Source organism: Caretta caretta, chromosome 3, assembly GCF_965140235.1.
Source record: "Caretta caretta isolate rCarCar2 chromosome 3, rCarCar1.hap1, whole genome shotgun sequence".
NCBI lineage: Eukaryota > Metazoa > Chordata > Testudines > Cheloniidae > Caretta > Caretta caretta.
The window spans coordinates 6,521,426-6,592,736 of record NC_134208.1 but is presented as its reverse complement, the minus strand read 5'-3'; the positions used below and the strand labels follow the sequence as shown (position 1 = coordinate 6,592,736).

At 49.9% G+C, this 71,311-nt stretch overlaps 1 protein-coding gene and 1 pseudogene across 1 annotated transcript; both read left to right on the top strand.

Annotated features, from left to right (window-relative positions):
* The first annotated feature begins 33,565 nt into the window (after positions 1-33,565).
* LOC142071371 (uncharacterized) lies at positions 33,566-55,365 on the top strand. Its single transcript, XM_075126174.1, has 2 exons — positions 33,566-34,000; positions 55,081-55,365. Exons 1-2 carry the CDS (start codon positions 33,566-33,568, stop codon positions 55,363-55,365), a joined length of 720 nt encoding a protein of 239 aa, XP_074982275.1.
* Positions 55,366-64,362: 8,997 nt separating this feature from the next.
* Positions 64,363-68,163, top strand: LOC142071370 (fibrinogen-like protein 1 pseudogene; annotated as a pseudogene).
* The last annotated feature ends 3,148 nt before the right edge of the window (positions 68,164-71,311 follow it).

Below are 71,311 nucleotides of genomic sequence, written 5' to 3'. Positions count from 1 at the left end.
TATCCCATGTCAGGGCAGGGAGATGGGCAGTGAAGGGAGAAGGCTCAAGACGTACAGTGGCTGCTTCTCTTGATATAATGCAGAGTCTCTTCCCCATGGGGGTGTGGTGTGGAGGCTGAGTGTCTTGGGGCAGTGTGATTCAGCAGCTGGGATGGAGGGACGTGGTGCAGCGTGGAGAGGATGAGGATGGTCCTGGGTGGCTTCGCTTCACTCTCCACGTCAGCCTGGCGATCAGAGGCTGCAGGTCAGGATTTAGGACCACGATCAGAGCTATGTGAGAGCCTGGGATCGGAGTCGCAGGGAGGGCTGAAAATCAGACCCCAAAGGCTTTTGCAGAACTGTGGGGGAACCAGGAGTGGCCCAGCCGTGCGTACTGCAGATCAGGGTGGGCAATGCGTTGCCCAGGACTGAGCTGTGTGGCAGATGAGAACTGTGGTGCGTTGGCGAGCTCAGGGCTGAAATAGCAGAGAGGGCTGCCGATCGGGATGGCGGGGCAGCGCTGTGTGGGAATAGCACCCGAGTAGCAGGGTGTGCTGCAGATCAAGAGTGAAACACACCCGTGCAGCCACGCCCTCGCTACACCTCATTCCAGCCACGACCATAGTCACTCACTTTCTCAAGCACTAAATCCACTCAGCACATTACTTCTCCCAAGTAAGGGAATGAAATCCTCCCCCACTGGTGTATATTACGCCCTGGGTCTCTTTTAAGGTTACGGTTTATGACAAAAGAATCGAAAGGGCTTGCGAAAAGCCTTGATTTCTCGCCTCTTTTACAATGGGGCCAGGGCTCGCTTCATTCCGATGCCCTTACCCATCAATCATAGTGCAGCCAATTCCAGCGGTTGAGGCTTTACTCTTTTATTATGTGCGTTAGTCTTTCCCCCATGATCCATCCCAAGGAAATAGGCAGCAGGCTTCCTCCAGGTGCTAGTCAAATCGGTTTAGGTTAGGCCCTGAGCTCTTAGCCTCAGAAATAATTGCTGATGATACCCGCCATGGTTGTTTGTTTGCGCTTTGCGCCTGATTGTGCTGGTTGCCTGCAAAGCCAGTTTGTTAGGACTCCAGAGGCAAGCAACTTCTGCTGAATTGGAATTAATTTGCAAACTGGATACAATTAATTTAGGCTTGAATAAATGTAAGGGGACTATTGTCCCTTTACTAACCTTCAGCGGGGGTGTTCTAGTTACTAGCTCCCAGTACTAAAAGGGGAAGGGTCGATGGGAAATCAGGAACCTGAGATTGACAGCCCCCAGAAACAGTGGGGAGAGGCCAATGCTCCAGGTCAGCCTGAATGACAGGGCAGGCAGGCTAATCAGGGAGCCAGGAGGCCAGGGAGGTCCCGTCCTCCGGGTGAGCTGGACTTGCCTGGGTCAGACAGAGTGGGGCTGAGCTAAGGAGAAAGCAGGGCCCCAAGCTGAGCTGGGGAGGAGAGCTGGGCCAGATCCAGAGGGACCAGAAAAGCAGCCACGAGAGAGCAGACCTGTCCTGGGAGCAGAGCTGCAGCAACCAGAGCCAGAGGGGCCAAAGAAGCAGCCCAGGGAGCGGGAGGCAGAGCAGCAGAGACCGAGTGGTGGAGCTGGGGCTGGAGCAGTCCGGAGCTGGGTGCGGTGAGCAGCTGGGGAGAGCGAGGGGGACCCTGGGCAGCGGGGCCAGCACAGGGAGACGCCTCAGCCAAGGGGCTCTGCAGGCCAGGCTTGGATCGTAACCCCGACAGGGCAGGGGTGACACTGGGAAGAAGGGTCCTGCCACTTAGAGCCTGCGAGCGTGTGGCCACCACCCACAGCATCCCTGCAGCACAGCCAGGGCTGGAGCAGGAGGCCTGGGACTTACAAGGAGCAGACTGTGAACTGCCCTGACGTTCCAGAGACACTGTTTGTGATGTTCCCTGCTGCAGAGTGGGGTGATGTGTTTCCTTTAACCTTTCCCATTATTCCTTATTCGTTTTAAAATTAATTGTTGATTAAATAACTTGCATTTGCTTTAACTTGTATGTAATGGTCAGTGGGTCAGAGAAGTGCCCAGTGCAGAGAGAGTACCCCGGAGTGGGGACACCCTATCCCCTGTCCTAGGTGACCACAGCAGGGTTGGGGGTCGAGCCCCCCAGGAATCCTGGGCCCAGCCTTGTTGGGGTTACGAGGACTCTGCCAGACAGGAGAGTGGAAGGGGAGTCCTCAAGGGCAGGGAGGCCACTGGGTAAAGGAAGTAGGAGTGAGGACTCAGATCCTTTCGCTGGCCCACTTCACCGGAGTAGTGCAGAAGCAAGGGAAGTTCCCCACAAGAGCGGGACTGTTCCCCCGCTTACATAAAGACTGGGAGTGGATGTGTCATTACACAAAGTAAAACTATTTCCCCATGTTTATTTCCCCTCCTACTGTTCTTGTAAAGTGCTGGAAATGGCCCACCTTGATTATCACTACAAAAGTCCCCGTCCCCCCCCCCGCCTCTGGTCTCCTGCTGGTAATAGCTGGTTTCAGAGTAGCAGCCGTGTTAGTCTGTGTTCGCAAAAAGAAAAGGAGGACTTGTGGCACCTCCTGCTGGTAGGGGGGAAAAAACCCTTTTGTAGCGTGTATGGTAACACCCAGTTTTTCATGTTCTCTGTGTATATAAAATCTCCCCACTGTATTTTCCACTGCATGCATCCGATGAAGTGAGCTGTAGCTCACGAAAGCTTATGCTCAAATAAATGGGTTAGTCTCTAAGGTGCCACAAGGACTCCTTTTCTTTTTACTGATACGGACTAACACGGCTGCTGCTCTGAAACCAATTACTGCTGTGACCTTTCTTAATTGCACCAGGGTTTCTCAGAGTTTCAGCTCTCTCTTCCAGGAAGCTACAATCCAAGCTCGTCGCTATCACTGGTAGCAGCCATTTGTAGCCTGGGTCAATGTATCTGACCGCGAAGGTAGGCCACGGCGCTGAGCGGAGGACTAATTGGAGCTGGGCAAGGAATGGATTTTTTTCCTATGCGCCGAGTGAGCCAGCGAAAGCACCGTGAATTAGAGAAATGCTTTAGTGTCATGAAGCAGTGGTTTTTGGCCAAAAAAAGTTGTGTGAAAACCGTTGCCCAAAACTAGGAATAACGGCCCTTTTGACCCTTTATTATTGATGCCCCTAGCGGATGCTTCTTCGCATGCATCCTGTCGTTCACAAATTGTCATTGTGTGGACACTTGCTTGTGAGACGAAGGCTCTGGCTACCCTACTGCCTCGAGCTTCTCCCACCAACACAACTTATGCCGCTCGCGGGGGTGGGTTTTTAACGCGGATGGGAGCACTCTCGCCTGTCGGCCTAGAGCATCTTTACCAGACGCCCTGCAGTGGTGCAGCTGTATCGGTCCAGCTGCAGCACGGTATGTGCAGACATGGACTTATCCTGGAAATATAGTGCTGGTTTCTCTTCTGAAAGAGGTGATAATTGTACGCAATCAAGGGGGAAATATAATGCAAACTTAAGAGCAGAGGGTTAAGAGCATGATCAGTATAGCTGTGTGGCCTTGGGTGAGTCACTTTCCCCTCTCCCTGCCTCAGTGTCCCCATCTCTAATAATAGCATATAATATTTACCCAGCGAGGCTTAATTAATGTCTGTAACAGCACTTAGCACATATATTATCCAAGTGCTTTATTATTTCTGTCCATGTAAAATTCACATGTGCGTAATCTAATTCCTTTCTTCTCAAAAGAGCCCAAAGTGCTGTTTAGACTGTACGCAGATATGAGTCTGAGGCCTGGTCCACACTTAAAAATTAGATTATTGTAGCGATGTTGCCCTTACTGTCATAGTTCAGCCAACCTAATCCCCAGGGTAGACGTGGTTAGGCTGATGGGGAACCTCCTTCCATCGCTGTGGGAAGACGCTCAGCCGCAGCGCAGTGACTGTGGTGTAGACATAGCCGCAGAGTGGCAGCTCCCTCCGGCAGGTGGAAAGCTGCCTGCAGTGGCTCGAGAGCATGAGTGCCAGCCGCAGGGCAGACGATTAGGAAGCAGGACACAAACCCCAAATTGGCTGTGAGTTCTAGATTTAGATTTCACCAACCAAGTATCCAGCGTACATGCCTCTGGCACTGTAATAGCTTTGACATGGAGTCACAGAGAGTCTCTTCGGGCACTTTGATCTATCTCACTGCCCCGGTGAGCGTATCTGGGCGGTAGACGGGTCACAGAAATAGGTTACTCCCAGTCCCAAAGGATCAGTCACTCACCGCAGGTCAATTGCGCCTTAGATCTCACGCCAAAGACAACGCTTGTAGCCAATCCTACAAAAAACTATATAAAGACACATACGATCAGAAAAGGACATGAGAGTTGTTTACAGAAGTTTAAAGCAGGTAACATATATACATAAATGAGTTACAATCTTAAGTTTCAAAATAAGCAAGCTCTATATGGGGTAAGCACTGGGGATCTCTTGCTTTTGCCTACTAAACCTGGCCTCCCGGAGTCCAAGCAGCTCAGAGATGTTCAGTTCCCAGTTCCTTCTGGCTGGGGTTTTGACCAACCCCCCCCCCCCCTTGCCATGTGCTCTGAGCTGCAAAACTCAGCTGATGGGAGGAATCCACTTGCATGACTTATATTCCTGTGCGGGGCAGGGGGAGAGGACGGGGAAGAGCAGAGCAAAGTTTTTTGTCCCCTGTAGTGGCCCATAATAGTCGGTGTGGTGTCAATGGCCCTTTCCTTTGGGGCAGGACGGCACTTCACACTAGTTAGCGTCTCTCTCCTGTCTGGTGATTTCCAGTCACAGAGGCTCACAATACAACCGCTCAAATATTACCTGACAATATTGGGTAGAGATGCTGTAAGTGAGATTAAAGCTGGCAGCCACTGACATGCATTCAATAAAGTCTAAGCACATTCCTACAATCCTCATACCTACTGTAACAATCCTAGCACATAGGTGAGCCCGACGGATTCCAGCGATTGCCACTGAGAGAGGGAGACCTTGGCATGAGCTGGCACCTGGTGCCAGGATCACAGCGGCGACTAGATCCTCTGATCTGTTTGAATGGCACATTACAGAAAAAAGAGCCCGTGATGAGGTTTTCAGACCCCCTGCTAAGGCTGAGAGAAGGAAGGGCTGGAGCAGCACTGGGCCTGGAAGGCCCCACTCTCAGCAGAGCAATGCTCTTGATGCGGGGGAAAGGGGTGCGGGGGGAAAGGCCAATATAAAGGAAGCTCCAGCAGCCCCAGGGAGGGAGTGGGGGGAGAGAGAAGCTGTTTTCTGGAGGAGTAGCAGAAGAAGCAACTGCTACCAAGGGGGTCTGGGGATTCTCGCCCCCCACACTCTTGTCTCTACCCAAGAGGGAGGTAGAACCAGGGGCAAAGCCACCAGAAGGTTGTAGGCACCCCTACACCACCCTAGAGCCCCAGCTTTGGGCCTCAAGAAGGGCAGGGTGAGGGGTTACTGGCAAAGACTCCGGTCCAGCAGGGATCTCATCCAGAGAGCCTGGGACATATTGAACTGAAAGCCAGACTGAGGTGGGAGGGCCAGACCGCTAGGCCTGCTGGCCAACCAAACCACCCTGGCACAGAGCCTGGCAGGTGTTTTTGGGTGCTACCTTACTACACAGAAGAATAAATCACTTCTCACCACTAAACTGCAGCCACCCCTGAGGTGGAACATGGCAGCTGTTTCTAGGCAGCTGGTTAGGACAGGAAGAGAAGAGGAGCCTCTCTAAATGGGAATGCAAGGGTCAATAACTCCCGAAGCAGAATGTAACAAGGAAATATCTTATAGCTTCTAAGTCCAGCTAGGACTCTGAACCTCTAGCCTGATCTCCTGCATAACATGGGCCACTGGCCTTCCCTGAATGAATTCCTGTTTGAATTAGAGAAGATCTTTTAGAGAAAGTTTTCCTGTGATGGCGAATCCTTGGTAAACTGCTGCAAGGGTTAATTACCCTCACTAGTTACAATTTGGACCTTATTTCTCATGTGAACGTCTCTAGTTTCAGCGTGCAGCCTTTGTATCTTATTATACCTGTCTCTGCTAGAGTGAAGCACCCTCTGTTATTCAATTTCTTTTCTTCATGTTGGTATTTATAGACTGGGATCAAGTCACCCTGTGACGGGGCGGATCGGCCCCGCATTGGTATGGCGGGGGTTAAACCTTCCCTCCTAGCAGAAGAAGTCCCACCCCTGAGGTCTGCTGGGCATGCTCCACCTGGAAGTCGGGTATAAAAGCCTGCAGAGCTGCTCAGTCAGGGCTGACTGCTGGGGAAGAAGGATGCTTGGCAGAGGCTCCAGCCCCTGACTGCAGAAACCAGAGCGTCTGAGGCCCAGACCAGAGACCGGTTACCACAGTGAGTCTACAGGAGTCGGAGTCCTAGCAAGTTACCTGCGCCAAGGAGCTTGGAGACCCTGACAGCAAACAGACTCTGGCTTCTGGACCCATGGTAGGAAGTGGCCGGGGGGGTGGAGCGAGTGGTACCTTGCACCTGAAGAAGGTCAGCGTGTTGCAGAAGGATCCCTGCTGACTGGGTGATGACCAAGCTCACTGATGACAGAGCCCTGGGCCAGGACCTGGTGGAGAGGGAGGTGCTGGGTCCCCCTACCACCTCTCTGGCCACCTACCCCTAGGTAATGGCCTACTTCTTTGACTTAGGCCACATTGCCCTGACCCCTAGGGCAATTGTATTGACTCTGGCTGCTAGGCCACATTGCCCCACCAGAGGAGGGGAATTGGATGGACTCTGGCCATTGGGCCGTGCTGCCCTAGGGGTGCATTGTATGGACTCTGGCCACTAGACTGCTTTGCCCCACCAGAGGAGAGGAATTAGATGGACTCTGACCCTTGGGCCACACTCTAACTACAGAGGGGTTTAGATCACAAACTTGGGTGTAGAGAGGCTGGGTTACCTCCCGTCCCCTTGACTTATGGGGCCGTCAAGGTTCTAGGCCCACCACACACCCCGTAACCTTCTCTTTGATAAGCTCAATAGATAGAGCTCTTTGAAACCTTCACTGTGGGTATGTCTGCACCACGGCTGGCTAGCTCCAATGGAGCGAGTGTGCTAAAGCTGGATGTGTAAGCCATGGCCGTGTGACTAGCAGGAGACGCTAACAGTCCACACACGATCCACCTGAAACCTAGCCACGTATTCCAGGTAGCGCCCCCATTCCACCTCTGCAGCTGAGCTACCTGTCTCCTTTTAGTGCACTGACCCTCACTCGCGTTGGTCGAGTATGTCTCCCCGAGCTGGACGTTCTGCCTCCTGCTCCAGTGCAGATGCACCCAATCTAATCGTTTCTAATCCTTTAATCGTGGTTGTGACTCTTCTCTGACCCCTCTCCAATGGTTCAATATCCTTTTTGAACTGTGGACCCCAGAGCTGGACACAGGATTCCAGCAGCGACTGCATCAGTGCCAAATACAGAGGTCAAATAACCTCTCTCTGCTCCTCCGTGAGATTGCCCTGTTTATACATCCCAGGATCGCATGAGCCCTTTTGGCCACAGCATGGCACTGGGGGCTCCTGTTCAGCTGATTAGCCACCCCCCCCACCCCCAGCTTTTTCCAGAGTCAGTGCTTCGCAGGAGATAGCCCCCCACCCTGTAAGCCCGCCCTCCGTCCTTTGTCCCGGGATGTGCATGTCGGTTACATTTGATCGGATCACAGGGCATGTTCGCAGCAGTAGTTAGAGAAATCTTCTTTTGGGCCCTGGTCCTACACAGCGGCCGCAGAAGCTTCCTAACGGTGGGGGGCCACTGGCGCCCGAACTGTGGCCCCAACCCCTGCATTGCCCCCACCAAGCCCCAGCCCTCACGCCGCCTTTTTCCCTCCGAACGCCTACCCTTCTGCTGACCTGTCCCCCTGGGGGCCCACCCCACTTTTTCCCCCCAAGGCCCTGCCTCCTCACCTCTCCTTCTCCCCAAGCCCCTGCCCTCGTGCCACCCCTTCCCCAGGAGACCCCGTTCCCCCTCAGCCTCTTCCCCTCTCCCCCCTCCCTGTCAGTCGTCCTTAGGGCCCATACAAAGTGTAGGGGTGCCATGGCCCCCTGCCCCCCGTTCCGGCACCCCTGGTCCCACAGCTGGAGCCGCATTGCCACAAGAGGTGGAGATAGCATTCCCATTTGCAGCACTGGGGCCTTGCTTTGCAGACTGACCCCATCTGATCGAGGAGCCCTGAGAGCATCTAAATGGGAAGCTGCCTGGTTCTATTTTTTACAGTCACTTTTTCTGAGGCCTTGTCTGCAGTAAACAGCTTGGTTGACCCACCTCTGTCACGCTGGGGTGTGAAAAATCTCCACCCCCGAGTGATGTAGTTCAGGTGACCTAGCCCCTGGGGTAGACAGCACTAGCTAGAGTGAAGAACTCTTTGGTCCAGCTGGCTGCCCCCTCTCGGAGGTGGCTGACCCACCCCAGTGGGAGAACCCCTTCTGTCAGTGTAAGGAGGGTCTACACTGAAGCACTGCGGCATCCCGGCTGTGGCCCTGTAGCGTTTCAAGCATAGCCAAGCTGTGTATGTGTCTGCTTGTTGCTCTTGCTCTCTCAAGCACACACGCTGCACCAAATCCCCAATTACTGTGCCGTCATTATCTTCCTGCCTGTAGCACATGCCCCTAAGAGGGCTTAGTGTGGCTTAGATGGGGAGGAAGCCATGTGGAGATCAGGAGCCTAGCAAGCATTGCTTTGCTGCCAGCGGGAATTAGTTTTAGTTTTAAGTTGAGAGAACACATGTGAAATGAAGAAAAGAGGCAACCCCAGACACCCCACTGGCTACCCAGAAGTCATACAAGCAAAACAGATCGGCGGGCAAAACCGAAGTCCTCTCTGCCTGGTTTGGGTTGCCTTAATAGTAAAGGAACTCCAGCTTTGGGCTATAACTGCCCTGCTCTAAGCAATTTGTCCTGAATTGATACTCTCAGCAGTGTCCCACCAAAGGCAGCTTCGTTACATTAGTTTGTAGAGGTCGGGTGTGTCACAGGGCAGGGCAATTGCACCTGGATTCCTCCTCTGTGGTCCAGCGAGGGCACCCACTCTCAAGCTTCTGGCCTCCAAGCTGTCGCTTCTCTTGGGCGGAGACCCGCGTCTCACTCCCTCCTGACTGGCTGCACAGTTCCCTGCCCGAACAGCTGAACATGAGCTCCCAGTGAGATGCTGTGGCCAAAAGAGCTAATGCGGTCCTCGGGTGCATAAACAGGGGACTCTTGCATGGGTGTAGAGAGGTTACTTTACCTCTGTATTTGACACTGGTGTGACCACTGCTGAAATCCTGTGTCCAGTTCTGGTGCCCACCATTCAAGAAGGATGCTGATAAATTGGAGAGGGATCAGAGAAGAGCCATGCGAATGATTAAAGGATTAGAAAATATGCTTTCTTTTGAGAGAAGCAGGGAGCTCAATCTTCTTAGTTTAACAAAGAGAAGGTTAAAGGGAGACTTGATTATAGTATATAGCAGTGGTTCTCAACCAGGGGTACGTGTACCTCTAGGGGTACATAGAGGTCTTCCAGGGGGTATATCAACTCATCTAGATATTTGCCTAGTGTTACAACAGGCTACACAAAAAGCACTAGAAAAAAAAAGCACAAAAAGACTGTACAAACTAAAATTCCATACAGACAATGACTTGTTTATACTGCTCTATATGCCATACACTGCATGTAAGTACAATATTTATATTCCAGTTGATTTATTTTATAATTGTATGGTAAAAATTAGAAAGCCAGCAATTTTGCCATCATAGTGTGCTGTGACACTTCTGTGTTTGTCTGATTTTGTAAGCAAGTCATTTTTAAGTGAGGTGAAACTCAGGGTACGCAAGACCAATCAGACCCTTGAAAGGGGGTACAGTAGTCTGGAAAGGTTGAGAGCTACTGGTCTATAAGTATCTACCTTGGGAACAAATCTCTAATAACAGGCTCTTGAGTCTAGCAGAGGAAGATCTAACAGGGTCCAATGGGTGGAAGTTAAAACTAGAAAATTCAGACTAGAAATAAGGCACAACATTTTAACAGTGAGAGTCATTCACCAGTGGAACAATTTACGAAGGGCCTTGGGTTCTCCATCGCTGGCGTGTGTTTTTTGTTTTTTGTTTTTAAATCAAGACTGGATGGTTTCCGAAAATATCTGTTCTCGGAATGATTTTGTGGAGATTCTCTGGCCTGTGTTATACAGGGAGTGGGACTAGATGATCACAATGGTCCCTTCTGGCCTTGGAATCTATGATCCACCCGAGCTTTAGAGCGGTTTAAGTGCATCTACACTCGGGTTAGCACCCGATTAACTAGACCTATTGTAAATTGATGGGGAAATTTGTGCTGGTATAAGGTGTAGGGTTGGCTGCATTATAGTGGCACAGCGATCATTTTTCCATTCCGATGGTTTTTCCGTTGCTATGGGTAATCCACCTCCCCGAGCAGCTAGGTAGCTGCTTGGTCGGATGGAAGCCATCTTCAGGTGACCCACCTGCATCTATACCTGGGGTTAGGCCGGCATAGTTATGGCGCTCAGCGGTGTGAAATTTTCATTCCCCTGAGCAATGTAGCTATGTCAATCTAAATGTAAAGAAAAGGAGGACTTGTGGCACCTTAGAGACTAACACATTTATTTGAGCATAAGCTTTCGTGAGCTACAGCTCATGTCATCGGATGCATTCAGTGGAAAATACAGTGGGGAGATTTATATACACAAAACATGAAACAATGGGTGTTACCATACACACTGTAATGAGAGTGATCAGGTAAGGTGAGCTATTACCAGCAGGAGAGCTGGGGGGGACAGGACGTTTTGTAGTGATAATCAAGGTGGGCCATTTCCAGCAGTTGACAAGAATGTCTGAGGAACACTGAGGGGGAATAAACATGGGGAAATAGTTTTACTTTGTGTAATGACCCATCCACTCCCAGTCTCTATTCAAGCCTAAGTTAATTGTATCCAGTTTGCAAATTAATTCCAATTCAGCAGTCTCTTGTTGGAGTTTGTTTTTGAAGTATTTTTGTTGAAATATTGCAACTTTTAGGTCTCTAATCGAGTGACCAGAGAGATTGAAGTGTTCTCCAACTGGTTTTTGAATGTTATAATTCTTGACATCTGATTTGTGTCCATTTATTCTTTTGTGTAGAGACTGTCCAGTTTGGCCAATGTACATGGCAGAGGGGCATTGCTGGCACGTGATGGCATATATCACATTGGTAGATGTGCAGGTGAACGAGCCTCTGATAGTGTAGACCAGACCTATGGTGTGAATTATACCAGTATAAACCCCCCACCACCACCACCATGTGGGCACTCTTCTTCCAGTAGAAGAGTGGCTCTTTTCAGTGTAGCTTATGTTGCCTGGGAAGAGATTTAAGCGAAACTGAAAAAAGCTACTCTTGAGTGTCCACTTAGTTGTTATACCTGTGTATCTAAAGTGGTGTAGCTGGTAAAGCTTTCTCATGTAGACAAGGCCATACTTACACCCATGAAACTCTTATAATGTAGACCAGCCCTTAGATTTAAAAATGTTGTTAAAGCTAATGTAAAAAAATTGTATAGTACACAGGTTAAGAAAAGTCTCTACATCTGGGTGAAGTGCTTAGATTATACACAAATACAAAGTTTGTTTTAAGTCATAAGATCCATGTAGTGCATAATCAGCAATAACCCAAATGTAGGTGAATAAATTTAACAATACAGTTGAGTTATGTACGTGAATACTTGGATGCTAATATCTAGTGAAAAGTGGTATGGAGTTGGTTGTTGAAAGCAAAATATATCGCTGAGTGAAGATTGTCCTTTGGTAGTTGAGAGTTTAGGGCAGGTTGCCCATTAGAAAGTACAATCCATCAGGGAAGTATTTAAGTTACTTTCTGATTTTTGCTTCTCCTCAGCACTCCAGCTGATCTCTCCTGGTATTGCCGATGTCCGGTGATTGTGTTCTAGATAGATGTCCCTCGACCACCTGATGGTGTCCGACGCAGGGCTGGTGCAAGGAGGTTTCACGCCCTAGGCAAAACTTCCACCTTCTGCCACCTCCCCTCCACTCAGTGCCCCCCCATGGCAGCTCCCCGCCCCAGCTCACCTCTGCTCCGCCTCCTTCCCGAGCATGCCCGCCGCTATCACCTGTTTGGCGCGCAAGCCTGGGAGGGAGAGAAGCAGAGTGGGGCGGTGCTCAGGGGAGGAGGCAGAGCAGAGGTGAGCTGGGGCGGGGAGCAGTTCCCCTGTGCGCCCCCCCACTCCCCCCTCCCGTCACTTGCTGCAGGTGGCCTTCCCCATGCCCCCCTGCCCCAGCTTACCTCCGCTCCACCCCGCCCCCAACCACTTGGTGCCCTAGGTGACCGCCTAGTTCGCCTAGCGGTTGCACAGGCCCTGGTCCGACGCCATGAGTTGCCGCATCAGCTGAGGTAGCTTTGACCGATTCCGTGTTCCTGCAACATTCGCTCCTTCTACAGCGATCAAAGTCCATGACCTAGATAAGATCAGGACTCGGCAACAGCCAGTGGGGCTCCTCTCTGAAGCCACTGTCTTGTTCTCCAGAATTGCAGCTCTCATTAAAATAAGTCTTTAGCTGTTGTGATCGAGAATAAAACCTTGAAGATGTGAACTGAGTGTAACCAATACTGGGACAGGTTTCAGAGTAGCAGCCGTGTTAGTCTGTATTCGCAAAAAGAAAAGGAGGACTTGTGGCACCTTAGACTAACAGATTTATTTGAGCATGAGCTTTCGTGAGCTATAGCTCACTTCATTGGATGCATTCAGTGGAAAATACAGTGCAGAGATTTATATACATACAGAACAGGAAAAAATGGGTGTTATAATACACACTTAAGATGAGCTATTACCAGCAGGAGAGCTGGGGGTGGGGGGGAGAAAACCTTTTGTAGTGATAATCAAGGTGGGCCATTTCCAGCAGTTAACAGGAATGTCCGAGGAGCGGTGGGGGAAATAAACATGGGGAAATAGTTTTACTCTGTGTAATGACCCATCCACTCCCAGTCTCTATTCAAGCCTAAGTTAATTGTATCCAGTTTGCAAATTAATTCCAATTCAGCAGTCTCTCGTTGGAGTCTGTTTTTGAAGTTGTTTTGTTATAATATAGTGACCTTTAGGTCTGAAATCGAGTGACCAGAGAGATCGAAGTGTTCTCCGACTGGTTTATGAATGTTCTAATTCTTGACATCTGATTTGTGTCCATTTATTCTTTTACGTAGAGACTGTCCAGTTTGACCAATGTACATGGCAGAGGGGCATTGCTGGCACATGATGGCATATATCAGAATGGTAGATGTGCAGGTGAACGAGCCTCTGATAGTGTGGCTGATGTGATGAGGCCCTGTGATGTCCCCTGAATAAATATGTGGACACAGTTGGCAACGGGCTTTGTTGCAAGGATAGGTTCCTGGGTCAGTGGTTCTGTTGTGTGGTGTGTGGTTGCTGGTGAGTATTTGCTTCAGGTTGGGGGGCTGTCTGCAGGCAAGGACTGGCCTATCTCCCAAGATTTGTGAAAGTGATGGGTCCTCCTTCAGGATAGGTTGTAGATCCTTGATGCGTTGGAAAGGTTTTAGTTGGGGGCTGAAGGTGATGGCTAGTGGCATTCTGTTACCTTTGTTGGGCCTGTCCTGTAGTAGGTAACTTCTGGGTACGCTTCTGGCTCTGTCAATCTGTTTCTTCACTTCAGCAGGTGGGTACTGTAGTTGTAAGAACGCTTGATAGAGATCTTGTAGGTGTTTGTCTCTGTCTGAGGGGTTGGAGCAAATGCGGTTGTATCGCAGAGCTTGGCTGTAGACAATGGATCGTGTGGTGTGGTCTGGGTGAAAGCTGGAGGCATGTAGGTAGGAATAGCAGTCAGTAGGTTTCCGGTATAGGGTGGTGTTTATGTGACCATTGTTTATTAGCACCATAGTGTCAAGGAAGTGGATCTCTTGGGTGGACTGGTCCAGGCTGAGGTTGATGGTGGGATGGAAATTGTTGAAATCATGGTGGAATTTCTCAAGGGCTGCTTTTCCATGGGTCCAGATGATGAAGATGTCATCAATGTAGCACAAGTAGAGTAGGGGCATTAGGGGATGAGAGCTGAGGAAGTGTTGTTCTAAGTCAGCCATAAAAATGTTGGCATACTGTGGGGCCATGCAGGTACCCATAGCAATGCCGCTGATTTGAAGGTATACATTGTCCCCAAATGTGAAATAGTTATGGGTGAGGACAAAGTTCAGCCACCAGGTTTGCCGTGACATTATCTTACACAGAGAGCCTGGAACAGCAGCTCTGACAGGTGTGAACTGCCCCCTTCCTCTCAGTGAAATGTTAACACAGGTCCCCAGTCTCATTCTGGTGCCATTTTAGCTGTCTCTCCTTGGAATCCAGCTGGAACAGGTGCAGAGAAGGGCTGCTAGGATGACCAGGGGACTGGAGAACCTATCTTACACACGGTAGGACTACATTTGAGATGGGAGGTGTGAGTCTCTATGTGTATAGACATACCCATGCTAGCTTTGCCTGAGCTCCTGCCTAAGAAATAGCAGTATGTTCACAGTGGGGTGGGGTGTACGTAGCCAGAGGGTCAGGTGGGATTGTACTTGGGGTGGCTGGCCGGGGTGGCTAGCCCATGCTGCCATGGACAATGATGTTCGTTTTTTAGGCTGAAGCCTGAGTGGAGCTAATATGAATGCATCTACACCCGTTGAGACTCATGCCTCCCAGCTCAAATGCAGACATCCCCTCAAATAGCTTGGCTTGGTTAGCCTAGAAAAGTGAAGGCTGAGGAGGGATCTGATGCCCCTCTCTCAATATGTTAGAGGGGTAAATACCAGGGAGGGTGAAGGGCAAGTAAAGCGAAAGGACAGTGCTGTCACAGGAACGAATGGGGATCAATTGGCTATGAACAAAGGCTTCTGGAAAAGCCTCCCAATAGCGGTAGCAGGGGCAAACAACCTAACTGGCTTTAAGATGGAGCTTCATGAGGGGCTGTATCGGCAGAGTGGCCTGGAGAGTAGGGGACTGGACTCACTGACCCAGGAGGTCCCTTCCAGTCTTACGTTCCTCTTTTTTCTGCCCCACACAAGAAGGCTTGAAGGCCAAGGAGCCCAGCAGAGCCCATGGGCATAGTCAGACCCCACTTGAGGAGCTGCCCGTGGGCCCCAGAGAGCTGCCCGATTCCATTTGGCATCTCATGTTGGCAGCTCACATGGGTGGAGTTTATTTTGTGGATGGATTTTATCCAAACTCCTTCCTTGCATTTCCCTTCTCTGTTTAATCTCTGTCCCTATTGTTAGCCAATACAGATAAGTTAGGAATAGTATTAATACAAGTGTCGGGAAGTTATGTTAGCCAAATGTCTTATACTCGCCCCACAATTCTATCCACCCATGTCGAGTATCCCATAACTTGCACTAGCTGAAGTAAGCTTTGGCTCCAGTAGATAGGAAGACTCCTGGGATCAGGACATCTGAGTGCTTTACCATAGCAACCAGTAGGGAGTTACACTCTCAAGCTAACAGTGGAATGTCCCAAAGGAAAAGGCCAAGAGCTATGTATTTTCTACCCTAGTACAATCCTAGGAGGTGCCTTCATGCCCTTTGTTACCTGGAATGCAGGTGTTCAGAACAAGGAAAAAAGGATACACCATGGCACCAGAAAAACAAGGTAGCAAACTGATTGGTTGAATCAAGTTTGAACTGATGTACACAGGACCTTTTACTTGTAAACAGGTAAGGTATAAAAAGATGGCATTAGGGGTGTCATTTTGGGAGGGGACCTTCTGCGTAAGGTGAATGTAACAATGCTACACAAGACTGCTTCCTAGATTCCTATATTATTACTGGATTATAGCAATAACCTGGATCTAATGCATTCAAGGGTGCTGAGAGAGTTGGCTGATGTAATTGCAGAGTCATTGGCAGTTATCTCTGAAAACTTGTGGCGATTGGGGAAGGTCCTGGATGACTAGAAAAAGGCTAAGGTAGTGCCCATCTTTAAATAAGGGAAGAAGGAGAATCCGGGGAACTACAGACTGGTCAGCCTCACCTCTGTCGCTGGAAAAATCCTGGAGCAGGTCCTCAAGGAATCCATTTTGAAGCACTTGGAGGAAAGGAAAGTGATCAGGAACAGTCAACATGGATTCAACAAGGGCAGATTATGCCTGACCAACCTGATTGCCATCTAGGATGAGATCACTGCTTTCCCCATATCCACAGAACCAGTTGACATGATATATCTTGACTTTAGCAAAGCTTTTAATACAGTCTTCCACAGTATTCTGCCAGCAAGTTAAAGAAGTATGGATTGGATGAATGGACAATAAGATGGATAGATCGTCGGGATTAATAGGTAGTGATCAATGACTCCATGTCTAGCTGGCAGCCAGTATCAAGCAGAGTGCCCCAGGGGTTGGTCCTGGGACTGGTTTTCTTCAACATCTTCATTAATGATCTGGATGATGGGATGGATTGCACCCTCAGCAAGTTCGCGGATGACACTAAGCCAGGGGAGAGGTAGATACACTGGAGGATAGGGATAGGGTCCAGAGCGACCTAGAGAAATTGAAGGATTGAGCCAAAAGAAATCTGAGGTTCAACAAGGACAAGTGTATAGTCCTGCACTTAGGATGGAGGAATCCCATGCACTACTAGAGGCTGAGGAATGACTGGCTAAGCGGCAGTTCTGCAGAAAAGGACCTGGGGATTACAGTGGACAAGAAGCTGGATATGAGTCAACAGTGTGTCGCCAAGAAAGCTAACGGCATTTTGGGCTGCATTTGTAGGAGCATTGCCAGCAGATCGAGGGAAGTGATTATTCCCCTCTGTTTGGCACTGGTGAGGCCACATCTGGAGTATTGTGTCCAGTTTTGGGGCCCCCCCACTACAGAAAGGATGTGGACAAATTGGAGAGAGTCCAGTGGAGGGCAACAAAAAATGATTAAGTCATGGGCCCCAGCCGCCTATGAGGAGAGGCTGAGGGAACTGGGCTTATTTAGTCTGCAGAATAGATAAGTGAGGGGGGATTTGATAGCAGCCTTCAACTGGAAGGGGGGGTTCCAAAGAGGGTGGAGTTCAGCTGTTCTCAGTGGTGGAAGATGACAGAACAAGGAGCAATGGTCTCAAGTTGCAGTGGGGGAGGTTTAGGATGACTATTAGGAAACACTATTTCACTAGGAGGGTGGTGAAGCACTGGAATGGGTTACCTAGAGAGGTGGTGGAATCTCCTTCCTTAGGGGTTTTTAAGGCCCGGCTTGATAAAGCCCTGGCTGGGATGATTTATTTGGTTTTGGTCCTGCTTTGAGCAGGGGGTGGACTAGATGACCTCCTGAGGTCTCTTCCAACCCTAATCTTCTATGATTTTAGTAAACCTGACTGATAATACTGGTTATTTGGTCTCTTGAATAGATTTTGTAATGAACCAAAGTGTGGACCAGCAATTGAGTATCCAGTTTATGAACCTTTTATAAGGTAGATGGATGAGTGACAGCTGCAAGTCAGGGGAGTATATAGACAGCACAGCCCCACCCTTCATCGCTGTGAATGACCCAGGACTCCTGGGAGACAATTGGGGCCTAGTAACTGATGGAGATAAACTCCCAGTCCTGAGACACCCACCAATGCCATGAGTGTCCAGCCAAAACTGTATCTGCCTGCAACACCCTTATCATGAGGGTATTGACTTTTTTCCTAATATTTGTAAAGTGTTGCCATCAGCAGGTCTACCCAGGAATCCCAGAATAGTTCCAGCAGATGACCGCTAACATTTGCTCAGTTAAGGATTTGCCATTGGCCTTTGAAAGCCTCAGACTTCCTCTTGGTGTTCATTTCTTCACCGCGAATGATTTAGGTCTAACATTAGCGAATGGAAGGAGCTATTCAGGGTACATAGAAGTCCTAGAACGACAGAAGTGAGAGCTCTTAAGTCATCTTGTCCATTTTGCCACAGGGCAACCGCAGGATCATCCCCTACAGGAGATATTCCAGTGCTTTGCTCCGCCTATTTGAGAAGTCCCACGTGATGGAGTTGCAGAGAAATGGTGCTATTGAAAAATAGGAAGCATTTCCGTCCATTCTGCGTTCTCAGAAATGAAATAAATACTCTCCTGTGTCTTACTGAAATGCTGACAACATGCTTGGGGTGGGACAAGATGGAAATAAAGACAGCCCTTCTCCAAGGAGCTGAGCGTGTAGAAGGCAGACTTGGAGAAGACTGTCAGAATGCGCTAGAGATCTGGATCCAAATCCAAACTTCACCAAGTCCAATTACCTCTACTCCAGACTTTGGGAAAGTTCAGAGTTGGACCTGAATTCTGATCCAAATTTCATTGTGTATCTAAGCTATTTATGTGACTCCCATTTGCATATTTTAGCCGTGAGAAGTGATTCTTCACTTTGCACTGAAAGTGCAGAGGAAATTTTAGCTCAAGTTGGGCCGAGACACTAGGGATAATGCCTGTACTCCTATGAAAAGTACCGTGGGATCTTTAGCTATCATCCATGGATACAACTTCAGTTTTGTAAATCCTCTAGATGGCACCTGTCAGCACAGGGCACCACTCACCACATTCCAGCACTGAGTTCCTTTCTAGCCTGCTGGGTCACTTGCTCATCCCTGTCTCAGAGCACTTCTTACTGACATGCTAACAGTGGTTCCTGAAGCATGGTGCTTCCTTAGAGGTCCCTTATTTAAGTACTGAACACGTCCAACCCTGTTTAGCTTAGAGTTAGAGGGATCCCAGCCCAAGGCTAGCGGAGGCTTTTGTTTTGTAATTTTCCTTCCTCCTTTCCCCTCCTCTTGTGTGTGTCTCTTTCTCTGGGGATGTTAGTGACAAAGATTGTCAGGGGGTGGATGTGAACTGTAGGTGTTCCTGCTCAAAAGAGCAGCGATGACAGGGCAAGTGAAGGGAACCTGTGCAAACCAGAGGAAATTAATATGGGGAAATCAAAAATGAAAAGGTCGCCAGCTGATGAGCTTTTTGGTTATTACCCCAGCAAGAACTGGATGCAACGGAGCACAAAACAAACATGAATGAGGTCAGCACCAGGAGCCACATGGGGCCCTGTTTTCTCTAGAAGCATGTGGACAGAGGAAAGCATAGAAGCAGAGCTTGCATTTGGTATGTGAAAAGGATACTGTGCCACTAACACCTGGACAGTCCTGAGAGTGATAGCATGTGATGGGTGGACACCAGCATCTCCAGATGTGGTGGATGTGCCATCACTTAAGTTATTTAGAAGCAGAGCAATCAGAGAGTTCTTCTTTTCTTTCTGTGAATATAATTGACATTGGTAATGCCTGCAGGCTATTTACCATGGTAGAAGTGCGTATAGAAGAGGGATTTGAAGGAGGACAAGGTGCTGGCTTTATGGTCTAATTTTGAGGGAGAGGGTTCCATGCATGAGACATATGGAAAAAAGCGCAGACACCGGGGGGAGATGGGATGGCATCACTGGCAGAGCAGGGGATATCGGCAGAGTGACAGCCTATCTCCACTTACCTACTATCCTAAGTTGTGAAGGGTGTCAGAGAGTGCAACAAAGCTGGATTTTGATGCAGTGGAAACAGGATAATGAGAGCTGAGCTGTGTGTACAGCGTTGTTATGGGGATGCACATTCTGGTTTGGTATCGCAGGTTGACCTGTGCACACTGATTTATTCTTGTAGGGTTGCCCTGCACATGCTGGCCAGTTATCTTCAAAGGGTTGGTCCTGTGTGCTGGTCTGGTGGCATGATTCATTTGGGCAACCTCCTCCTATTGCCTCCACCCAGAGGAAAATAATGTAAAAACAATATGAACATTGCAAACACAAGACCTTTTTGACCAGGGAAGCTAGGCAAATGTTAGTTTCACCCTGACCATGACCCTTTTACAGAAGCATTTTCTAACTCTTCTCTGGAAACTATTCCTGCGGCAATCTGCTGCTCATTCTCTCTCATTATTCTGATTCCTCCCCCTACACCGACCCCTTCTCTGCTAAATGCTCCCAAAACAACTTAGGGAGTAATTGATGGAAGAAGAAATATTAGTTTTGTTTCACTCAAGAGGCTTTGACTCAAGTAGGCAGTCGCCCATGAAGGAACCCGCTGAGCGGGGGCCATATTCATTTAGCTTTCACAAAGAGCAACCTTGAGTGAAACGCCACTTCGTGTGCATTGAATGCAGTGGCCGGGGCTGGGAGCATGGTTTTTCCATGTAGCACTCGCTCCCATTCATGCAGGGCACACTAATGATAGCGGCGAGCTTTCGGGAGCATAATGGGGAGAGAAATGAAAGAAAAAGGAGTAGGAGGGAGGAGAGGCCAAATCCATTTAGGAGCCGATCTATAAATATATTGGCAGAATGTCTCCTAAATGGTTTCATGAAGACTTTGCTGCATAGGACCACAATGCCCTGAAAAGGTGAACTCAGTGTCTAGGGTTTGAGTGAAAGGTGATGAGAATGGATTTCATTAGAGCAAACAGATGTATCCAGTCATACACCATATAGGGGCTGGTCTTCAACCATGCCAGAGGAATTGGGCAGCTATTAGCATCACTTAGCCAGGAGTTGTTGGAAAGATGAGCTGTGTTCCAATGAAAGCCCCGTAACTTCAGGTCCCAAGGAGATGGGGAAAATGAGTCCCCCCTCTATTAATCTAGCCCGTTCTCTTGAGTGTTCTGCTACCACTGTTGTAACCCACCGATTTATGGGTTTGCTGCTGGGTTTGGGCTTACGGAGCTGGATCTGTTAGCTTGGGTAATAGAGTGCAAGCTCTTAGAACCAGTGACCAAGGATCTGATCCCTGCAGATAATGACTTACCCAGGGACATGGTGTTATACCATGACATGGGAGGTACTGTCACACGAAGCTCCTGATCGTGTTTCACAAAGTGTGCCCATTGGATTGAAGTTTCTTGTGCTGCTCCTCAGATTTGAGGTCTAAATTTCTTTGGGGGGAAAGTCTGGTCAATCCCATTTGATCATTTCTGAGCACTGTGGCCATGGGGCAAGAAACTGTGTGAAGGCAGATTTTCAGCTTAGTCTATTTTTTGCTCTCAGGTGACTGAGAATTGGCTCTATCCACTAATGCGGAGTCTAGCAGTGAGACAAATTCATAGATTCTAAGGCCAGAAGGGACCATTGTGATCATCTAGTCTGACTTCCAGTACGACACAGGCCACAGGACTTTCCTGACTTAATTCTGGTTAAAATAGAACAGAACTTTTAGGAAAAACATCCAGTCTTGATTTAGAAATTCACTTTGGTGAAGAATCCACAACAACCCATGGTCAGTGGCTCCAATGGTTGATTACCATTGTTAAAAATATGCCATGTATTTCCAGTCTCAGTTGGCCTGGCTTCAACTTCCTGCCATTGGATCATGTTCTACATTTCTCTGCTAGACTGGTGGGGTCCATTATCTGGAGATTTTAGGAGACTTGCTGTTAATCCTCCCAGCTCTGCTGTCAGTTTGGCCTAAGGGAATTGCCCATAGTCACACAGCAAAGGTTTCAGACATGGATGCCTAAAGTTGGGCACCTAGTGAGAAGTAGCCTTATTTTCAGAGGTGCTGAGCCCCCATGTCACCCAGTGAGCTGTCATTCAGGTCCTTGGATGAAAGGCACTGTGTAGACACACACTTGTATCATTATTGAAGCAAGCCATGGGCTCGGTCCTCAGCTGTGATGAGCGTGCTGGACTTGGAAATCCATTCTGCACTGCCGCATACCTGCTTGCTGTTGCAAACCGTGCTCTAGCTGTCCAGCACGACTGGGATGTCTTGCGTGATACCACAAGATCATTAATGAGCTGTGCTGGATTTATTTGCAGCCGGATTCTGCCACCCTTACTCCACTTTAGTATCTTACTCCACACTAGAGCAGGCTGAATTTTCCAATGGAACTTCTTTGCCGTTGGAAAATGCAGATTCTACAAAATTGAAGAACATGAAGTGATAAAGTCAAGATGAAGGCTTTTCACTTTATAGAAATGATGCACTTCAACCTTGTAGAAACAAAGTGCTTTAAGGTCATTTGAACATGAGCTCCCAGGGTGACACTGTGGCCAAAAGAGCTAATGTGATTCTGGGCTTGTAAACAGGGGAATATTGGATATTAGGAAAAACTTTTTCACTATGAGGGTGGTGAAGCACTGGAATGGGTTACCTAGGGAGGTGGTGGAATCTCCTTCCTTAGAGGTTTTTTAGCCCGGCTTGACAAAGCCCTGGCTGGGATGATTTAGTTGGGGTTGGCCCTGCTTTGAGCAGGGGGTTGGACTAAATGACCTCCTGAGGTCCCTTCCATTCCATATTCTGTGAATCTCAAATAGGAGGAGAGAGGTCATATTATCTCTGTAGGAATACTGTGTCCAGTTCTGATGCCCACAGATCAGGAAGGATGTTGATAAATTGTAGAGCATTCAGAGAAGAGCCATGAGAATGATTAAAGGATTAGAGAAAATGCCTTAAAGAAGTAGACTCAAAGAGCTTAATCTACGGAGCTTGATAAAGGGAAGATTAAAGGGGTGACTTGATCCCAGTCTATAAGTACCTAAATGGGGAACAAATATTTAATAATGGGCTCATCAATCTAGCAGAGACAAGTATGTTTCAATGGTTGGAAGTTGAAACCAGATTAGAAATAAGGCACAAAGCAGCGAGAGTAATTACCCATTGAAACAATTTACCAAGGGTTTTGGTGGATTCTCCACTTCTAATTTTTAAATCAAGATTAGATGGTTTTCTAAAATCTGCTCTAGGAATTATTGTGGGGAAGTTCTCTGCCCTGTGTTAAACAGGAGGTCAGACCAGATGATCACAAATGTACCTTCTGGCCTTGGAAGCTGAGATTTCTAAAACAGATCTCTTGGGAAATTTCATTTTGTGGGAAATGTCAAAAATCTGACTTTCCATCCTGATTCAGGACAAAAGATCAGTTTGAAATGCTGGAATTTCCCACAGAATGGAAATTCTGAATTTCAACCCACAGCTCTGGTGAGATGAGTCAAGGAGTACAGTTCTTCTCCATAGGAGTAAGGGTGGTGCAATATTGGGGGAGGCTATTTGGTGTTTGATCAAACTGCAAAAAAGAATTGGGCTAGATTGTGCCTTGCACTATGCCCTTGAGCAAGGGAGTCAGAGGGGAGATGAACCCACTCTTATCCCCCTATGCTAGATGCCTGGGCCTGGGCAGGCAGGTTTAAGCAGCTGTGATGTACCTGATTCCTCCCTCCCTGGACAGGTGGGCAAGGAGAGGAGTAGTCAGAGGCTTTGGATTTACACAAGCTGCTCACTGGGTGGTGCAATTTACACACCTCCCTTGGCTCAGGGCTGGCTCTAAAGGCCATGTCGCTCATTTCTAACCCATCACAGGAAGTGGTAGAGGATTGGGGTTTCCAATCGGAGAAGCTGCCAGGCTGGCCAATCTCACATTGATGGAAATAGCAGGGTAAGGAAACTCTTACCTCTGTTTCTATAGCACACATCGGCATAATATCCCTAGCACACTTCGGCATAATATCCCAGGTCCATTTCCACAGGGTTTTCCTTTCACTTTTCTCTAGACACACAATCTGTTCTTCATCTTTCCTTCAGTGCACTCTCCGTTCAGTGAAGGGATTCCATCCTGCTGGCAGGAATGGGAGCCAAGAGGACCCATAGGCTGATGAGAGAGAAGACCTGTCAGGCCAGAATGTGCAAAAAGCTCTGGAGGATTCTCTCAATGGAAGCGGTGGAAGTCCCCCTTGCTTGGAATGTGTAAATCCAGGCCAGATAAAACTCCGGTCACTGGAGGGAAAGGAGTCAGAACAGTAACTGGGTGTGTCTACATTGCGATCAGAGGTGTGACTGGAGCCAGGGGTAGGCATACCTGTGCTAGAATGGCTAAAACAGCTGTATGGAAATGGTGACACAGGCTAGCAATGGGAGTATGTAACCAGGGACCCCAGCCTGCTTGTACAGCCTGTGCTGAAACCCATGCTGCCCCATCTACCCTGCTATTTTTAGCCATGCTAGCAGGGGTATATCTGCCCATGCTGCAATGCTAATTTGGATTGCAGTGTAGACATACCCATTGCTACATGCCCTGCTTTGGATAAGCTGGACATATCACTGGTGGTCTTCGAACGCTTGCATATGTCCTTCATATTGTAGGATGCATGCAAGTCCCATGCACCAATGCCAGAGCATTTTTCCTAGCAGTACCCATAGCAGGGACCCCACACCAGGTCCCTGTGCTCCGATGGGAGTGTACAAAGGATGGAGCTGCACTACCCCTCCTTTGGTCCTTCTTGCCATCAGTGGTCAGAGCATTCTGTGTTTCCCGTGAACAAACTTCTTGTTGCTTGTTTTCTTACCCAGTGATATATTCTTTCTTCATAGGATTTTTTTTCTTTTCTAATTTTAATTCAAAATGTCTAATTTTAGTTAAAATTTTGTTAGTCGGATGCATTTCTGGACCTTGCCCGATACCAGGGGAACCTCTGCCAAGGACCCCAGCTTTCAAGCCTTGCTCAAGTTGTCAAAAGCCCATGCCTGTCAGTGACCCCCATATTCACACTGCCTCAGCTGCTTGGGTGAAGGCCATGTAAGAGACGGGTGCTCTGTTTGCCACAATTTCAAGACCAAGTCAAAAACTGACCATCTTTATATTCTTGTGGAGGCTGCCCCGGGGCCCTGGAACAATGTGTAGAGTGGGGGGTCTGAGAGCCACTGAATCAAACTGTAAACTCTGGATATGATGCAAACCACTTCAAGCCAGGGAGTGTGGCAGCATCCTCAGCACCCCTAGTTCCAGCACCTCGGGGCTGCCCTTCTGTCAGCATCTGAACCTCCTCAGTCATCCAAGGAAGGTGTTTGACACGGAAGCCAGTTGTCAACTAATAGTGGGTGCTTAGCACCCACCAGCCAATCATCTGTTCGGCGGCAGGCGAGAGGTGCTCGGAGGACGGGGTGGAGCAGGAGGCAGGAAGAGGAGGAGCAGGGTGGGGTCTCGGGGGAAGGGATATGGGGGTGGAGCACCTACCTGCGAAAATGAAAGTCAGCACCTGTGTTTCAGCCTCATTTGTTTCAATACCGGCTCCATCCAAGGCTTGATACCAGCCGCTAGGAAGCTCTCTGCGTCCTCTGGTGCCACATTCCTAGTGTAGATCCAGTCCCTGTCACCAAGGCCCCCTGGCGTGGCACCACCTCGGCTCTCAGAATATTCTGATTCTTCACTGTACTCTGAGGAGGGCTCTTGAGTCCGACACTCCCGAGAGGCCAGAGCTTCCAACAGGTCCTGTTCTCGTACTCATCAAGGCAGATTTCAGAAGAGTAGAGCCAGGGATTGGGACAAGGCACCTCTGGGGTCTGATACTGGCCATATTGGATCCCCCTCAGCATCCAGATCAACATCACCACTATCTTGCAGGAGCAGATCCCCTGAAAGAGCTGTCTCCCGCCAGTACTGAGAGGCCTGTGATGGTTGGTACTGATTTACCTATGGACTCACAATTACAGGACTTACTTCAACCTGCTCGGGAGCTGCAGCCTACCCTGATACCACAGGACGAACCTTGAGAGCTTTCTCCCTTGCCTCCCCCTCATGCATTTTCCTCCTCACCCGATGAGGCCCTGGTGCTGGAGGTGTCCTACCCAGAGCCAGATGACTGAAGTGTACCAAGAGCTCCTGAGGAGAATAGCAGCTTCTCCTGGTATGCAGCTGGAGCTAGAGGATGAGAAGACCTGCAAAGTGATTGACATTTTGCATCCGGCTATGGCAGGAAAGGTAGCCCTGCCTATAAGTCATGCCATTATACACTGTGTTAGGATATAGATATTCAGGCCTGTCTGTAAAGGCCTATACTCTAAGAATTTAGGTGTATTCTTATCACTTGGCTAGTGATAGAGGTATAAAAGAAAGAATCAAAATCACTGTCTGCTGGTGTAAGGGCCTTCTCTTACTGTGACAGTTTGAGGCCCTGTTCTTAGGCTAAGGCCTTTGGCTAAGCAGCAGAGGCAGCCATAAGCTGGGAAGCGACCGGTCACATCCTCACATTCCAAACTAGTCACATTGAAATAAGGTGCTATTCGGCTGTTAGGATACAATCCTGTCCTGATAGTGCCTATCGCCTCCAGAGAAAGGGAAGTGCCTAGAAAATGTAAAAGGAAACTTAGTTTGATAGCATCCTGTCTGGCAAGAACGCACTTATCAATAGCTGGGATGTGAAATCCTCGCTTCTGTGTTGTCTTGTCATTGTAGTTCCCACTTTGCTATTGTTTGTCTGTATAATCTCTGTCTGGTTCTGTGATTGTTCCTGTCTGCTGTATAATTAATTTTGCTGGGTGTAAACTAATGAAGGTGGTGGGATATAATTGGTTACATAATCATGTTACAATATGTTAGGATTGGTTAGTTAAATTTCAGGGAAATGATTGGTTAAGGTATAGCTAAGCAGAACTCAAGTTTTACTATATAATCTGTAGTCAATGATGAAGTGACTGGGTGTGGGTGGGGGTGGGCATGTGGGTGTGTGAGATGGGAACAGGGAATGGGGGTAAGAAAATTGGAATCATGTTTTGCTAAAGGGGGAGATGGGAATGGGGGTAAGGAAGTTGGAATCATGTTTGGCTAAGGGTAGGAATGGGAACAGGGACACAGGTGTAAGGCTCTGTGGTGTCAGAGCTGGGAAGGGGGACACTAAGGAAGGAAACTGGAATCATGCTTGCTGGAAGTTCACCCCAATAAACATCGAATTGTTTGCACCTTTGGACTTCGGGTATTGTTGCTCTCTGTTCATGTGAGAAGGACCAGGGAAGTAAGTGGGTGAAGGAATAAGCCCTCTAACACACTGTATTAAGATACTGTGGCAAAACCCTTCCTCCAAGCCACCTGCTGTCATCCAGGGAATAGCTGAGAAAGAGAACTTAGTTTTTGCATTTGGGTGGGAGCAGCTTTTACCAAGCCAAAGTTAGAAGCTGTAACCTTGGGGGTCTAATACAAGCCTGGAGTGGCAAGTATTAATTTCTAAAATCCTTGTTGACCCCCTACCTTCAGCACTCGAAGTGCCAGAGTGGGGAATCAGCCTTGACACCCCCAAAACCTGGTCCCATGTCACCCTGAGATATCCGGGACTATGGTTCTCAAAGCCTGGTCCACAGGGCTCTTAGGCACTAAGTCCTGATGTGCCAATAGTTGCCAGGACTAGGAGCTAAACTCCGACAGAGAACTCCAGTCCTGGGATCTGATTGGCAGAACTCTGGGGGTCCCAACTGGTTCCCGGCTTGTATTTCAACCCACCACAGGAACAGGGTTTCTCCTGCTTGGGACTGCTTCCCTTGTGATACCTGCTTCTACTGCCTGACTCTAATCTCCTGGTAACCTGCCCCTCTCTGCCTCCTGAGCCTGGCTTGCCCTCCGGCTTGTCTCACACTCTGATCTCCTGGCATCTGACCCAGCCTAGCACTCTGCGCCTGCTCCAACCACTAGGCAAGACTGCCCATTGCCCAGATATGACACCTTCTCTCCCTTTTGTGACTCTGGTAATGGGCACTTCAGCCGGGGGATGGGGAGCACATCTGGGCGATTGTCAGGCTCAGGTTTGTGAACAGCTCCTGAGGCCAGGTTACACACAAACTCTTGATTTGCTCTCAATATTCTGTGCATATTAGAAGTTCCTCCCTCATATTCAGTGCAACGGGGTCCAGGTGCTCACCAACAACACCATGGTAGTTTTTTATGTGGAGAAGCAAGGGGACACCAGGTCAGACAGCCTCTGCCAGGAGACAGTCAAGCTGCAGAATTTATACATATGGATCTCGGTCACTCTCAGGGCATCTCACTTGCTGTGTGCTCATACTGGCCTGGTGGACCACCTGAGCAGATTCGTTAACTTAGACCATGAATGGTCTCTCGACACAGCCATTTTAGTCGCAGTGTTTTGCACAGGGGGCTTTCCAAGGGTGGACCCGTTTGCAACTCAGTAAAATGGGAAGTGTCCACAGTCCTGTTCCAGGTTGGTTCATACTGTGGGCCAGCCTCAGATGCTTTCCTGCTTCCATGGGACAAGGACCTATTGTATGCATGCCCACCAGTCCCTCTGACTCCCTGCGTCATTCTCAAGCTGCAGCAAGACTGAGGCAGAACACTCCTTATGCCTTCAGCCTGGCTGAGGGAGCTGTGGAATTCCAACCTCTGCAAGCTGTCTACTCGAGAGCCCTTGCTGCTGCCCTTAACCAGAGACCTCATCCCTCAGACCCAGGGGTGGGTGTTGCCCCTGAATCCTTGTGTGCTGTACCTCCTAGCATCAGTGGTTTAGAGTAGAGGAGGCTCATTGTTCCACAGCAGTGCAGAATATCCTCCTTAATAGCAGAAAATTCTCCCAAGAGCTCCTTACCTGAGTTGATGGAAGACCTTCTCCATCTCGGCAGCCTCCCGTACTCAGTGTCCCCCACTCAGACAGTGTCCCCTGCTCAGGCCAAGATTCACACAATTCTGGGCTACCTCTCGCATCTTCAGGAGTCAGGCTTAGCCCTCAGTTGCTTTTGGGTGCATCTCATGGCTATCTCAGCAGTTCACCTTGGAACTGATGGTAGGACTGTTTTCACTAACCCAGTCATGACCATGTTCTGGAAAGGTCTAGGCTGGTTGTTCCCACCTGTCTGGGATCCGGCACCTGTTCCTATGGGCCCTCCTTCCAAACTTTTAGCTTTCTGCTTGCTTCTACACCTCTCGGTGAAGGTCGCCTTCTTAGTGGCCATCATCTTGGCTAGGAGAATGGGAGAGCTAAATGCACTTGTCATGGGTCTGTCTTACTCCACACCCTAAATTTCTCTCTGAGATAGTATCGGATTTCCACCGAAACCAGTCCATATATGTCCCAGTGTTCTTTCCAAAGCCGCATGCTTCCAATGGTGAACAAAGACTGTGCACTCTGGATGTGTATTGTGCTTTGGCTTTTTGCTGGAAAGGACAAAGCCCATTTGGGTTTCTTGCCAGCTGTTTGTTTCATACGCGCCGCACATGCAAGGTCAGCAGCAGCTCGCCAAGTGGAGCACCCGCTGCATTGCTAGGTGTGAAAGGGATAGTGCCCCCGGGAAGCAGACCGTACACTCCACCTCTCCAGTGTTCGCAGCACAGGTCCCAGTTGTGGACATCTGCAGGGCAGAGACATGGTCTTCCGTACATGCATTCACCAGACCTCCTTCACTGGCTGCTGTATCGAGGGACAAGGCAAATGTAGGAAAAGTGGTCCTCTTCCAATGAGACGCTGAGCCCCACCGCCTTGGATAGCAGTTTGGGAGTCACCAACAGTATAATGGACCTATGTAAGCAGTCAAAGAGGGAACAAAGAGTTACTCACCTTCTTGCAACTGTAGTTCTCCAAGAGGAGTTGCATATGTCCATTACACAACCCACCTTCCTTCCTCAGTGCTTTGTAACCTACCCTCTGGCTTTATACCCTGTGCTCAGAGCACGAGGAGCTGGATTGTGGGCAAGGGTGCCCCTATAGGTACTGCTAAGGAAAACTCTCCAGTCCAGGTGCATGGGATATGCACACTCCTTACGGTGTAATGGACATATGCAACACCTCTTGATGCTTGCCACCTTTCACTTCTGCTCCAGCCACATCTTGGCAGCCTAGAGGAGCAAAACAATGGAGAAAAAATCCAGGTAACTTCACTTTTTTTTTTTTTTCAAACCACCACCCCCAAAAAGAAAATTCAATCTGAGTTTGGATTCAGGGTCCAGGCTGGTTTTTACTTGATTTGGATCCTCTGTAATCAAAACCCTTAATTCAGCTTTCGTACGTCCCCATGGGGGAAAAAACCCACTACTGTTCTACAGTTCAGTGGTGCACAGATGCCTACCAGAAAGGACTGGGTGTTGCTCAGATTGGGGGTAAGGTTTTACATTTTCATGTGACGGTGTGGAATGCTGCGTGTATTGTTACTGGACAGGACTTAGAGGAATGGAGTCTGGCTGTGCAAGTAGCAAGTATGAGGTGTGGGAGATAAGGTGTGTTAGTGGAGGAATCCTTGACTGGGTCTTTTCCTTGCTTTTTAGTGTTTGTGTGGGTTGGTCTTTAACAAAGTGTTTTCTTTTTGAATTATGCCATAGGGAACATTTGAAGTCAAGAAACCTGTTTCCAATAACTACAAAACCCATTTTTTTTGTCCAACACAAACCCAAGGTTCCGGATCAGGTTCCTACTTTTAAATGATTACCATATTTAATTGAGCAAATCTGTTGGCATTTACAGTCAGACAGATCATTACGATTGTATTCTCCCAAGAAACTGACGGTGTGAGGCGGAAAAAGGTCAGATCTGTCAATAACCATGCCAGAGAAATAAAACCCATTTGCATGGACAGACAGACCCTCTCGGCTTCAGAAATGTGATAGTGGACAGAGCAAGGGATTAGTGCGTGTACGTCATGAGGGCAGAGAAGGATGAAACGTGCCCTGTCCATCAAACTGTCCCTATTGGTACAGAAGACACGGCACCGGTCTGTAATGACTATAAAGGGGATGCTTTATTGAGGCTGCTGGACACACAGCAACTCGGTGGTTCTCTAGATCCTGGACAGAGCCGCATGGCCTGTGTTTGCCAGCATCCTCATTCAGGGCCTCTGAGTCCTGGTTTGTGGTGTGTAGTGACGGAAGGAGCTGCTATGTGACACCTATCAAATTCTCCACTTGGCTTTTGGCTTCATAACCTGGGGAAATGAAAGTTGCCCTCGCTTGTCAGAATCTCCTAGGGAGAGTGGGCACTGGTACCTCTGACCCCTGGGGGTGCCTCCAAAGCATAGTCCAGAGACACTGTAACTTCAGGGCTCCTCCCGGAAGAGGAAGAATAACTCATCTCTGCCAAGACTCCGGTTTAATCCCCCTTACATTGGTCACCTCCTGAAGGTCACACTGGGTCTTGGACTCCTCCCTCTCATGGACTGTCTAAGACTGCAGGGTTTTTTTATATTCCTATTTATAGTGCAATGATAGGATCAAGGGGAATAAGCAATTAGCGTCCCCTGAAACGCACCCTGCTTCCCTTGTCCCATGCGTGTTTACCTCTCTCCAGCAAAGCGAGAGCAGCTGTGACGTGTATGGGGCTCCAGGCAGCCTGGGGGGCTGAATCTGGCCTTTTGGAGGTAAGTCTCGGTCTCTTCTTCTTATCACTGGGCGGGGGGAGGGGTGGGTCGCTCTGATGTAAAATGAACTATTCCCTTTTCACCCCCTATCTCTGCCTCAGCATTTCCTAGAGGGAAGTTCTGGGTGGGGTAGTCAGCACTGGGTAGAATCAGAGTTCATTTCTGACTTCCCAGCCATGGTGGTGGCATAGTTTTCACTGCAAGCTGACCCTGCTTGCCCGCCACATGCCTCGTACGTTGGCTGGTCAAAAACCCACATGGGCACGAGGTGCGGTTTTTAGGACCATGCCAGAAAAGATGAGCCTTTTAGCAAGGCACTGAGCCATGAGAGGGGGATTCTTGGTGCTGGCAGCTGCAAGGTTTGGCTCTCCTGTGGTAATGTTTGGGGGTGAGGCTCTGGGGTGGTTCTGCTGGATTTCCAGTTCTGGCTCATTTATTCAGTCATGCTGCTGCAGCTGCTCTTCCCCAACTAAAACATGGCTCAAAGGCGGATCTTCATTCTGTCCCGTTGGAAGATCACCCCCACAAAGGTTAGAGATTTCAGCTGTGATGAAGTGGAAAATGCTCCCCTCCTGACGTGACTGTATTTTACACCCACTCTGCACAGCTAGTGCAAGGCCCTGGAGACTCGTGGCCCCGTCCCTCTGGGTCTGTCTTTCTCCCTGAACCCTTTGTAGAGCGAAGCAGTTTTGCAAACCAGCCAAGCTACGCCCCAGGCAGAGTCCCATACAGGGCTCAGCTTGTGCTGGGCCATAGCTTTAGTTCTAATTCACTGGCCCTGGAATTTCTCTGGCTCCAAGTTAAGGGGATTAAACATCATCCTTCCCTGCTGTTGTGTAAAGGGAGCGTGGCCGAGGGGTAGAAGCATGACTAGGTGGCAGGAGAACTGGCTTCTCTCCCTTGCTCTGCCACAGATTTGTTGGGTGACCTTGGGCATGTCGCCTCTCGGGGCTTCAGTTCAGGAGTGTTGGGAGCCTGATAAATGAGCCAAGTCCCCTGAGCATCATGGCTGGAAGATCCTATGGAAGGGAAAAGGACTGACCCCATATACAGGGGTCTGATTGGGAGCCCCCTGCTCCCATGCTGGGACACCTAGTGTGAGTAACTGCTGCCTAATGGAAGTTGGGGGGGCCCAACCTGTCTCCTAGTGAGTGAGGTTAAAATGGGAGTCCATCAAAGTGTCCCTATTGGTACAGAAGACAGGGCACCAGGCTGTAATGAATATAAAGGGGATGCTTTATTGAGGCTACTGGACACACAGCAACCTGGTGGGGGTCTCTGGTTCCCAGACACAGCCTTATGGGACTGCTTGGTTTGGGATTCCATTTAGACAGGAAGCTCTGCAAGACTGATATTTTGGCAAGGGAATAAATGTCTCTGTGTAGCTATAGCTCCAAATCCGGATGCCTCCTTGATTTATATTCAGCCCTTACTAACGCAGGGCTCCCATGCACATCAAATGGAGTTCTGCCTGAGCAAGAACTATGCTACATCTAAGTGAGTGCTTCCTACTTGGGCTCCTAGCCGATATAAATGGTTGCTCTTTATGGCCTTCATCTTCGCTCAGACCGAGCTGGGATAGCTTTTTTTCCACGTCTCACGCCACTTGAGAATCCCTCTTCTTCACCTCGCGTCACTTGTGGTCCTTGGGGGAGGCGGGGTCAGAGGGATCAGCCGTGGAGTTCAGAAGACATTTAAATTTCCCTTTTGGAGAAGGACGGAGCCAAGGGGAGGACACTGACAAAAGCGAGAAGGTGGGAGGTTAAAATGGAGCTGAGATGGGCAAACGGATGGGACCAGATTGGCCTAATGTTTTCTGCTCTGACTGCCCCGTCTTCAGCTGCCCCCATGGTCGTTACACCACTTGCAGGTTTCTGTGAGTGACTAACTGAGCAAGGTAGGTTAAGATTTCAGCTTTCTCAGGCACGGATTGAGCCTAGGCATGAAGCACGTTTTCCTTTGTTCTTTGTTTTTCAGGTTAAATAGTTACACAGGGAACTATTGAGGAGGATTGACCCTGGATTAATGAAGGAGCTCAGCTGCTGATGGCAAAAGCCTGCTGATGGGTGTCTTCCCCTACCTGTTTCTAGGGAAGCCCGCTGTCTCCTGGAAGCGGCTTGTGACTGGCAGATGGGAAGAGCTGTCCGGGGTCCTGTAAACTGAGACAGGTCTTCACAGCTCGGACAGCACATTTTTAAGGCAACTCAGCTGCCAGCAGATCCACGCAGAGGAACCATCTTAGTGCGGAGAGCTGGTAGGAGCCTGTGGGGGTTGTCGCTTGGAGGTAGGCCTCTCCTGTTGGTAGCTGGTGTAATGAGGAGCAGTAAAGGTCTATGGGGTCAGGCCAGCGCCTTTTCTTCAATAACCCACTTCACTCTCACACACTGCGTTCCCCATTTGTGTGTGGCTGCTACCCAGTTATCCCCGCTGTGAGCTACATGCCAGCAGGACCCTTCCTCTTTGGCCTCTTGGCACAGTAGCCATTGGCTCTCTTGGCGGTAGCCAGTGCTATGCATGTGGATTTCCCCAAGTGGCCATCTCGATCCTGGGCAGTGAATGAATGACAGTGTGTTACCCAGGTGGCTCCTTGTTTGCACCCTTCACCTTCCTCATGAAGTTCGCCCTCCCCCTCGGCTCCACCAGGATGGCCCTGTGGTCTCTCATCTTCATGGCCGTCCTGAATGGCCCCTCGCTGCAGAAGCCCCTGGCTGCTGAAGATGACAGCAGGGGGCACCACGGGAACACAGGCCTGATCCAGTGTGGGGAGTACAGCAACCAGATCCTGCCCAATGGCCGGTGTAAGATTGTTGCCACCTTGCCACAGATGGACGAGCAGCGGTGCCCAGATATGTTCCGCTGCACGGACGAGGTCTCCTACTGGCTCCACGAGAACGAGGAGCGCAAGCAGCAGATCCTGGAGCTGCGGGAGCTGATCTCTGAGCTGCAGGAGGAGCTGAGGAACCACCGGCATCGCATCAAAGTCCTTGAGCTGCAGGTAAAATCCAGGAGCATTTCCCTGGCCTCCCAATTGCCTTTCGTAGGCCTCCGGTCTTTGCCAGGGGTGGGCGTGGGTGGGCACAGTAGGATACACATAGGTTAATTGTGACCCTTCCTTCGTCTTCTGAGGTCACTTCTCATCTGACCCCACCAACACAAGGAATCTCCAGCCTTATTATTCCATCCAACTCCCTTTCTCAGTTGTCAAGTTTTTGGATCATTAGGGTTACCCTCTGCTATAATTTCTGCATCACCTCCCTGCTCATTGAAAGACAGATGGAAGTACAGAGCTGGGTATTTGGCACCTGCGTTTTCCCACTTCTTTGCCCCCTGCTTGGTCATCTGCACCTGGTCAAAGTGGGCCCGAATCACTATTATGAGAGAATCCTGATCTGCTAGTATTTGACATCCACATAGCATTCTCCTCATTCAAACACTTACGCAAGGTGTGGGGAGAAGCCAGGCCCAGGTGTGAAATTTGATGCACTCTCTGGAACCTCAGCTGTCATGTCTCCTGCTGCTTACAAGCAATGCACCATCCCTGGCACTGTAATAAGGTGACCTGAGTGCAGCTCATGCCAAATGTAGCTTCAACCAGGGCTAGATTAATTTCCCGCACATGGTTTAATTGCTCCTGGCTTTAGGCAGCCTGGATCTGGATTCGGCATGCTGGTCCATTGGGGAGGAACTAGGAGGAATGGGGGGAAAACTGAGCAACTTTCAGCTATTGGGGGGGGGGGAAACCTTTCCAGGCAGTGAGATCTTATTAGACTCTCAGAGGAAGTGATGGAAGCTGTTTGCTTGAGTCATTACAACCAGATTGGACAAAACCCTAGAGAATAGACTATGGGTCAAAATCTTGCACTAGCCTCCCCAGGCTGGACGAGATGAGTCCGGCATGTCAAAGTGCTGTGAGTCATTTGCTGTTTGGCTTTGTTTCATTCTCATTTGCCTTCCCCGGCTCCTTCTGCTGATCCCCATTTTGCAATGTATCGCCTTCCCAGCAGATTTCCAGGTCATTGTTGTTTTGTCCCTGGGCCTGAGTCACAGAGACCTTTCCATCTGCCCCGTGCTCGTGTCCTGATTCAGCCATGCTCAGTCCAACAGCCCGCCTTGTTCAGACTGACCCTCTCTTGCCTGTCTGAGCTCAGTCCAAGCGGGACCCTTTCTGAGCCCTGAACTTCACCTCTCTCTCATCACATATACAGTGATTGCATTGGCACCGATACCTGCCCTTTTCTATAGGCTTCAGCACAAAGTGTGTGGATCTTCAGGGTGTTTAGGTATTGGTCCCCAGCTCGTTGTCTGCAGTAATCCATGAGTACCTTGAAGAGACTGGAGTTGGTCCCTATCAGCACAGACACATCAGAGGTTCCTTTAGGGTCGGGGCATATTAAGGCAGCTGTGTCCACCTCTTCTCTTACCCCAGCCACTTCCTCTGGGAATTCCAGGTGCACTGTGACGTACCCTTGGTAGAGGTATTCATCCACGCTGAGGCCACGCAGGCCAAGGCCAGTCAGGGGCTGTATAGACAGGTGCCTAAGCATCCATTGGTAGAAAGACTGAAATATAATTGTCACTTGAGATCCAGTGCCAAGCACTGCTTCACGTTCTGTCCCTTTGATCCTCACCGCGACCTCTGCTCAAGGCCCTTTCAGTCCTGAGGGCATCCCAGTTGGACGGTCTTTTCCAGGAGAGCCTTCAAGTCCTGTGGGTCTGGGTGGCCCCCAGATCCTTCAGCAGTTCCTCAACCCCCTTCCCAACTGGTCCTCAGCTTTCCATACACTAAGGAGGGATTTTCTTCACGGCGCTTGGCTGCACTGTGCCCATCCTGACCACACCAGGAGCAGAAGAATTGTCCTTTCCCCTGTCACCCACGTGGGCTGGGGGCTCTAAATGCTGACTTTTCCATCGCCACAGGCAGAGGCTCCTTACTCCTGGAAGTCTTAGCTTGGTCAATGGTGCTTTGCAGCTCAGCTATGTGTGTTGGGCAAGTTCCTCTCCGGCGCTCGCCATCAGCACATTGGTTGTCCGCAACGGTGCTGTGCTGGCTGGCTCAGATGTCTGGGCTTCCCAAAACTCACTGGCAGCCTGCCTTTCTTCCTCCTCGCTGACATCAGCTGGGAGTAACTCGGGGGACGTTTCTGTCGCTCTCTTAACTGGAGATGAACTAGAATCAGCTTCTGATATTGAGTTTTTCTCTTACAATTTGAGCCAGTCTGGTCTGGTCCATCTGCTCAGCAGTCACTGCTCCCCTCTGGACAGCTCTCTGAAGCAGTCTCTCTCCACCTCTGTATATAGGCTGAAACCTTCTCTCTCCCCCCCCTCCTTTGCTGTCGGGAATTAAGGAACTTACAGTAACTGTCCTCAGAGCCCTCTACACTCCCAAAGGTGTGATCAGGGGCCTCTAGGCAGTCCTTCACACTGACCCCAGGGTTAGCGAGCTTCAGGGTGCAAATCACGTCGAATGCTGGGCCCTTTGGCTCTCTACTTGACATCTTCACGTTTCTGCGTCTGGTACAGCCCACTCCTGGAGCATTTCAGTGGTATGTTCTATCCAGGCTTCAAACACCTGGGGAAGAGGCATTGGGATAGGACCACCAGCAAGTAACTTTAACTTGTGATAGGAGCTTGACGTAGCATGGGACAACACAACCTTTTCCAATGTTTGCCTCGTGATTTTGCCCAATCATTGGCCAAGGCTGCAGCCCCCCCCCCCCCCCCCCCCCAGCTAGGGGCTGCTGAGTCAGGGCCCAACCAACCTGACGTATTCACCATTATACAAACAGTGATTTTCGTCAAAAATACAGCAGGATTGTTTTCCCAACTTTGTGAATTACTCAAGATGTGCTTGCGAAGGGTACTGACCCAGCATCCCAGTCAAGCCCCCTTTAAAATGTAACCCTTCTTCCAGGTGGAGCCAGCAGCGAGTGGGCCAGGTTCAATATCTAAGGGTGACTTTCCATAGATACAACACACAACTGGCACAAGCCCCCACCCAGTAACCTGGGAAAATTATGCACCAACCCCTAGGTGCCTCTGAGAGGCAATACTTCCCTCCTCTTATTAAATTTCTTTTCTACACTCAGACTCTGTGCTAGCAAGAGAGGAAGTAACTTGGTGTTAATTTGGGAAAGCACCACAAACAGAGTTCATAAGCCATGAGCAAAAGCCCCAAGCCCAAGTAAGTTGGGTAGTGCCCTTTTCACCTCAGGTTCTAAAGTCCAGCAAACCAAAAGTCCCTTTAACGTGCCCAGTCCTTCTCTGCACCTCACTCACAGTTGCTGTCCTTGCTCAGTGCAGACCCAGAGTTCAGAGGTGCATCTGCAGAGTTCACCTCGCCTCCTGGCTGGGGTAAGGAGGCATGTTACTTGCTCCACTGCTTGGGCGCTCATCTGCCGCTCGCTGTGCCTCTCCACCAGCTTCCCTGCTGGCCGCTCGCTGCACCTCTCCAGCCACTCATTCGCCAGCTGACTGTAAGTCATTGCTGGCTGCCACTTGCCTTTCTGCTGTGATCTCTGCATATCCGTCTTAGTGATTTTCAGCTCTTTGCAATCTGGGCAGAGACACTGCCCCATTGTAACTGATTTCAGCTCTGATTGAGCATTTAAAATAACAAAAGAGCCTCCTGATGAAGCCTATTTAGTGCTTTCTTTGAACAGTGGGGAGGAACAGGTTAAACCAGACCAGGTGGAACCCTTGGGGAGGGTTTGTAATCCTCCTGGCTGGGACACCTGTCCTTTACCCCTCTACCTTCACTGGGCTCTGGCATTCAAGCCCCTGGTTTAACAAGGTCCTTTCAGCTGAGGGTAGCCCCACTCATTTGGGACAGGTTAAGCACAGTCCTGCTTCCCTGTATTCCTATAATCACAATATTGGTAACAGCATTTCACTACCCCTGCATTCCGTACTAAAGTGATTTGTAACCCAATGCCAGCCAAAGTTGATTACTTTGAGCAAAACACCAGTTTGTCTGCTGGATATCTCAGCAGAGCAGGAGCAAACTGTATTTACATAAACACATCCAAAGTCTCTCCCACTCCCAGCTAGCTGTCAGGGAAGCATTCATTCAGTTCATTTAGACCCTTACATGTGATTAAAACAAACTTCCCCAAATATCCCTCCCACTTGATCCTGCCTCATCATCCTCCCAGTTCATGCTGGTCCCCTCTGTCTCTCAGCTGTCCTGGCACCTGCAAGGAGTAGCTCCCGCCATTCGAAGCCACCCTCTGCTTTCCTCTCTCTTACCCTCTCCCCTTCTGTCATTTGCTCTGCTCCTCCTCCTCCACCCTGTCCATTTGATCAGTATTTCCTGTTTTCCATCCCCATCCTCCACCAGACCTTGTCACAAGTGGATGTGCCTCCAGGTTCCTCAAGTTATCTGTCAGCCCTTTTCCCAACTACCAGCTGGATCCTGAAACCCTTGCGAAGGTTTCACCAGTCCTTAGCTAGGCAGTCTCCTTCTGTTTGGACCCTAAATGATTTATTTGCCCCCCAGCCCTGCTGCTAGGAAATGGGCAGTCTTTGCCCCAGGCCCAGAGGCTTCAGGAAGAGTTAGTTATGCTAAAGAAGCTCTGTCTGGGGCTGCCGCTTTCCCCGTGTTCCTCATTTTAGGTTGATATCCTCTGTTGGTGGCCCAGGTGTAACGAGCATACCTGTCCATTCCCACCTGCAGCAGGTTGGCATCAGTGCTTGATGCCACAGTTTCTAGGAGGACTGTGCCCGACGCGCTCTTGGGGCAGTCTCCTCCCCACCCCCTGCATACAGAGAGAGGCAGCTTGGCAGTGTTGGCAAATGGAGCAGGGGCCATGTGCATCCAGCTCTGAAGAGCCAGCACCCAGCCAGCTGTGCCCAACCAGAACAGCCCCAGCTGCGCACATCTGGCACCTAGTGGTTTAAGCTTCTGGCTAGTCAGCTCCTAAGCAGATGGGGCAAAGGACGGGGTGGGGTGTATGAGCTTCACATCGATGTGACGAGAGGAAAACGCTGGACACTGGCACTGTTAATATTGTACCTCAGGAGAGGTATGATGACCCTGAGCCTCTGCCTCTCGCTGCAGCCTCTCAGACCCTGGAGCTAATGGTATTGGAAAGGAGAGAGAGGAGGAAAGGGCCAGCTGCCTGCACCAGCTGGGGAATTGTCAGCGCGTACCCCCAAGAACCTGTCTCCCTCCCGCACCAGGCTTCCCAGGCCTGCTGTGCCCCATCCAGCCACTGAATGGCTTTTTCTCCCCTTCCCCCGCACTTCCTGCTTGGCTGGCTCTACAGGAGTTCCCATTGCAGGCCTTGGTCTAAGAAGCCCAGTCTGGTCCTGGATTGAGTCCTGCCCCTGGATGGACATGCTGATGTACCCTTTGGTTCCTCTACACTGCAATTAGACACCCAGCTGACTCAGGCTCCCAGGGCTTGGTGTAAGGGGTTGTTTCATTATGGTGTAGATGTTCAGACTCGGGCTGCAGCCCAGGCTCTGGGTCCCTCTTGCCTCACAGGGTCTTAGATCCCGGGCTCCAGCCTGAGCTCAAATGTCTACACTATTAACAGCTCTTTAGCCGGAGTCAGCTGGCACAGGCCAGCCACAGGTGTCTGATTGCTGTGTAGACATAGAATATCAGGGTTGGAAGGGACCCCAGAAGGTCATCTAGTCCAACCCCCTGCTCAAAGCAGGACCAATTCCCAGTTAAATCATCCCAGCCAGGGCTTTGTCAAGCCTGACCTTAAAAACCTCTAAGGAAGGAGATTCTACCACCTCCCTACGTAACGCATTCCAGTGTTTCACCACCCTCTTAGTGAAAAAGTTTTTCCTAATATCCAATCTAAACCTCCCCCACTGCAACTTGAGACCATTACTCCTCGTTCTGTCATCTGCTACCATTGAGAACAGTCTAGAGCCATCCTCTTTGGAACCCCCTTTTAGGTAGTTGAAAGCAGCTATCAAATCCCCCCTCATTCTTCTCTTCTGCAGGCTAAACAATCCCAGCTCCCTCAGCCTCTCCTCATAACTCATGTGTTCCAGACCCCTAATCATTTTTGTTGCCCTGAAAGCGCTCAGGGACATCCCCATCCCCAAAGCGCTCAGGGACACCTGGAATTCCCTTCTCTATGTTCCCAGATGTTGGAGATTAGAAGAGACCCAACAAGCTCTGTCTCCACCCCCTGTCAATGAAGGGTTGCTCCCTACACACTGTGCTCCAGGACTTTCTCCAGCCCAGCTGTAAATGTCTCAAGCAATGGGGGTTCCTGCATGGCCCTTGGGAGACTATTTCACAGTCGAATAGATCCCATCTCCAGTTTTCCTGCCATCCAGTCTCTCTTTCCCGTTGTTCATTTCCCTGTCCTTTCTCCCAGATGCAACCCCTTGTTCCTCCAAACTATCCATCTCCCACCTGGGTCTCCCCCCCGTCGTGGTTTGGTCAAGCTCCACCTGTTGCAATGTGTTCACATTTCCTCCTAAATTGCTGCTCTTTCCAAAAAGCTTCACCAGGCCAGCTGCTGCTGGCTGTGATGGTGCTGTAAATCCAGAGTGACTCCACTATGTAACTGCCAGCCCCCGGGGGCAGTGGAAAAGTCCCGGTAACCCCCAGAACAGTTGTGACGTGACAGTTTACGAATGAGCCAGGTCTGCTCCCAGGCCGCCTTTACCCCAACGGCTGCACCTCTCAGATAAAGGGGCACTGTAGTTCTTTCCCCCTCTAAGCTGCCTGCGAGTCCTGTAGCAGCAATGGACTAGCTCAGATCCCTCCTCCGGAAGGATTAGTGTGAGACTGCCCTGCATGCTGCTTGGTTTAATGAGATCTCCGGCCATCTGTCCTCTGCCCAGCTCGGAGCCCATCTAGGTCTCTCAGTGAAGGACGGTGATTCATTCGTTTGTTTGTTTTTGCACTGCGATATGCCAGGGCCCAGATCCTTAGCTGGTGTCAGTGGAGCTCCTTCTGCTGAGGATCGGGCACCTGGGGAGTCTTTTAACAGATCTGGGAAACAGACACAGTGGGGGAGGCTTATTTAGAAGTTGATGAAGGGGGAATCCACTCCAGAGGAGGAGAGGGATCCAAGGGGCTGTAGCCAGGCAGAGTGCAGGGCAGTTACCCAAAGGAACATGGGGGTTGAAGATCAGGAATCTCTTCGTTACTCTGGATCCCACAGCCTGGTCTCTCAAGGGAAGCCATGGAACCCCTACTGCTTGGGACATTTTAAAGGAGCTGGAAGCACATACTGCAAGGAGCTCTCCTGAACTGACCAAAGGCCCAGTGGTTCTGTTCCTTCTCCCTCCCCTCTGATAGGCTGCAGGACCATGTGGCACTAGCTGAAATCAGGACAGTGGGTACATAAAGGACTTTCTGCCACACTAGGGTCCTGATCAATGGCCAGGGCTCCTAAGCACTAGATAATATAAATGAATAACACCAATCTAAGCAAGTTCACAGACTTACCAGGCGGAGGACTGCAAGAAACACCAGTCACTACACAAGAAAGGGAGTTTGTTGTAGTTTCATAATTGATTTGGGACCAATTGTTGCTCCTGTCAAACAATATTACTTAACTCTTCCATAGCAGATTTCATCCCTAAATCTCTAAGGGCTTTACAAAAGCCAGTGAGTATCATGGTCTCATATTACAGATGGGGAAACTGAGTCACAGAGCCGGGGCATGTTTCAAAGGTTCCAAGACCAGAAGGGACCACTGTGGTCATCCAGTGTGATCATCTATGTAAACCACACCAGAGAACTTCCCCAAAATAACTTCTAGCGCAGATCTCTTAGAAAAACACCCACCCTTGATTTAAAAAGTGTCTGTGAGGAAGATTCCATCACGACCCTTGGTAAATTTTTCCAATGGTTAATTACTGTCACTGTTAAAAATCAGAGGGGTAGCCGTGTTAGTCTGGATCTGTAAAAGCAGCAAAGAGTCCTGTGGCACCTTATAGACTAATAGACATATTGGAACATAAGCTTTTGTGGGTGAATATTTCGTGATGCCTCCAACGAAGTGGGTATTCATCCACGAAAGCTTATGCTCCAATACGTCTGTTAGTCTGTAAGGTGCCACAGGACTCTTTGTCACTGTTAAAAATGTACGCCTTATTTCCAGTCTGAATTTGTCTAGCTTCACCTTCCACGCATTGGACCATGTTAGACCTTTCTCTGCTAGATTGAAGATCCCATGATTAAATATTTATTCCCCGTGCAGGTACTTAGAGACTCTGATTAAGTCACCCCGTAACCTTCTCTTTGTGAAGCTAAATAGACTGAGCTCCATGAGTCTATCACTATAAGGCAGGTTTTCTAATCCTTTAATCAGTCATGGCTCTTCTCTGAACCCTCCCCAATTATCAACATCCTTCCTGAATTGTGGGCACTGGAACTGGACACAGGATTCCAGCAGTGGTCGCACCAGTGCCGAATACAGAGGTCAAATAACCTCTCTACTGCTTGCTCAAGGGCACAGAGCAAAGCAAGGAGTAAAACCCTTGTTCAGTTCCCTGTCCATCAGACCATGCTGCCTGTCACATGGAGCAAGCTTAGTCTGTAGCTGTGTTATTGGAATCCTAGCCTAAGGTCTCACAGCCACTCGGCATCCCCTCAGATGCTTCTCTCTGCTCACGTACTCCATGCTGCGAGCATGTTCATTTCTATCCTGTGGGACTGCCAAATGCAACCCCATTGGTTGAGATGTGATCATGTGACTGAAAGCAGTTTGTTATGGCTAGCTGGTTTCACTGGTTTGATTGTTATTTTTGAACATTAGCTGGCTAGTAATTGGCTGGTCCATCTAGCCAGTATCCTGTCTTCCAAGCGTGGCCAATGCCAGATGGTTTAGATGGAATGAACATAACAGGCGATCATCGAGTTATGCATCTCCTTTCGTCCATTCCCAGCTTCTTGCAGTCAGACATTTAGGGACGCCCAGAGCATGGCATTGCATCTCTGACCATCTGATAGCCATTGATGGACTTATCCTTCATGAACTTATCTAATTCATTTTTGAATCCAGTTATAGTCTTGGCCGTCACAACATCCCCTGGCAATGAGTTCCGCAGGTTGACTGTGCATTGTGTGAAGAAATACTTCCTTTCATTTGTTTTCGTCCTGCTGCCTATTAATTTCGTTGGATGACCCCTGGTTCTTGTGTTATGAGAAGGAGTAAATAACACTTCCTTATTTACTTTCTCCACACCAGTCATGATTTTGTAGACCTCTATCATATCCCCCTTAGTTGCTTCTTTTCCAAGTTGAACGGTTCCAGTCTTTTTAATTTCTCCTCATCTGGAAGCTGTTCCATACCCCTAAAAATTTTTGTTGCCCTTTTCTGTACCTTTTCCAATTCTAATATATCTCTTTTGAGATGGGGCAAAGAGATCTGCACAATACTATTCAAGGTGCAGGTGTACCATGGATTTATACAGAGGCATTATGATATTTTTTGTCTGATTATCTGTCCCTTTCCTAATGATTCCTAACATTCTGTTTGTTTTTTTGACTACTGCTGCACATGGAGTGGGTGTTTTCAGAGAACTATCCACAATGACTCCATGATCTCCTTCTTGAGTGGGAACAGCTAATTTAGACCCCATCATTGTGTATGGATAGTTGGGATTATGCTTTCCAATGTGCATTGCTTTGCATTTATCAACACTGTGGGGTACCAGTCCCCTGGGAAGCAGGGCAGTTGGGAGGATAAGCACATTAAAGATGGAGAGGTGCTCAGATACTATCGTGATGGAAAGCCATGTAATACCCTCAGGCAGTCAGACAGAGAGGGAGAGTCCTGTGAAGGTGACAGTCTCTCATTATTAAGAGTTCATCTCATTCTTCCTGTTTATTCTCCAAAGTAAAAATGCCAGGTGCAATGCCCCACATTGTGTGTTAACCAGTTGTGATGTGACAAGGACTTGACTGTGACATGATTTACGAGGAGAGGCTGAAGGAACTGGGATTATTTAGTCTGCAGAAGAGAGGAGTGAGGGGGAATTTGATAGCAGCCTTCAACTACCTGAAGGGGGTTTCCAAAGAGGATGGAGCTCGGCTGTTCTCAGTGGTGGCAGATGACAGAACAAGGAGCAATGGTCTCGAGTTGTAGTGGGGGAGGTTTAGGTTGGCTATTAGGAAACACTGTTTCACTAGGGGGGTGGTGAAGCACTGGAATGGGTTACTTAGGGAGGTAGTGGAATCTCCATCCTTAGAGGTTTTTAAGGCCCGGCTTGACAAAGCCCTGGCTGGGATGATTTAGTTGGGGATCGGTCCTGCTTGGAGCAGGGGGTTGGACTAGATGATCTCCGGAGGTCCCTTCCAACCCTGATATTCTGTGATTCTAAGGAGTCTGAGGGCTGCTGGAAATCAAGGGGCAGGAGCAGATGAATTCTAGTATTCCTTCAGATGCAGTTTATTGACACAGCCACAACCAATACACTATAAAACAATAATCAAAATGATGTGACAAACAGAGTTGGATCGTCTAGTCCTTGTGATTTATTACACCGCCAGAGAGAGTTCAATCCAGGTGAGAAAAGGTTTCACGTTGTTATTGAACCTCGTAAATCTTTGCTGTCAAATGGCACTCCAGATTGGCTGGCTGCATTGAATTATGCAGATTGTTGGGTAGCACTCAGTGTAATCAAATACCGACTTGGGGACAGTATTATCAGGATTCCAGTGAAAATCCATGAATACCTTAGGCAAAGAGCATTACAGCAAATATTGGCTCCAGATTGTTTTCCAAAGTTTTCCTGTGAATCCTGAAGCCAGCAGAAACAGTTATAACAGAATGGCAGTTGCACCATCCTGTGGCAGAAATGCCGAATGACTTTCCTTGGCTAGAAAGGATGGGGGAAGCTGGGTCTTTGAATTATCAGTATCAGCTAAAAGAGACCAAATTGTGGACACTTGAAAAACAGCTTCAGCTAACTGAAGATTCAAGCATCTCTGCAGTGTCGTCACAGATCCAGGGTGGATCGTAAGTGGAGGTGCATAGTCTGTATACCCTGGATGGCAAATTTAACCAGCAGCAATCTTGCACTGCTATTTGGGGTTTCACACTAGCAGCTGCAGAAGGGAGGCAGCCCCATTAGAGGATCAGGACTCAGAATACAGAGGCATTGATCTCAGAGGTGGAAAGGCTGGGGGTGCAGTTAATTTCAGGCACAATGTTGCACCTTGGTGCCCCAACGTTAGACCATTTATATGCAGTGATGAGCTGCCAAAATCTTAACACCCAGTTCCCTCCTCGCCCCACGAGGGGGTCGTTGCCCACCCCCGCCCCGTGGGACTCCTGTCCCGTCCAACCCCCCATGTTCCTTGATGCCCCCCCTCCCTCGCCTGTCCCCTGACTGCCCCCAGAACCAGGCAGGAGGGTCTCGTGGGCCACCATAGTGGGTGCCCACCCCACCCCTAAGAACCAGAGGGACCTGCCGGGGGGTGAGGTGGGGAGTCCTGGAGGTGCTTACTTGGGGCAGCTCCCAGGAAGCATCCAGCAGGTCCCTCTGGCTCCTGGGGCGGGAGAGCGTAGCTGGGGGGGAGCAGGGGGGAGCGGCTGCTCCCCCGACTGATCACATCAAAAGTGGTGCCTTAGACGCCGACTTCCTGGGTGCTCTGGGGCTGGAGCCCCCACGGGGAGAATTTGATGGGTGCAGAGCCCCCACCGGCAGCTCCCCGCCCCGTGCCTGGTCCCAGCTCACCTCCGCGCCTCCTCCCCTGAACGCGCCGCCCTGCTCTGCTTCTCTGCCCCCGCCCCCCAGCTTCCCACGTATCCGCTGTTGGTGCGGGAAGTCGGGGAGGGCTGAGAAGCAGGCGGCGGCTTCCCCCTCAGGCCCAGGGAGGCGGAGGTGAGCTGGGGTGGGGAGTGGTTCCCCTGCCCCTCCCCTCCGGTTACCTGTTGCGGTGCGGGCGGCCCCCCTCGCACATCCCTGCCCCAGCTCACCTCCGCTCCGCCTCCCTGGGCCTGAGCGCAAAGCTACCACTTGCTTCTCAGCCCTCCCAGGCTTCCCGCCCCAACAGCTGATTCATGGGAAGCTGTGGGGTGGAGGAGCGGGATGGCACGTTCGGGGAGGAGGCGGAACGGAGGTGAGCTGGGGCCGGGCGCGGGGCGGGGAGCTGCCAGTGGGGGCTCTGCACCCACCAAATTTTTCCCTTGGGTGCTCCAGGGCTGGAGCACCCATGGAATCGGCGCCTAAGGCGCCCCTTTTGGCCGGTTAAATTTAGAAACCCTTTTAGAGCCGGTTCTCCCTCGCGGAACAATCGGTTCTAAAAGGGCTTCTAAATGTAACAACCGGTTCTAGCGAACCAGCTCCAGCTCACCACTGTTTGTATGTCCGTATAATTAGTGGGAATAACACCAGTCAAACTGGCACTTTGGTGTCTCAGCGGACAAAGTCGTGGGCCCAGAAAGGGAGGCAAGGGTTGGGAGATCTGGTCCCTAGGTCACATCTGGTTCCTCCTGCTGGGGGGCAGGGCCACGTTGTGTTCTTGGAGCCCCGTCGCAGTGAGCTGCACTAGCAGGGGATGCCGCGTGCGGAGTCAGCCGGCTTTGCTGTTGTTGTAATGAAAGACCGCCAGGCTCAGTTCAGTGGTGAAGGTGCTTGGCCAGGCTTATTGTCAATAAAGCACAGCATTAGTGCCCTGGCCAGCGGGTCACAGGGACATTACCCCATGGATGCCTGTGACAAGGCAAAGACTCAATCAGGACACCAGGGTCCGGTCCCCTCGGCTGAGACAAAGGTGCCCCTCCTATAACTCGATACAAACAAGTTCCGTGTGACACTCCAGATGTTGTTCATTATCACCCTTATACCTTGTACCTGCTAGTTCGAACAAAACATGCTTTTCCATCTCCGTCATCCGAGCCTTATCTTACGAGGGGCCGGTGTGTTCCTGGGCCATCCCTTGGGAATTTGTTTAGGTAGTTACTCGAGAGCTCTGGGTGTTCTTGTACCATGTTCCCCAGTCAGGAGCGTGCTCACTTGGTTAGCCAATACGTGGTGTCTTACTCTTCTGCCAAGGCCAGGTCTACTTTGGTTCACACTGCTAGTTATGTCTAGGGCTTCAGCAAGACCTACGTACAGCAGTTACGCACAGTAGCAGAGCTTTCACCCATCCTGCTGCAAGTGTCCCAAGCTCGGGGGCTCTCAGTCCTTCCCTTGGGGAGAATGTTTCGCATTCAGGCCGTTTCACTGGGAGGATGTTTTCCCTCATAATCAACCTACATTTGCATTTGCTTAATGTCATCTCGTTATTCCTAATTATCCCCCGGTAGGGGTGTTATCCCTGTAGGGCACCCCACATACCTGGACATTGCATTACAGGGGACTTCACCTATCGTACGGCTCCTGGTGGCCACTTCCTTGGCCATGATGGCCAGTCCCAGAGGGTGTCTTCTCTACATGCCCTCTATAGGTTTTCTGGGGCCCAGGCCTCCAGCTCCCAAGATACCTAGGCTGCTCCCCTCTTTGCTGCACCCACCTCCCATGACAGCTAAGTTCCTTGGGAGTGATGGAGTTGTCACCTTCATGGGGGAAGATGGTGGGAGCAGGAGATGGGGCTTCGCAGGGCTAAGGCCTGGATCTCATCTCCGGAGGGGGTTAGAAGAACCAAAACTCATTGCCTTCAGAACTTAATGCACTCGATGTGGTGTTCCCAGAGACACAGCAGAGGAGGAAAGAGCAGGGGACAAAATACTCCATAGCTCCCACTGTGTTGGGGGATGGAAACCTAGGGCCAGACCCACAGTTGGTGCAAAATGATGTAGCTCCACTGACATCAATAGGGATACCCTGATTGACACCTGCTGAGGATCTGGCTCCTGGCCGAGGTCTGTCAGTCACTTGAATTTTTCCTCTATCCCTTGGCCGAGGCTCAGATACAACAGGGATGGGCACCATGACTAAGAACCTCGATGAAGAATGACAAAGCCGGAGGAAGTTCAGTTCTGCTCAGAACACGTGTTCCATGGTCATTCAACCTCAAATCTTTGGCTCTGATGGAGTTCCCGTGACTCAGAGTCGGTGCTGAAGATCACGCAGCTCTACTGAGTGACAGAGAATAGAATAGCAGACAGCACAACCAAGTAACAATATAGATCCAGTAGTGTAGGGAGTCCAGTAGAAATGCCTCTAGTAATATACTGGAAACTATTTTTAATGGTCTCTGGTGATTCTAGTAGGAAGAGAGCCTGAGACATAAGCCCTTGTGTCAGAGGCCTGGTCTGGGGCAGGACCTGCTCACGGAATCTGGCAACAACAGGGCTGATATTGCAAAAATACACATTCCTAAGAAGTGCTAGTCACAAAGTACTTACGCAAACACATCCCAGTGGTATCAAAACATTCCAGTATCAAAAATTGTACAAAAATGTTTCCCAAGAATAACAGGAACACACTGATCCCTCCTAAAAGATAAGGTCAGGATGACAGTATGTAATAAAAATGTTTTAATCAAACCAACATGTACAAGATAATGAGTGATAACTAGCCACATCAGGGAGCAGTAACTATGTCAGAGGAGCAGTACTAACTTGTTTGTATCAGGATATAAAGATGTATCTCAGAGGGAGTATCTTTGGGATGGGCAGGGATGGTGTCCCTAGCCTCTGTTTGCCAGAAGCTGGGAATGGGCGACGGGATGGATCACTTGATGATTACCTGTTCTCTTCATTCCCTCTGGGGCACCTGGCACTGGCCACTGTCGGAAGACAGGATACTTCGCTAGATGGACCTTTGATCTGACCCAGTAGGGCCGTTCTTATGTCTGGCCTAGGGAGGAACGGAAAGTCCTGCCTTCACTGAGCTGGTCCATTGTTACGGGCATACATGTATTAGTGGTCTGGTAAAGTCTGCGGAATACTATTACCCTGCTGCATCGACAATAAACCTGGCTGGGTGCCTTCATCCCTTAACAGATCTTGTGGTCATTGGACAGTTTGCTCAAGGTCTGCTGTGCCACACACACAGCCAAAACCCACACACACACACAGCCAAACATCTATCAACATCTAACCACAGTGATAACAAAAGCAGACGATTGGAGTCACGGGTGATGGATTCTTCGTAAAAGTGAGGGGGTCACGAGGCCTCACCCCCTCCATGGTCCTGTCCCTGCCCCGCTGCCTCCCCTGAGGCCCCACTCCCCAGCCAAGCCAAAAGCCGGAGCCAGGCTGGGGAGCTGCGGACCCTCCACCTGCTCAGGGTAGGGGGGCCTAAGAGCAGTCCCCGGCCTGTGTCCCTGCCTACCGGGCCCCTCACCCAGGGCAGGTGGAGGGTCTGTGGCTCCCTACAGCTGCCCACGTGACTCTTACCCCAACTCAGCTCCAGTTTTCGGCCTGGCCTGGTGGCAGGGCCTTGGGGGCCAAACAGCCACAGCCGGGCCATGGTAAGAGCTACGCTGGACGGAGAACCCAGGGGGTGGGGACATAGGCTGGGGGTTGCTTTCGGCCCCCTACCCCTACCCCAGGCATGCGGAGGGTCCACAGCTCCCCACAGTTCCCCAGGCCACTTTTACCCGAGCCGGGCTTCAGCTTCCGGCCTAGCTGGTGGGCGGGACCTCGGGGGGAAGAAGGCCCATGGCGAAAAGTGGATGGGCCATGGCTCCTTGTCTCCCCCCGTTCCAGCGCCCCGATTGGAGTTACAGAGCGCCAGCTCAAGAAGCTGCATTTTACTGAAACTGAAAGTTTTCAGGGGCTGTTGGTAGGTTTTTTTATAGATGGCTCAGAGGGTGGACGTAATTTTAACGACCGTTGTGCCATCTGGTGGACAAAGGGTGTAGCACAAGTGAATGAGGGTTTCCTTCCACTGCGAAGGACAAGATAAGTCAAGTACATGCAGGAGCTGCGGCTTTATAGGCTTTTTGTTAGACCAGCTTCTGCTGGCGAGAGACAAGCTTTCGAGCGACACAGAGCTCTGCTTCAGCTGAGTGCGTCACAGCTAAATACAGGACCAAACAGATAGTTTAGCCCAAGTAGATAGCGCATCGTCTAAGGGACCATTTGAGGTGAAGTGGCCTGTTAACTCCCTTATAGTCATAGGACGAAAGGGGGGTTAGTGAGTTACAGATTGTTGTAATAAGCCATAAATCCAGCGTCTTTATTAAGACCGTGCTTTTTAGTGTCCAGCAAAGTTATGAATTTCAGCTCCCAGGCTGGTCTTTTGAATGTGTTGTGCAGGTTTCCTTTGAGGACGAGGACTGAGAGATCAGCTATAGAGTGATCGCTCTGTGTAAAGTGATCAGCCACGGGTGACAGTGCAGGGATTGTCTCATTTCACCCACGTAGTTGCTATTGGGGCGTTTAGTGCACTGGCTGCGATACGCCACATCTTGTGTTAGGCATGTGTCGGACTCACGGATCTTGACAGGTGTTTTGATCATTGTAGCGGTGGAGGTAATGGCTGCAGGTTTGGCGTCTGTTGTTCTGGTAGGGTCTGGTGCCGGTTTGAATTGGTGTGTCCTAGTCTCTGGGGAGCTTGCTTCTGATGATGAGCTTGGAGAGACTGAGGGGTTGTTTGAAGGCCATAAGCGGGGGTTCAGGATAAGGTCCCTATTGAGTATGAGCTGTAGCTGTTTGATGATACCCCATATGGGTTCCAGTGTGGGGTGGTAGGTGACAACTAGAGGTGTGCAGTCGGAGTTTTTATTTCTATATTGAAGCAGGTTCTCTCGGGCTATTTGAGTGGCCCATTCCATGATGTGATCATAGAATCATAGAATATCAGGGTTGGAAGGGACCTCTGGAGGTCATCTAGTCCAACCCCCTGCTCAAAGCAGGACCGATCCCCAATTAAATAATCCCAGGCAGGGCTTTGTCAAGCCTGATCTTAAAAACTTCTAAGGAAGGAGATTCCACCACCTTCCTAGGTAACACATTCCAGTGTTTCACCACCCTCCTAGTGAAAAAGTTATTCCTAATATCCAACCTAAATCTCCCTACAACTTGAGACCATTACTCCTTGTTCCGTCATCTGCTACCATAGAGAACAGTCTAGAGCCAGCCTCTTTGGAACCCCCTTTCAGGTAGTTGGAAGCAGCTATCAAAGAGTGATCTATTTCTCTGATGGAGTATCCTTGTTTGGTGAAGGTGGTTTAGCGTGTGTTAAGGTGTGTATCTCGGACTTTCTCCTCAGAGCATATTCTGTGGTATCTGAGGGCCTGGCTTTAGATAACAGACTGCTCGGTGTGTTTGGGGTGGTTACCGGATCTATGAAGATAGGTGTGGTGATCCGTGGGTTTCTTGTATATAGTTCTCTGTAGGGTTCCAGAATCCTTTCAAGATCCATGGTTCCTGCACGTGCCAATCACCGCATGTAGTGCACCTCAGCCAGTGCATTAAATGCCCCAACAACAACTGTGTGGGTGAAACCAGGTAATCGCTATGCTATCAAATGAACTCGCTCAGGAAAATGATAAAAGAACATTTGATGAACAACTCCAGGGTGATCAAGTGCTGCTTTCCATGCATCCCTGATGGGTGTGTTTCTTGATCAAATCAAAGTCTTTGTAAGAGGAGTGCATATCAAGAAGTCCCATTCGCCGACTTCAGGCACGGATGACGACTGTTCATATAAGTCACAAGAATCACAGGAGCAGGAGGGGGTGGTCATAGGGAGTGGAGAACACAGGCAGGCCTAGTACTTGCTGTTATTCATTGGTAAGGCCACACATAAGAACATAAGCATGGCCACACTGGGTCAGACCAAAGGTCCATCTAGCCCAGTATCCTGTCTTCCAACAGTAGCCAATGCCAGGTGCTTCAGAGGGAGTGAACAGAACAGGGAATCATCAAGTGATCCATCCCCTTTTTCCCATTCCCAGCTTCTGGCAAACAGAGGCTAGGGACATCATCCCTGTCCATCCTGGCTAATAGTCATGGATGGACCTATCCTCCATGAACTTATCTAGTTCTTTTTTGAACCCTGTTGTAGTCTTGGCCTTCACAACATCCTCTGGCAAGGAGTTTCCACGGGATGACTGTGCGTTGTGTGAAGAAATACTTCCTTTTGTTTGTTTTAAACCTGCTGCCTGTTAATTTCATTTGGTGGCCCCTAGTTCTTGTGTTATGTGAAAGGGTAAATAACACTTCCTTATTTACTTTCTCTACACCAGTCATGATTTTATAGACCTCAATCTTATCCCCCATTAGTTGTCTCTTTTCCAAACTGAAAAGTCCCAGTCTTATTAATCTCTCCTCACATGGAAGCTGTTCCAGACCCCTAATCATTCTAGCTGCCCTTTTCTCTACCTTTTCCAATTCCAATATATCTTTTTTAAGATGGGGCGACCGCATCTGCACATGGTATTGAAGATGTGGGCGTCCATAGATTTATATAGAGGCAATATGATATTTTTCTGTCACCACATATCCAAGTGCCTCTTAGCATCATTATTCCTTCCAAACCCAACACTCTAAGGTCCTGAATACTATCAGCTGTGATTGATGTCAATGTGCATTGAAAGCACTTAGCACCTTCCAGGACTGGATCCGAAGGAGCTTGCCCTAAGAACATATCCACTGGGCTGCTGATGGACGTCAACAATGGATGCAGCCAGACACAGTTTAGCTGCAAGTTCAGACAAGAACAAACCGTATTGAGGCCTTTTTCAGTAGCCAGTTAAAACAAGCTCCAAGCAAGCCTGATTGATGCGGTGTTAAAAATACTGGCAGCTGCAGCATCCTTGTCTACACTAGGGCTCCCAACATTGTTAAACACTGGTGCAGGTGCGTTACGAGGCCAGCTTCTGATGGAGATTGGGCACGTGAATGGCAGTGAGCTCACGGAAGATCTCATGGGGGTGATGGAGGTAAATTGGGAAAACAACGGAACACGATGCCAGAGGTAATATTGGCTCCCTTGATTGAGGCGGTATATCTGCCAGTCATTACCCGAGTTCATAATCTGGGGTCTGGCTACATCTTTGTGCAGTGTAGCCTACGGGATGGAGCATGGGACTAAGACTCAGGTGACCTTAGTTCTAGTCTCAGCTCTGCTGGGTGATCTTGGGCAAGTCAATTTCACCTCTCTGTGCCTCGGTTTCCCCATTTGTAAAATGGGGATGGTGATACTGACCTTCATAAAGTACTTTAAGATCTATTGATGAAATATATAAGAGCTTGGTATTATTATTGTTATGAGCTGAGTGAAACCTTGTTACGGATTGAGCTAAAACATTGAGATCGATAGGCATGAACTCACCCTTCAATTAACATATCTGTAAGTATGAGCCACCAACTGAGACAAAAGGTGTGTGCGAACCCACCCAGGAGCTTTTGGCTTAGTATTGTTTTGGGTAGGTGGGGGAAGGGAGGAAAAGAGAGAATACACCGAAAATTGAGGACAGACAAGAACAGAGAGGCAGAAGCAAAAGGCAGGAAAGCCCAGCAGTAACCTGTGAGCACAGTGTGACCCTGGAAAAAGCTAGTGAGAGTGTTTGGGTCTGTTGGCTAAAGAGGCTTGGGGCTGAAGGCTAACAAATTGCTGTGCTTGTTCTTGGATCCCTCTAGCAAAGACATAGCTCAGTGTCTGTTTTTCGTAAATAAACAAAACTGTATCAGAGAAACACCTATCACCAGCTTCTACGCCCAGCTGGAACAACCTACTAGACCCCAAACTTTTGGCTAGCTGCTAGGCCAAAAGCAGTAACATTATCGAGTCAGAGAATCATAGAACCAGAGGGTTAGAAGGGACTGCAAGGGTCATCTAATGTAAACCCTGCAGAGATGCAGGATTTGTTGTGTTTAAACCATCCCAGACAGATGCTATCCAGGCTCCTTCTGAAAATCTCCCGTGAAGGAGCTTCCACGAGCTCCCCAGGCGTCTGCTCCATTGTCCTGCTGTTCTTACAATGAGGAGGTTTTTCCTGAGATTTAATCTAAATCTGCTCTGCTGGAGTTTGACCCCCTGCCTCTCGCCCTGCCCTCTGTGGCAAGAGAGAACAGCTTTTCTCCATCTTTTTTATGGGAGCCTTTAAAATATTTGAAGACTGCTATCATCTCCTCTTCTCCAAACTAAATATACCCAGATCCTTCAGCCTGTGCTCATAGGGCTTGCATTCCGTCCCTTTGATCATCTTCGTCGCTCTCCTCTGGATCCTTTCCAGTGTCTCTTCATCCTTTCTATACATTGGTGACCAAAACTGGACACAGTCCTCCAGCTGAGGCCTGACCAGAACCAAGGAGACCGGTACTAGTACCTCCTGTGATTTGCTTGCTATGCCTCTGTTAATGCAACCTAAAATTTTGTTTCCTTTTTTTGCAACAGCATCGCATTGCTGACTCATGTTGAGGTTGTGATCCACCACAACTCCCAGCTCCTTCTCAGCAGTGCTGCTGCCGAGCCAGTTATCTCCCATCCTGTATTTGTGCATTTGTTTTTTCTTCCCAATGCGTAGCACCTGCCACTTGTCTTTGCTCAATTTCATTGTGTTGTCTATAGCCCAGTTCTCCAATTTATCAAGATCCCTCTGAATCTTAGCTCTATCCTCCAAAGTGTTTACAACCCCCAACAGCTTTGTGTCATCTTCAGATTTGATCAGTGTGCTCTCTAGTCCTACATCCAGGTCACTGATAAAGATGTTAAACACCACCGGACCCAGAACAGATCCCTATGGAACCCCACTTGAGACCTCCCTCCAATCTGACATCATTCCATTACTAGTTACTCTTTGTGGTTGTTTAATCAATTATGTATCCACTTAATGGTAGTTCCACCAAGCCTGCATTTCTCCAGCTTACTTATCGGATTATTATTAGTATTCCTGACAGCTGCTTTCTGAAGACCCAGTAGCAGCTGTGGCCGAGATGGCTGTTTCCATCCCTGTCTGGCCAGGGGTGAACAGCCTTTCCTTTAGGGTGTATTGTCACTTAGAGAACAGGCTGCTACCTGGGGCTGCCCCTTAGCTCTGTTTAGAAGGCTGGTGGAGAACGCACCTGTCACTGGCCAGGATCACGTTCCCTGGTGTTCGCAGCTCTGCCCTGGCTGTCAGCTGGTTTCCCGTCCACTGGCCCACATTGTCCTTTGCCCTGTTATCTCCTGTGACATCCCCCACTATGCTGAACCCTCTGCACTGCCTGCAGCTAACACTTCTTTGGTTGCTTGGCTCCCCTGAAGCACGAGGAGAAGAACAGCCGGAACTCCACGGTGGAGCAGCGGGTCCAGGAGCTGGAGCAGCGTTACAATGAGGCCAGCACGCTGCGGCACATCCAAGCCACGCTGCTCTACGACATGCAGGCCCAGATCCACAACATCTCCCTGCTGACCGAGTGGGCCCGGCGCAACCCCGGCTGCCTCCTTCCTGCCGAGATGAGGTCGCAGCAGGAGATGCACCATCCAGGTGATGGGGAATACCTGGGATGGGCGGGGGGCGAGGGGCTAGAATCCAGACTAGACGCCTGATCTAGCTAGTTCACATAACGATAGCAGTGAAAGCTGGGGCAGAATGGGCAGCAGCATGAGCTGTACAGCCCCGTCCTGGGTATGTACTTGAGCCGCTGGCCTGAGCTAGCAGCTTCACTGCGATTGGTGCCGGAGCTAGGTAGCACGATGAACGCTAACTCAGGTATGGCTACATGTGTCGTCCTCACACCTCCGACTGCAGGTCTGATGAAGAGGGGTGAAAGTCCCAAATAATTTCGACCGGGAGGAAGCAAGGCCATCTTTTTGTTACGTAGCCGTACCGTGCTCAGCACAGTCGGAGATCGGGCCTGTTGCCATAAATGCCAATAGTAAAAAATAAGACTAGACTATGTCCTTGCATTTTATGGACTTTCGCTCCGTTTTTTAGGCCAAACGTTTCACAGTTAGATTTGGGGTGTCCAATTTGAGGCGCCCTGGGCTGTGATTGTCAGAATTACCGAGCACCTGCGGAACTGTCAGGCCGCATCTGGAGCTTCTCAGAGCCTCAGAAAAGATGGCCCTGAAGTCCTCTTGATGCTGGCGATATGCCCGCACCATGTGGCAGGAGGCAGGTGTCCCGAGCACCTCCTGGCCCATGTACCACAAGTAGAGCTGACCCAAAAAGGTCAATTCATTTTCATGGAAAATTTTTCTCTCTCTTCTTGAAATTTTCCCGGTTTTTTTTCATTGAAAAAATGAAAGTTTTTGGTTAAAAAAAATCATTTTTGGTACAATTTTTGAAAACCAAACCCCCAATTCTTTTTTTAAGCAAAACCTGAGGTGTTGGTTTTTTCTATTACCAAGAACTGAAGATCTTTTACCAAAAGGGTTTTGGTTTCTGGTTTTGTTTTTTTAGAAAAAGAGGAAAATTTCAACCAAAACTAATAATGCTCCTTTTGGTCAAAAACCCATTTTTCACCAAAAAGCTGCTGTGATTAAAACATCTCCACCAGATTCTCGCCGCTGCCCCGACTTGGAGCGCTCAGCTTGAGAAATCAGATGGGCACGCTGGTCTGGTTTCTCGGCCGTTCACTTCTTGGCCTCCGTCGTAAGACTGAAAAGCACACGTGACTGTGCTTTCTGAGATGTGGATACTTATCCAGTAAGAAGCCGACTGAGCCCAATGACTCCTTCTACACATGCTGATCAACAGGCCTGATTTGTTAATGCCATTCACCTACCAACCTGAATCCGATTTGAGCTAGTGGCGTTGGGAGGAAAGGCGCGTTAGTTGGTTACTGAGCCTATGAGCCAACCAGTCTAATTGTTTTCCATCATCCTTGTTTTAAATGAAGCCAGCTCTCTCAGCCTTAGATACCATGATAGCTTGGCTCCAATTCCTCTGGCCACCAGGTACACATAAATAATTTCTCTTTGGAAGAGTAAATGGCCGGCTGGAAAAAGGAGAACTGGTGCTGGTGGTAATACCCTCACTAGGCAGCAGAAACTAGACCCAGTAGCCCCAGAGTGTCTCCCCTGTGAGATTTCCTTGCATGGTATTCTCACAGGGTTCCCTTTAGCAGCGCTGCCGGATCAGCTGGCCGGAAATAGTCCAATGGAACTCTGAGACCAGTCCCTAAAGAGTGGCCTTGATTGGGTGCTTCTCCATTCCGTCCCCACTTCCCACAGCCAATGGGAGACCTCAAAGCAAACGGGCCCTCTGACTGGTGGCTTGGAATGTTGCAACGCCCATTCCTCCTTTCCCAATGTACTTTCATTGGCTGCCAGAGTTGTGACCTCATCCCTCGCTCTTCCCTCATGGAAAAAAAAAATGGCAATTCTCTCTTTATAACCCTCTCAATCCCACAAACTTGGCCATGCTTCTGGTTTGGTATTAGGGTCAGCTGGGGTTGGGGCTGGTGGAGCGTGGATAAGAGGAAGTTTATCTCTCTCATTCGTCCCCTGTTCCCTCCGCCTTTCTCTGCAAAGCTCGTCAGAGAATTTGTGTTCTCACTGATGATCTTCCTCAGCTTTCACTCAGTCTTTCCCCAGGCAAACCCTCCTTGGGTATGTCAACACTTGTGTCCCAACCCCCTAGTGGGAGGCAGGGGTGCCAGAATAGGGGGGCCTAGGGGGCCATGGCCCTCCCACTTTTTACCGTCTGTAAGGACAAGCGACAGGTGGGAGGGGACAGCGCCTTGGGGGGGAAGGGGCGGTGCGAGGGCGTGGCCTTGGAGGAAGGGGCAGTGTGAGGGTGGGGTTTCTGTTTGAGGGGCGGCACGGGGACGGAGGCTCAGGGAAAAGGGGTGGTATGCGGGAGGGGCCTTGGGGGAAGGACGGTGCAACATTGGGGCCTCAGGGGGAAGGGTTGGCATGGGGGCGGTGGGACCATGGTTTGGGCGCCAGTGGTCCCCCTACTGTTAGGAAGGTTCTGCCGCCCCAGAGGTGTGACTAAGGATGCTAGGGTTTGGCCACTTGTCCATACATCTTTAAGCTAAGAGTATCAAAGCCTAGTAATGTAAGGTGCATTATGGGAGGTTTGACACCTTTCTCTGAAGCATCCAGCACTGGCCACCTTTGGAGAATGGAAACAGAACTAGACCATTCTGTCCCAGTGTTGGAAGGGAAGAGCCCAGCAGAACTTTGAGCTCAGCAAAACTCTTGCCATTTCCACCTTAACTTAAAGGGCAAAGAAGCTTTAATTTAAAAACAAAGAACGTGTCATTCTAACAACTGCATGGAGGTCTGCACTCGTCGAGATGGGCCTGAACTGTGAATTTTATATCCAGAATCAGTGTGAATCCAATCTGCTCAAGCTCAGGGGTTTCCACTTCCAGCTCAGAGACAGGTCCTAGCCACACAATTCTGGTTAGCATCCAGATTTGATTCCAGAAGTCCTGAAATTGTGGTTGAGTGTGGATATAGGGCTCTGGTTCAAACTCTATTCCCCTGTGCTCTGTGCAATGGATGGAGGTTTGTCTGTGAAAATCAGTCTTGCTCCCATTTTAGGATGGCCCGAGGGATAAAATAAAATGAAATAAATACCAATGAACTACTCCTCAGTCCATGCGGAATCCCAGAACTTAAATTTTGCCAGAGTAAATGGAGCTCATACCTCAAAAGTCTTAAGCTCTGATCTACATCTGGAACTCAAAAGTTTGTGTTTGAGTTCTAAACTCAGCCAAACAAGTCCTCCCTTCTTTGAGTGAAATGTTAAACTGTGTCTCTCTGTTTCCTGTCTTAGACGTGAAGCATGCAAAGAACTGCCCAATAGACTGTGCTTCCATTTACTACAATGGGATCCGGAGGTCTGGGGTCTACAGCATTATGCCCTCTGTCGGTGGGATGCCAATAGAAGTGCTGTGTGAAATGGACACGGAAGGTATAGTAAGAAGCGACCACATGCCTGAATGTCTTTTCTCATAAGGGTCAGGCAGGGCCCAAGGCACAACGTCAGACTTCTGTGTACTCTGGATATGTACCTAGAGCACACTGCACCCTAGTACCTAGGCACAAGCTTCCTTGTAGAGATAGTCTCACGCACTGGAGTTCTGGAAGACCAGCTATAGGAACCCCAGTTGAAGTGTCTCATTGAGCTGCAGTGGTGGAGCTAATGCTTCTAGCCCCCAGGACCTATTCAAGCAAGGATGGATTCTCCATCTTGGTGCATCCCGTGCTGGAAGAGCTCATGGTGTTTGTGCTCTTGGAGCCTAGAGCCTTGGTTAAACGGGGGAAGGACAGTGTTACACTTTCAGGGTAACTGCACCTGTATTTCCTGTCCGTGGTCCCTCAAGGGCACACACATATGGTTTCAGGTTCCCAGGCATCATCTTTCTGGGGCAGAAACCTGCATCCCTCTTCCTCCTGATCAGGGTTTTAAGGCTGCACCTGTCAGAATGATCTAGTTATTACTTCGTCCTGCTTGAGTGCAGGGAACTGGACTAGATGACTTATTGAGGTCCCTTCCAGTTCTACACTTCAATGAGTCTGTGATTCTATTATTCTATACACTGGCATATCCCCAGGAAGCCAGACTGCCTCAGGGTCAGCCCCTGTGCATTGCTTTCTCTCAGAGGACAATGGCAGTGTTTTTATCAGCGGGCACACAGTTCTTCCTTGCAGAAGAGTACATTTATTTTAAGGATAGAAAAGCATACAGAAAAAACACCTAAAACAATAAAATTCCCTGCACACGTACTAAGGACTCATCCACCAGGACTCACCCATCAGTCTTATAGGGCCCTAGTAGGCCAAAGACTTTCCAATCTTTCAGCAAGGTTTGGGGTTCCCCTAAAGCCCAAGATCTGTCTGCTTGTTGAATCAAAAGGAAGACCCCAAATCTCCCCAAACTCAGCCTTTATATCTCAATTTCTTTCTTTGCCCATGACCTCTCCGCTGGGACTGCCCTAAATCAGTATATGCAAACCACCCTAGGAGAATATTTCTCTGGAGCTGCATAGAATCTCCGAGACGGCAGTAATCGCTCCCCACTGTTTTCAGTCCCTGGCGGAGCTGTGGTAACCCTTCGCCTATGGAGTTGCATGCCCACAATGATCCATAAACCAGTCATAAACTGAGAATCATAGAAATGTAGGGCTGGAAGGGACCTTGAGAGGTCATCAAATCCAGTTCCCTGTGCAGGGCAGAGGGACCAAGTAAACCTAGACCATCCCTGCCAGGGATTTGTCCAACCTGTTTTTAAAAAAACTTCAGTGATGGGGATCTCACAACCTCCCTGGGAAGCCTGTTCCAGGGCTTAAATATCTCTATAGTTAGAAAGTTTTTCCTAATATCGAACCTTAATCTCCCTTGCTGCAGATTCAGCCCATTCCTTCTTGTCCTGTGTTTAGTGGGCATGGAGAACAGCTGATCACAAGCCTCTTTATAACAGACCTTCTTGTATTTAAAGACTGTTACCAGGTCCGCCCCCCCATCTTCTTTTCTCGAGACTAAAGAGGCCGGATTAATGCAGGGGCTTTAGGGCTGCAGTCCAGGGCCCTGGGCTAAGGAGGGCCCCGGCGCAGCAGGGCTCAGGCAGGCTGCCTGCATGCTTTGGCCCCACGCCGCTCCCGGAAGCGGCCGGCTGCTGGCACGTCTCTGCAGTCCCTGGAGGAGGATGGAGGCGGCTCCGTGTGCTGCTACTGCCCCCAGCACCATCCCCAGTTCCTGGCCAATGGGAGCTGCGGGGGCAGTACTTGCAGGCGTGGGCAGCGCACGGAGACACGCTGTCCCCTTCCCCACAGGAGCGCGCAGAGACGTGCCAGCAGCCAGCCGCTTCCGGGAGCGGCGTGGGGCCACGGCATGCAGGCAGGCAGCCTGCCTGAGCCCTACTGCGCCACCAGCCGGGAGCTGCCTGTGGTAAGCATCTCCCGGCTGGAGCCTGCACCTCGCACCTGCTCCTGCGGCCCAACCCCCTGCCCCAGGTCAGAATCCGCCCTCTGCACCCAAACTCCCTCCCAGACCCCTCACCCTCTCCTGTACCCCGACACTCCTGCCCCAGCTTGGAGCCCCATCCTGCACCCAAATTCCCTCCCAGAAAGAAACTAATATAATAGCGATTCTAAGGTAAGAAGTGGGCTATTTTGAATTAACTATATTCTACATGTTTTAAGACTGAAATGTAACCACAAAATGGCTTTGTTTTTTAAAAGGCAAGTTTAGTATAGCGTTAATAGCCTCGATGCCACAATTGTGATCATTTTGTTTTAAATGAGGAAAAAGGCTTGTATACAGGAGCACCACAGAATCCAATAGCCCCGGGCCCACAGGAGAGTTAATCTGGCCCTGCTTACATATGCCACTCCTGTTAATACACCCCAGAAGGATATTAGCCTTTTTCACAACTGCATCACATTGTTACTCGTATTCAGTTTGTGACCCATTACAGTATCTCCAAGAAAACCTGCACTTGCTCGCTATATCTGTCCTAGACAGCACAGTCTCACCCATTAGTGACTCGGAGGCAAGCAGAAAGGACGCCATTGGTAGCCATCAGAGACGCCTCCGTTAATCTGCAGTGATTGCATGGCTGCCTCACTGAGGTCCTCTAAAAGAGACACATGCTTCACGCAGTGTGGTTTTGGCTACGTGCACATCTGTGGTGCTCTGGAACCAATACATAATAATACCAACATGCTGGAATCTCCAGCCTATTTCATGCCTAAACGGCTTCTTTCTTCAAATTTACCAGCTTGATTCTGCCCTCAGGTATGCCCGCGTAAATGAGGAGTAACTGTTGCCGTCAGCACTGGTGTAGGACAGATCAGACTCGGTCTCTGTGATCTGTAAACTTCTCCACGGATACACATCGCAGGGTTATAACCACTGCAGAGCCAGCAGATCAGCTTTCTTCTGGGGGCTGGGGGGTGGGGCAAGGGATGAAGAGGAGCAAAGTTAGTTGAAGACATCTCTGCAAGCAGGCCAGCTGGCCAATGTCAGTACAAGGCGGAGCTGAGTCAAGGTTTTGGCTCAGGATGATGCTGGGTTCCTCACTAATGATGCTAATGGGAGACTCAAATCAGCGTCACCTCTCTCCCCTTGGCAGGTGGAGGTTGGACCATCATCCAGCGGCGGCAGGACGGCTCGGTCAACTTCACCCGGACGTGGACCGAGTATAAAGACGGCTTTGGGGATTTAAACAGAGAGTTCTGGCTGGGTAACGAGAACATTCACAAGATGACGAACCAAGGGGACTACTCGCTACGCATTGATTTGGAAGACTGGAATAACAAGCACAAGCACGCCTTCTACCAGCTCTTCAGGTAGGAGGGCACGGTGCCCTTCCCTGGGTTCCTGCTGCAGGCAAAGGGCTGTCTCCTGCAAGGCCTTAGCGCATGGAAATCCCACTGGAATCGGTGGAAGTTTTGGGCCCAGAAGGCTTGTGGGATTGGCCCCAAGTTATGGTTAGTTCCTGGTCTATTTGCTTGATTCCCATAACAAGTGCCGTGGAGGGTAAGGCCTCACTTCCTGGTCAGATGTGTGTTGTTTTGGTTTAGGAGCATACTGTAGAAACACAGCAGTTGCCATAGTGGATCAAACCAGGGCCATCCGTGCTGATGTCCTGTTTCCAATAGTGACCAGCCCCAGAGGCATTCCAGGAAGGGACAAGAATCCTCCTAGTGGACAAGTATGGAGTAACTGGCCCAGAGGGGAAGTTTCTGCCTGACCCTCGCCGGGGGGTGCCTCCATCGCAGTGGGGAGATGTGATTCGCAGACATACACGGCTAGCTCTGCTTGGCCCAGCACCTGAAAATAGCAGTGTGGGTTCAGGAGGGCCAGCTGGCTGCGTGCGTGTCTAGGAGGTCCGATAGGCTTGTATTTGGGTAGCTGGTCCCACTTGCCACGGCTGCCCTGTGATAGATCCTCGCTCAAGCAGAGCTAGTGCGTGTAAGCCCGCCGAAGCTGGAAATCACACCTCCTGAGTGCCGTGCAGACATCACCCTGGGGGTTAATTTATGCCCTACAGCCATGGCAGCTCCTGCTTTTCAGTCTGCAGGTCCACCAATCCCTGGTGCATGGAGCTGATGCAAAGTCTGTTGGAGTCATTGGAAAGACTTCCATTTGACCTTAGTGGGTAGGGTTGCCAACTTTCTAATTCCAGAAAACCGAACACCCTTGCCCCGCCCACTGCCCCCTTCCCTGAGGCCCTGCCCCGCCCCTTCCCCAGGCCCGACCCCCTGCTCACTCCGTGGTCTCCCCCGCCCCGTCGCTTGCTCTCCCCCACCCTCTCTCACATGCTCATTTTCACTGCAAGGCCCAAACAGGCGTATTTCTTGTTCTGAGCAGTAGTTCAGGGTTTATTTGTTACAGGGCGCTAGAGCTGGCAGCAAAATAGTCAAAAAGGGTCATTTAAAAAAAATGGCATTTCACCAAGGTTTTCACAATTCTTTCCCTCCCCTTGTCCCATTTTTCGTAACCAGCTCCATGGCTTTTGTTCACTAAAGTTACTGTAATTTTGTGTGTGGAATTAGGACCACACCTTATCACCGCTGCCCTGGGTCCATTAAAGGCCCACTCCTGAAGCCCAAATACAAATCCACAGAGCACAGCCACAGAAATGCACCTGTCCAGATATCTGTATAAATAAATCTGTAGAAACTGACTCCCACACCAACATGCAGATACACACGTGTATTCATGTGTACACTTCTAGCATGCACTAACATATGCACTTCCGCATTATGTAATATTTTACAACGGTTGTTTAGTGCCTGGAGACCCCAACTAAGATCAGGGCTCCAGGCTGGAAGGTGTTGGACACACACATAAAAAGCGAGAGTCTGCAACAAAGAGTTTATAATGTTGCTAGACAAAGGTGGGAAGAAATGTCTGATACATCGGCTCTTCTGCAATTACTAGTCAACAACATTTGCTTTTTCAGAAATAATACATTGCTTTGGGAGTTCCCTCCTCTTTTGAACACTTGTTATGAAATGAATACGCACATATTTTATGTTATCCATTTTTTTTGTGTGCAAGCCAGCAAAAGGAATGAAAGTCAAAGAGTTAGGCTGCAAATTTTATTCACACAGGTATACACACACCTCCCTACATACAGACACACAGTCTCTTACACACATACAATGCATGCACGCACAAACTTGCCGACAGAGACACTTTTTCATACAGTTTCCCAGGGGCTGCCTAAATCACCCAGCCGGGAAGGGAGGAGGGTGGGCTGGAGGGGAAAAGTTGGGGGGTGGGGGTGGGGGTGGAGGAGAGAGGATGGGGAGGGAAAGAGACCAAGGAAGAGAGCAGGGTGGGGGTGAGAGGGGGCAGTGAAGGAGAGAGGAGGGGATGTGGGGGGTATGTGGGGTGGATGGGGATGCAGTGGCAGAAGGCTACAGGTGCATGAGGATGGGGGGGCACAGGGGTGTATAGGGACATAATGGGAGTGCAGCAGTGTATGGAGGTGAATGGGGTGCAGGGCTATGGGGGGTGGGGGACATGGGGGTGCCGGCTCTGGGAGGTGGAGAGGATGGGTGGGAGAGCGCTGTAAGGGGTACAGGGATGGGATGGGTAGGTGTGGGGGGCAGGACAGGATGGGATGGAGGAGGGATGCGGTGAGGGGGATGGATGTGCAGGGGTGGGTCAGGGAGGGATGCAGTGACAGGGGGATGGGGATGCAGGGGGGTGAGATGGGGAGGGATGCGGGGGGAGGGATGGGGATGCGGGGGGGTGGGTCGGGGAGGGATGCAGTGACAGGGGGATGGGAATGCAGGGGACGGGGAGGGATGCGGTGAGGGGGATGGAGGTGTAGGGGTTTGGGATGGGGACGAATACAGTGATGGGGGGGATGGGGGTGCGGGGGGTGGGACAGGGAGGGATGCAGTGAAAGGGATGGGGATGCAGGGGGTTGGGGCGGGGAGGGATCACATATTCCCGAACGGAGAGAGAGGGCGTTGGGCCCTGAACTGGCAAGATGCAGTTACACTGAGCATGCCCAGCCTAGATAACTGGATGCAGATGGATGCGCTGCAAGAATAAAGCTTGCAATGCCCAGCTTGGAAAGGAGATGTAGAAACCCCAGGAGACAATCCAGCCCGTTTCCTCTTGTTTGCAGCATTGAGGATGAGGCAAACTATTACCGCCTGCATGTGGAAGGCTTCAGTGGGACAGTGGAGGATTCATTTGCCTGGTACCACAACAAGAGGAGTTTCAGCACGCCTGACACGGGGAACATCTGTGCCGAGATCTCCCACGGAGGCTGGTGGTATCATCAGTGCTTCTTCTCCAACCTCAATGGCGTGTACTACAAGGTACGGTGGCCACAAAAGGACATAGGCATTGCTGCTTCGTGGGTGAGGCTGCATGGAAGCTGTTGTTCATCGTATAACAGCAGCTCCTCTTTGCCTGCCCAACCACCCAGCTACAAGGCTCTCCCTCATTGCTTTGAGATACCCTGATTTCCTGGAAAGACATTGTTGGAATTATTAATAATATTTGAAGTTATTAATATGAATATGAGAAACCACCAAACACAAATTTAACTATACATTCCTTTATTAAATCCCAAGGCCAAATGGTACAATGGTACCGTGTACAATTGTTCTAAACATGCCTAACTAATAAGAAAGGCTAAGATTTTGTCACGCATATTTTTAGTAAAAGTCAAGGACAGGTCACTGGCAGTAAAGAAAAATTCACGGAAGCCCATGACCTGTCCATGACTGTTACTAAAAATATGCATGACAAAATGGGGAGCTGCCGGATTTCCCCACCCCTACCCCTCTGCCGCCTGCAGCAGCTGGGAGCTGTGGGGCAGCCGAGCGAGGGGACCCCCTGAGTTCTGAGCTATGGCGGGCAGCGGGAGGACCCTGCAGCTCCTAGCCGCCGAGGGCTGAAGTCATGGAGATCTCTGGAAGTCATGGATTCCGTGACCTCCATGACAAAATCATAGCCTTACTAATAAGCAATTTACTACATCCAAAAAGTAACAAAACATTTATAAGCATTTGATCAAGATACTTACAAACGGGCTAAGCCCAGCAGTGCTTAGACCCATGTTGGTCGGCTCCAATGTGGTCAGGCAGGAATTAGCAAAGAACCCTTTAAGAGTTTACTTTTTATACCCTTTGACAAAAACGTGATGTCGTTGCCAATTACTGACTTCAGCTAAAAACAGCCTGAGACAGTTCATCTTAATCCAGATCATATTTTCAACCTTCTTTTTCCCAAAGTCTTTTCTCCTTAGCACTTCCCCTCCCAGCTGCCCAGCAGCTCATAGAATCTCAGAGTTGGAAGGGACCTCACGAGGTCATCTAGACCAACCCCCTGCTCAAAGCAGGACCAATCCCCAGTTTTTGCCCCAGATCCCTAAATGGCCCCCTCAAGGATTGAACTCACAACCCTGGGTTTAGCAGGCCAATGCTCAAACCACTGAGCGATCCCTCCCACCTCTTTCATTACACCTGGGTTCACATGGGAAATACCACTGGTGTGTGGGGTGGGACGGTCTCTGTTGACTCCTTTGAAGAGACATTCTCTTTGTCTTATTGAAACCCATCTGCAGTCACCCTGTTCATCAGCGGCCTTCTTCTTAAGCATTTCTCCTTACTTCATCAGCTATTCTTTGAACGATTCATCCTCCCTGCTTCATTTCTTTTGGCCTTATAATTCATTATTTTTAAGGCCTTCCTTCTACTTGCTAGTCAGGGCCTTTTGTTACAACACATGTGCATATTTCTTTAACCTAACTCAAACTAACTCTAATTCTTTAACTTTTTTTTTTTTTTTTTGGTCCTACAGACATAGTAGAAAATAGAACTGTCTTCTGCTTCCAGGCAACCTCATCCTTTCTCTTGGGTAGATGGGCCTGCGCCCGCTGGAAGGGAGGGGAAACCCAGCTGAATTCTGTTCTTGTAGATTTCGTGCCTGAGTGTTTTCATCACTGAGCCTGTAAATAAATTATCATCCAGTGAAAACAATCCAGGTTGTACAACCTATCATGCCAATTGCCAGGCCTTCAACGTCTGGTGGGAGATGATTCCAGATGCCAGGGAATGTTTGTATAGTGCTGCGGGCACTGGCAGCACTAGGAAAGATCAGCAGCTCCCCCATGGCTGAAGCTGCAGGGGTCCCTCAGCTGTACTCCCTAGGGCACTGGGAGGTTCTGGTTTCAAATGACTCTTCTGCCACTTCTGAATGTCCCCTATGCCTCACATTCTCCTTCTCTCTGTCACAGGGGGGCAGGTACTCCATAAAAAACCGCAAGATCCTGGGGCCAGATGGCATTGTGTGGTACACCTGGAAAGACACTGATTACTACTCCCTGAAGAAAGTCACCATGATGATCCGTCCACGCACCTTCCGACCCCATCTCTCCCCATGAAGGGACTGGGGATGTTTCTCCTCTCAGCTGATCCCCAGCTCCAGAAAGGGATGGACGGGAGTGGCTTGTTATAGCTGGAGATGGACTGACTCCGGAGACCACGGCGTCCCCAAAATATCATCCTGCTTCTGCCTTTGGGGCAGGGTCAAGAGAATGAAGACAACAAAGAAAGAAAGGCCTTCAGTGTGTGGTTAAATGGTGAAGCCCTGTGTTACCAAGGCCAGTTTGAGTGAAATCTTATTGTTCAACACTCTCCTAGACTGGACCTACCAAAGGCTGAGAACAGGCCAAAGATGGAAGATCGTGGTCCAAGAGGATCCCATTTTTTAGGGGAACTATTTAAATGTTTTAAAACTTTTCATGAGATACTGCCATGTAGTGACTTCAGGGACTGCAGTGCTGGACTTGCTTGCACTCCGTATGACAGTGCCCTTGGCTGGCTGGGCTCACGGAGCTGCCCCTTCGGCTTCTCAGGTGTGTCGGCCCAAATCCGGATGCCACCTTTTGATGGCTCTGGATGGATTCAGGCATGGATTGTTGGCTGGAGACCCTAGATGCTCTTGGTGTGAGCTCAAGAACGAATGATGACCTCGGGGGAAGCTCTAGGGGGACTCACACAATCTACTGGCTTGGGTGTACGTTTACCACTATCCTCTAGTGGGACACAATGGCCCTACTCTGGTATAAAGACAGACCTCTTTGCTGGACAGAGCTCTGGTATTCCCTTATAGAAGAGAGACTTGCATGTGTTTGGAGCTGAAAGTCTGTCTTGCATCCCACGACTTCCTGGGGCTGCCTCTGTAATGCGTGGGCCATGCTTTCATCTCCTCTGGAGAGAGCTGTGAGGGCTGCCTCCTGGGCCCGGTTCCTGCTACTGTTTGTTTGTACACAGCACGCAGAGAACTGTATGTTAGTTGGGGATGGGGGAAGTTTTGCTAACGTCCCCTCCAGCCCATGTTGCCCTCTGTCTGGCACACTGACGTTCCATAGCTGAGTTTCCTCAGGGCTGGGATAATTATTGCACCACAAATAAAACAGACATCAAAAGCCTCCCAGTGCTGCCATTTCAGTCCCATTTTCACAGTTCCTGTCCCTTCTCGGGGAAGAGACCATGCGGTGAGGTGGGTTTCTATTTACCTCAAAGGCGGCCTGGCGGGGCGGGGGGGGAGGGGGAATTGGGTTTGTGCTCACTCTCGTAATTTTGTGGTGGGTAAAGAAGGTGGAACAGGGAGACTGGCCCTTTAGGAGGAAGCAGGGGCCAGTGCACCTGGACTAATTACCTGCGGGCCAGTGGGGACTTACGGGAAAGAACCAGGCTTTATAAAAGAGGGAATCCTGCAGGGGGCTGCTCCCTGTGGACCATGCACCCATTCCTGAGAGGTAAGAGAAAAGATTCCCCAGGACCTGCTCTGAGCTGGAATTATGCAAGTCTCCTGCAAGACCCATAACCGGGGGGAAGGGTTTGGGCCTGAAAGCCAAAGCGTCCCCTCTTGAGAAAAGTGTGCTGAGATTTTTATTTACTTAATAACAGAGTCTGGCTGGCAGGTTTCTGTTGGGCAAGGGGTGGTGGGGGGGGAAAGGCTGTTACCCCTTAGGCGTATGGGGGTGAAGGCTGGAAGTGATTTCTGGGTGGCTTTTCCTTGGGCCGATGTTGGCCCAGGGTTCAGGCACTTGGCCGACGCAGCGATTTCCACCACAGGAAATTCAGTAGGGCTGGGTGCGCTGGGAAGGAAAGAGCAGGGTGGGGTTAAACAGAATGGGGAGGGAGGGTGGCAAGAAAGAAGGGGTTAACAAAGGAGGGGGGTTGTAGACCCACATTATGGCAGAGGCTCCTAGGTAAAGTGCCTCAGAGCTCGCCTGTCTGCCCTCTCCCGTTCAAGGACACTCTCCCCATTCCCTCCTCTGGGCTGCCCGACCTGCCTGCACCTCTGTCAAAGCTCTACCCACACCCTTCTGAGCCCTCTTAATCCTCCCAACTATCCCCTGACACCCCCTCAATGAGGAGCAGTCCCAGCTGAGTCCCTGCTGGCTGCCAATCCCTCTACCATCCCCCTGAGACAACTGGCTGTGATGTACGACCCCCCCAGAACGCCTGTTCCCCCCCCCCCCCGTCCCCCACTTGCTTTATGTGGTGTTTAGGTTCTTGCTATTTTGGCATGCGATGACTAGAGATACCGGCCATCAATTAATAAATAGCCAGAGACAGGGGAGCGTACCCAGTAGAATATAGGATGCCCTGTGGACCGGCTTTGGGATGAGCTGGCTCGGGGGCATTTAAATAACCCCTGGTTCTTTCCATCCATAGATTGCCAGGTTCTTGGCGAGGGTGGTAAATATGATCCCCCTTTTACAGAGGGCAAAGGTGAGGCACAAAGAGGGGAGTGCTGGTCCCAGGGTGAGACAGCGGGTCGGCTGACTCCCAGTCCACTGCACTATCCACTCCACCTCGCTCTCTCTCCCTTGGCACCAGCCTGCTCCAGGGTCGCTGAGCTCGGTCTGCTGCTCTGAAGTCCACTGATAGGGATCAGGGCCTGGGAGGGCTGGAGAACTGGAGCATCAGCAAAGAGGAGTGTGATGGGGTGGGGGGGGAAGGTTCAATCTCCTGAACTGGAGGTGTTGGGGGTTGTAGTGAGGCAGCATGGCCCCCCTCAGAGGCAGACGCAGAGGGACCGCCGCAAGCCGCCTGGCGGGAGGAGCCAGGAGGGCCACGCCCCGCACGCCAGAAGCAGAGTGGCGGGACAGGAAGGGGAACTATAACAGGCCGGCCCAGCTGCTCAGTTAGGAAGAAGCCGCCGGAGGCAATAGACGGTTCTTCCCCACTGCTGGAGGCGAGCACCAAGGAGAACCGCTGTTGCCCCAGGGACCAGCAGGAGCTTCCAGGGAGCCCTGACGCGCTCGACGCAGAGGAGCTGCTACCCCTACCCTCGGCAGTGTACCCAGAGGAGAGTGAGGACGATCCCTGGATCCAGGTAAGCAGTCAAAGTGTAAGCAGATCTGAGATAAAACAGGCTCAGGCCCCCAACTTCCTTTCTACTTGAAGCAAGTTGTGGTCACGGCAGGGCTTCCTTGGCTGAAGAAGAGGTAACGTATATTGTTGCTTTGAAGCTCATCCCTATTTCCTAGGCACACACGAGTAACCAGCTGCATTTGTTAGCATAAGGCATCAAACAGTTCACAGGTAGTCTACTGCAAATTTCACAGAGACATGAAGACAATAATATTATTACACCACAAGCCCCATCTAAATGATAATACCCTCCTTTGATCTCTGAATCAATAGAATACAGTAATGAAACATTGCAGACAGGAACAGAAGTTTAGCACATACAAGCTAATCTGATCACACTGTTAAACTTCTAACAGGATCTAGGTGAATATAGACACATACAATTCAGATCTATTTTTAATTCTTTATCAATACAGGCCTGCATTTCAAGGGCTCTCGTCTATTGAATATGGCTCTGATACCTATCTGCAAGGAGTGGCCCTGTTTGCCATTTCAATACTCTTCTAATATGTCCTTAAGGATTGTTTTCAGATCATGCAGCCTGCTGATTGCTTAACCCTTGCTGGCTCAGCGTCATACCTCTCTTTGCCTTCTCATGGTATCCCACATCCCTACCCTGTCCTTCTTTGAAAGTTTCAATAAGCTGGTGCCCTCCTCTTTCTACCCCCAGAGCCATGTGCTATTGCAGAGTTGGACTGGTTCAAGCATCCTCACCTGTCACGTAAATAACCCATATTTTTGCTTGGTTGCAGGGATCAATAACCGTTTTGAGGTATAATGACGTGCAAATGCCTATGTCTAGAAATGAACGGCATATACCACTGAAATGCCAAGAATCCAAGGTTTCCATGGATATATACAAGCTGCTTTTAGCCCGAGTGGCTCATCAGACGTAACATTTTAGGTGTCCCAGTCTGACAATGACAGATTTCCCCCCCCCCCAACCCTTAACTTGGTTGGGCTTTTGTTGATCTTCATTAATACGGAAACGTGAGCCACACTAGATATTGGCTGCAGCACAAGACTCAACAGATTTGGGTTATTTAAGATCAAGTGAGTAGATTCCAAAATCAAGAGTCTCTCATGGAGACTGCCCCCACCAGCGGCTCCTTCTCTGAGGTCCCGTGATGGGTTGTTGACCCTTCAAGGTCACAAGAGGTAGTAGGAGA

Bases quoted from the DNA above. Each gene is read 5' to 3' on its own strand.
- LOC142071371 (XM_075126174.1), top strand. From the start codon at position 33,566: ATGACAGTGTGTTACCCAGGTGGCTCCTTGTTTGCACCCTTCACCTTC. The intron at 34,001-55,080 runs GTAAAATCCAGG...GCTCCCCTGAAG, and splicing joins TCAAAGTCCTTGAGCTGCAG to CACGAGGAGAAGAACAGCCG.